This window comes from Amblyomma mixtum, chromosome 10 (genome assembly GCF_055824585.1).
Source record: "Amblyomma mixtum isolate Tamu chromosome 10, ASM5582458v1, whole genome shotgun sequence".
Taxonomy (NCBI): Eukaryota; Metazoa; Arthropoda; class Arachnida; order Ixodida; family Ixodidae; genus Amblyomma; species Amblyomma mixtum.
The window spans coordinates 15,217,000-15,277,298 of NC_143021.1; the positions used below are offsets into that span (position 1 = coordinate 15,217,000).

Consider the following 60,299-nt stretch of genomic DNA (forward strand, 5'->3'; position numbering starts at 1 on the left):
GATGGAGCGTCGTAGTCGCAGAGTTCGGTAGCGGCGGTCGTGCCAGATGAGGAAGAACGAGGAGTTGACCGGCGAGGAAAAACACTTTCCCCGAGCAACGGCCGTTTGAGTGACCCCAGAGTCTGCATCTCCCCAGAGCGCACTGACTGAGCGGGCGGCGGTCTCCCCTTTTTATTCCCTCACCGGGCTGCCTGGCGCCCCATCGTCCGGACGCGCGCCGTCCGGTCGCTGCCCCCGAGGATCATGTCCAGGCATGCTCGAAGGGGCTGGGAGATCCCGTAGTTTCCGCTGCTCAGAGGAGCGGCGAGATCTCGTATCTTCCACTCTATAAGTGAGGCAGCTTGTGACACTGCCCCCCACTGAAGAATATTGTCTCGGAATATTCTAGGCATCCGCGAGCGCCGAATCTTGGTGAACGACGTTACTGTGCCCCACCGAGGGGTGCAATCAGTTGGGTCCATCCGATGCACTGAGGATCGTTCGCCACTCATCAGGGTTCATGACGCGCACGCACCACATACGCACCAATCAGAACCCGCACATCACCACAACACTCTAGTTCGGCATCCATGTCCTGAGCACATACCACAAGTTACTGATCATCTAAACAATCAAGCAAGCGCAAATATACAAGGATATCATGTACGATTTCATCGCACCAATCAAAACACAATGCAGCTAGGCAGTAGTGCCAACTGAACTATTCCAGCCGGCTCATGTAATCTGCGCCCACGTTCTCGCTGCCCTTAATATACTCGACGCGGAAGTTGTATTCCTGAAGCTTAATACTCCAGCGTCAGCGTCTTCTTCTGCCGAAATTACTGCACCGACGGAGGCCACAATGGTGTCGTTTTTCCTTTGCTCGCTTGCGGCGGGCCCACGTGATCGAAACACGGGCGTAAGGTCGCGTCGTTCTCATGCTCTTAACCAACTCTTCGCGGCATACACTAGGGAGGCCTTGCATGATTTTAAGCTTTTTCAGAGAGTTTTATCCTTGCATGCCTGCGCTCTAGTCACTACCGGGCAAGCTTCAGCGGCATCCGAAAGGTGTGCGGTACTCTCGGAGTCAGGTGCTAACGTTTTCGTTTGTGAACTTCGTAGTCTCGCTTTCTTTTGTCTTGTGCCAGTCTGGATCGGGGTCGTCTGCTGGCCTAGCACCTTCCACATTTCCCAGCACGAAATCATACAGGGGATTCTACGTGCACTTAGCGCGGAGTCGTCCCTTAAAGTACGGGTGTCGACATCGACCTAAGCTTCTGGGAGCATTAGGACCGAGCGGTCAAATAAGTAAACTGGATACTTCGTATCGGTGATATCTTCCTTCCGTACGAAGTCCTTCCTTACCACCACCGTGTTGCAGCCTGTGTCTCTCAGGACTCGAACTGTTCGGCCTCCAATCATGCCGGCCACGACAGGTAAGCATTCCCTGGCTGCGCATTCCTTACTGGCTGCGTCAAGGTCGTCCCTGCCCTCATTAAAAACCGGCATCAGCTTGTGCGGGATTATGCGTTCGGGCCGAGCAACTTGACGCTCCCCCGTTGTTACGGACTTTGTCTCTCGGTTGCTACTATCATCAGTTACCGGATATTCGATAGTTCTCGTCGGAGCACCAGTAACTCCTTTTCTTTCTCCATCTCCACCATCCGGAGTTTAGACTGTTCTCGAGCCTTCTGCGACTCTAGTTCTGCCTCCTCTTTCCGCCGCGCACGTTCCTCATTGCGTTCTTCCCTGCGACGAGCTCGACCCTGTTCTACCCATTTGAGCAGCTCTTGACCCTCAAAGCCAAAAGTTTGGCCAAACTCAACAAGTCGTTCCAACTCTGCTTCGGCCATCTTAGGTGGGAAGCGCTGTGCAGTGCTAGGACTCAATACTAAAAAAAAATTACCTACTCCATCACCGACACTTGGTTGACCAGTCCTGTTCGCGGACGCCAATTATGTCACAAACCCCCGCCTCTAAGGTCAACAGAGGCGCGGGATCCCCTTTACGGTTACCCGTCGTCCCTCTATGAGGTTTGAGTACACAGTTAAAAGTTAGGCCGGTCAACCCGTGAAGCACGTGTGTCGGTGTGGGATTGAGAAATAAGTTCACAGTAGGTCACCGTTCTTTCAAACAATTGGATATTTACAGCTGTTAGTCCAAATTACACTGCATAAATTCTTGAGAAAGCACTTCATCAACACATAAGCCATATTAATGCTCATAAATGTTCTTTGTTTCCAGCGGCTATATCTAGCTGGAACAAACTACCCTCGACAGCTGTAAACTGCAACTCAGTTGAATCGTTCATAGAGCATGTCAATAGCATTGATTCATCAGTAATGCAACCGTGATAAAGCTATGATGCTGACTTTCATTTCGTATTTTTTGTAACTATATTTTTTGCATACTGAACCCGCTATTTTCGTTTCCCTGAATTGGCATCGTTACCACCATGATGCCGCTATGATGATGAATTCTTATTTTGTATTATATATGTACCTAACTTGCTCCCCTGTATTGTCTCCACTCCTGCATGGGCCCGAGAAGGGCCTGCAGTATTTGTAAATAAAAATAAAAAATAAATAATCGAACAAGCGGAAGCGGCAGCGACGGTGGCGGCGCCAGGTGGCCGAGCCTGCCCTCGGGTCGCCGGACGAAGGAGAGGTGCTGCGCAAGGTGGAGCTGTTGCTGTTAATTGAAAGACGGCTGTGCACCCGAGAGAGGTCTCGTGTTTTGGACATCCGGCGGGGAAGCACGAGGACGTTCATTCACCTACTGGTAGACTGTTTCCCGCAGTATTCGATGACTCAGCCCCTTCCCATCAACCGAGCTGCGAGAGAGCGGGACAGCCCAGCACCGCCCCCGGCCGTGGGTGGTACCACCAGCGTCCAAAACTCCCCATCCGATTGGACATCGTTCTTGGAACATTATTCACCACTCAAGGATCTAGGAAATATGAAGCCTATTTAACGGGATGATTGTTTTGTGACCGGAGAACTCTCATCTCGACTGTAAATATGTAAAATGAACTCCCTGCACAGTTTCTTCTTGAATGGAATTCGACACCGTCCTTCGGAGCCGGGACCTGCGGTGCTGAGCAAGTCCCCAAACTCAACAGCCTCTCCGTCCTCAAAAGGAGCTACGTACCCAAAACTTGCCAGGTACCCAAAATTATTACTCATTTCGGCCAACAGTTACAGCAGCAAACAAAACTTCAGCGCTGTCGGACCCATAACTGGGGACAAAGCCTTCAGAAATGGACAGCTTATGCACAGTAACTTATAATAGTCAATTGTGAATGCGATGATGTCGAGATTTGTCATTTGGAACTTGATTTAGGTCGTTTAAGGGAAATTAGTCTCCACAAATTATTTCTCTGTTCCATTAAAATATTTTTATCTTCTTTAACATGCATTTCAAGAATATGTTTTTTTTTTAAACTGCAAGATTGGTTTCTCGCTGTTGTAACAAAAGAGACGTTTTCTCCGCGATGAGCGTTGAAATGTGATATTGTCACGTAGTGGTGACTGCAGTCCGGCGAACAGGAAAACAACGAGGATGTCTTCGAAACGGAACTGTTTATTAGGGGTGACTTGCGCCCGCAAAGAACTGAGTAACTCGACGGCGGCGTAGCAACAAGCGTGCTCGGCGGTCGTCGAACAGAATGCCCGCCGCTGTCGGCCGTGCTCTTTTTAAAGCTGATAGCGAACATTCGAGATAACGCTTAGGAAGTTACTAGAACCTTATGGCGCAAACTAGAATCGGCTCCGTCCGGATACAATCAATCGAGATAAATCTAGGCGCGTCTTGCGTCACAAACGAAGCGATAAAGCGGCGCGTCGGCAGCCTTGAAGCATGAACAAACAAATACTACAAACGAACGCCACAAAGATTCGCGGCATTACTCCCCTCTAAAAGAAGCATCGACTTGATGCTTTAGAACGTAATGCTACTAACAACAATCAAAAACGGATTGTGCAAAAATAAGCACCGAATGTGGAAACACGGCGTCCTTTAGCGTGCATGATAGGGCTTTAGGCGTACGACATCGACTACTTCTGGTCTTACGCGGCGTCGCTGGGATGCAGTCATTTGGTCAGGGACGACTTCATAGTCCCATTCACCAAGCCGACGAAGAACCTTATACGGGCCGAAATAGCGGCGCAAAAACTTTTCACTCAATCCTCGGCGGCGAATGGGCGTCCAAACCCAGACTCGGTCTCCTGGCTTGAATTCCGCGTTGCGTCTTCGCAGGTTGTAGAGTCTGGCGTCGGTCCGCTACTGGTCTTTGATCCTTAATCGGGCAAGCTGTGGTGTCTGGTTCAGACCAGACGCATGACACGGGACCACGCAAGCGCAGTATGCAGAAACACTCTCCTTTATTCGTCACAGTCAAGCCACTTATATAGGAAATCATATTGAATGACGATGGCGATATGTACACTGAAAAAAACGAAACTGAAACAAGAAAGGATACAACATCGCCTCCCGCTTGAAAATACAACATAGTAATTTACAACAACCAAAATAACATGAACTAAACACTTATTGTTCAGGTAAAGAAAACCCAAATCTTTCTACAGGTCGGAGTACCCTAGTGCTTCGACGCAAAGGTTGCTCCACCGAATCCTCTAAGGGAGCAACCACTTCTTCATTAACTTCAGCACTTGTTTCCGGCAATCGCAACAATTCACCCTGTTCAGCGCCTGCGCGGCTTTCAGGCCCAGCGGTACCCGAGTAGTGATGAGGCAATTCCCATGCCCATTGTTCTATTGTCTGCGATTGATTGCAGGGAACCCGAACTAGTTTAGACGCGTTCCAGCAACGACCGTCGCTCATCAAAAAGCTATTTTTGCCTTTTCTGCCGACAATCTTGAAAGGTCCCATGTAATTTACCGACGCTTTCCCACCGCCTGCTGGCTTGCGTACACGAACGAAGTCCCCTACTCTAAAGGCTGGTCTTTTCGCACCTCGCCTCCTGTCCGTATACTGTTTTGCATACATCTGCTTCGCCTTAACCCTAGCAGGAACATTCGAACCGGCATGGACACTCTCTCTTGTCGGCAAACCCACTGTATTGAGTCTTGTCCTTGGCTGACGCCCGTGGAGCAACTTAGCTGGCGACACACCCGTTGTCGCATGCGGCGTGGACCTATATATGCCGAGATAGTCAACCACAGCAGCCTGGAGGGGCCGTTGTTCCAATCGGGCAACCTGCATGAAATCTTTCAGCACGCGATTAAAACGTTCAATCGCGCCGTTTCCCTGTGGATAGTGCAGAGAAGAACAACGATGCGCAATACCCCTCTCTCTCAAGAATGTTTCAAACATTTGCGATCTAAACTGAGGCCCATTATCTGTGACAATTTCTTCCGGATAGCCTTCTCGGCTGAACACAGTCTGCAAAAAATCGACCACACTCTGTGACGTTACTGTAGATGAAAAGGCAACCTCAGGCCACTTGGAATGATAATCGATCAGCGATATCATGTACCTACAGTTTGAAGGGGCCCAGTCAATCGGTCCCACTATATCCATTGCTAGCTTCTGCCATGGTAGCGCTGTAAACGTCACCGGCTGCAGCGGTGCAAACGACGGTTTAGCGGACTTGTCCGCGGCCTGGCAGATATGACAAAAATGAATTGCTTCTTCTACCTGTTTATTCAAACGCGGCCACCAGTAAAGATCACGTAGTCTCTGCTTCGTCCTCACAATTCCTGGTTGACCTTCGTGCGCAAAACCAACCAGGAGCGAGGTTAATTCACTCGGAACAACTACCTGCTCGCCGCGCATCAAAAGGCCATCAACGAAAGAAAGCTCTTCCCGCACGTTAAAGTACGGCATTACTTCTGCTGGCAAAGCTTTTCTAGGCGCCCAACCATGTACCACGTGCACAACAACCTGTTGCAGTGTGCTGTCTGCAGCAGTGGCCACCTGCAGCCGTTCCTTTGTTAGGCACTCTGATACAACGGACACAATTTCTTCCTGCATCGTCTGCTGCGAATCACAGTCAAGAGGTAGGCGTGAAAGCGCATCGGCCACGACATTTTGCGATCCCTTTTGGTACTCTACGTCGAAGTTATAGTACAAAAGTCGAGCTGACCATCTCGATATACGCAAAGGTCGGCGTCCTGTACCGGCAGCTGAAAGTAACGTCACCAGTGCCTGGTGGTCCGTACGTAACAAAAATTTTCTACCCCACAAGTAGACGTGCCAGCGCTCGCACGCGAAGAGACAAGCAAGGGCCTCCCGTTCCCCAGCGGAGTACTTCCGCTCGGCAGGAGTCAGGGCACGTGATGCGAAGGCCACCGTGCGTACGCTGTCACCATCGCGTTGCTGAAGAACGGCTCCCAGACCCTTATCAGAAGCATCTGTCGTAACAATTACATCAAGGTCTGGGTTAAACATTTGTATGACTGGGCTTGAAGACAAAGCTGTCTTAACAAGCTGGAAGCTACGCTCAGCCGCATCATCCCATGTGAACTGTTGACCAGACCGCAGGAGCCTTCTAAGCGGCTCGACGAGATCAGCAAATCGCGGCACAAATCGAGCATAGTGTGGGGATTCACGTTGCCCCTCGCCCGCCGGATGCACCCTTCTCTCTCTCGTGGCCTACCACGGCTCTTCCTCTGGCGGCCCCCGACATGGAGCGGAGGGGAGGCGCCCGCGACTACGCGTCGTCACGTGGGCAGCCCTCCTTGCCCACCGCGCCCCTCGGTTCCGGCGGCCGCGCGGGCCGCGCGCACGGGAGGCGGGACACGGAGACGCGGAGCGGGAGTGGACAGCGAGCCTTGAGAGAGAGCGGACGCGAGACCAGCGGCGGCCCAGGTGACCTGAACTGCTGTGTGCCTGTCTCCTGTGCCTGTGTCCTGTGCCTGTTGCCTGCCGCTGCTGCCTGCGCGCGACCGAGGAAAACCATTGGGAGATCCCAATTAAAGCTCTTGCCTGCGGGCTTATTCCTCGGAGGTGTTGTTCTTCGCGGCCACAGGTGTGGTCGAGCTAGCGGAGTGGCGTTGGCTCTGAGTTCAGGGTCCGAACCGTGCCAGTAACCCCACATTTTGGCGCCCAACGTGGGGCCCCTCTGGAGTTCCAGGTGGGGTGCTAGCTCACGAAGAACAGCATGACCAGCCCGCGCTACGGGCTGCCGGACCTAATGATGTTGGCTGATGTATGCGGCGAAGCACGGGAGATCTCGAGCATCGTTTCCGTGGCCACATCTAAAACGACCGCGGATGCGGTAGCGCAAGGTCCGTCGGGCGCTATGCATGAAGCCGCAGGCGCGGCTGGCGTCCGAAATATTGCGCCAGGAGTTCCTGGTGAATACTCCGAGCTGGAGCAGCCAGATGGCTGTGGCTACAGGAGTTCCGTTCTGCTGAACGTGTCCCCAGGCGCTCCCGCAGATGTGGGTCGCGCAACTGGTTACGCGCCGGGAGATCCCGGCCAGCAAGGAAAGCCAAAGTCAGGTGTCAGTGGCTTCCAAACGCTCCGCTACGTCTCAGGCGCGTCCGCAGATGCGGTTCGCAAACCGAGTTTCCACCCAGGAGATCCTGGACTGCTCGTTGAGCCATTGCCAGTTGGCGTCGGCTACTCGCTCATTTCAACTCCTGCGCACGCATTCAGACCAGGTGGTCTAACTGCGTCAACGCCCGCAGATGCGGGCCGCGCTCCCCGCCAGATGGCAGAGGGTGACGCAGCGCAACTTGGTCCGGGAGGTCCCGAGCACCACTACAAGCCACCGCCAGTTGGCGAAGGCAACAAAAGCTGGCCAGTTGGCCCCGCTCTAACTACGCCCGCAAATGTGGGACGCGCACCCAGCCAGGTGGCTGAAGAGCGCGCAGTGTGTCCGGCAGAGGGAGAGAACATCGCAAACGTCCTCGCAAACGCTTTGCAGAAGATGTTGCAATTAGCGCGCTCGCCCGGCCCTCGGATCGGAGTGCCGATACCGAGTTACAGTGGCTACAGCGACAAGCAAAGTGCGAATGACTTTCTGCTGGCCCTGCGCCGGTACGAGCTAGCGAGTGACCTGAGCGAGAGCGAGATTCTGAGACGAGTTCTCCCCGTCGCACTCGTTGATCAAGCCGCCCGGTGGTACCAGTTGGTTGGCCACACAGCAGGCAACATGGCTGATTTTCGACGCTTGTTCAGGGAGGAGTTCCTTCCACACGATTACAAGCTGCGTATGCGACGAGAGCTTGAACTGCGGACACAGGCCCCGGATGAATCGCTTGTCGAGTTCGTACGAGCGATGCAAGAGCTGTATGAATATGCAGACCCAGGAGCTCCGAGTTCGGAGCGAGTGGAACGTGTCATCCGGCAGAGCCATCCGACATTTTCCCTCTACTTGAGGGGCTGCAGATGCAGCGATTTGAACGAGCTTGCCATTGAAGCGCGCCGAGTCCCGGCTCAAATTTCAGCGGCCCGTAAATACCGGCCCCCACCGCCGGCTGAGGAGTGCCTCGAGCCTAGGTGTGCCTGGAGCGGCGTTGCAGCGTTAAGGGGTGAGATCACTCCCATGGCAGGTGCGTTCACGAACGAGCGGATGCCGTTCGCAATATCGGATCGTGCTCTGGATCCTTACAGGTACGGGCTGCGGAGTGCTGATACACAACCCCCGGAGATCTGCGGGGTACCGCCACAAAAGCCCACGCCTGCTCAGAAAGCACCCACGGAGGTCCGTGTACGGCTGGATGGCCGAGGTGCCACTGAGACCCCCCGAGCGTCGCAGCGAGAAGCATGGAGATCTGTGCGCTGCTTTAATTGTGGCCAGAGTGGTCACATAGCCAGAAACTGCCCCTCGAGATCGGGAAACGAGGCAGGCCGCCGGTAGCAGCAACGGCGGAGGCTACCAACGCTCGGGAGCCCATCCCCGTCACGTCCGCATTCAAAGTTGGAGAACCAACTAACACGCCTGCGCCTTTCATGGCCCTCGCAGTTGCGGGGAGAACCTTTAAGGCGTTGCTGGACACGGGGGCAAGCATCTCGCTAATAGGAGACGAGGTCGTTTCCCAGCTCCGGCGGAGATCCGTTCGGTTGCGACAGCGAAGGACGCCACTCCAGCTAGCTAGCGGAGAAGTGCGGTCCTGTGGTGACGTTCGCCTCGCAGTGCGCTGGGATCAGCGTGTGCGCAGAATGCGTTTCGTTCACCTGCCTGGTCTCACAGTGCCAGTTATTCTAGGCCGAGAGTTCTTGGCGAAAACTGGACTGGTGGTAGACATCGCCCGTGGCGGATATCGGGAGAACCCGTGCGCCCCACTGAGGCCCTTTGTCGACCCGCCTACTGCAACGAGATCGTTGCCAGAACGCACGGCCGACACGCCCGCGGAGGAGCGAAATACCTCCCACGAGCAAAGCCCGCACCGCCAAATGCCGGGATCGGCAGCAGCGGCCCGCTTCAATGCGCCCTCTCCGAGGTCGGAGAAGGGAAAGCAGGCTGTACCGACAGATGTCGGCGAGCTAAGAGACAGCGGGTTTCCCCGCCCAATGCCGAGATCGGCAGCGGCGGCATGTCAGCACAGGTTTCCTCCGAGATCGGGGGAGAAAATGCACAACTTACTGGCAGATGCCGGTGCGCTGACACAGCTCGAACGTGACCGCCTCTTGTCGTTGTTGGATGACTTTGACGAGATATTCACGGACCAGCCGGGATGCACTAGTTTGGTGCAGCACCGCATAGATACGAGTGACGCGCTGCCCTGGAAATGTAACCCAAGGCCCGTCAGTGCTGCCAGACGGCAAGCTATCGACGAGGCGCTCCAGGAGTTGCTCGATGCTGGTCTCATATGCCGCTCTGCCAGTCCCTGGGGGTTCCCAGTGGTTCTTGTGCCGAAGAAAGATCGCACGTGGCGCTTGTGCGTTGACTATCGGCGGCTGAATGCGGTCACAAAGAAAGATGCGTACCCCTTCCCGAGAATAGACGAGATCGTCTCAAATCTCGGCGGCGCTAAGTTCTTCTCGATTCTTGACGCAAGTAAGGGGTACCTGCAGGTCGAAATGCGACCGGGCGATGAGTGCAAAACGGCCTTCACGTGTCACAGAGGTCTGTTTCACTTCACGAGAATGCCTTTCGGTTTGTCCGGAGCTCCGAGCACATTCCAAAGGCTGATGGACCGTGTACTCGGAGACGCCAGATGGCATCACGCTCTCGCATACCTGGACGATGTGATCGTCTACTCTCAAACTTTCGAGGAGCACCTCGATCACCTGAGAGATGTCCTGGGAAATCTCAGGGCGGCTGGCATCACGCTCAATCCCGCAAAGGTGCAAATCTGCCAGGCTCAGGTGAGCTTGCTTGGATATCGAGTAAAACGGGGACAGGTGTCTCCTGATCCAGAGAAGCTTCGGGGGATCCTGGAGTTTCCTGCGCCTAAAGATGTGAGCGGTGTTCGCCGTTACCTTGGCATGGTGGGATACTATCGCCATTTCATTCCTAACTGTGTGCGACTGCAAGCGCCCTTGGCAAGATTGCTAAGAAAGTCTTCTCCGTGGATATGGGGAGACGAGCAGGAAAAGAGCTTTCATCAGCTCTCGCACGCTATCGCTGAGACGGCGGCTTTGAAGCTGCCCGACCTGAACCGCCCATTTGTTATCCAGACAGATGCCTGTGATATCGGGGTGGGAGCAGTACTCCTTCAGATGGAGGGGCATGAACTCCTACCTGTGGCATTTGCGAGCCGCGCCCTGACGCCGGCAGAACGCAATTACTCAGCGACAGAAAAGGAATGCCTGGCCATCATCTACGCACTTCGAAGGTTCGAGATGTACGTAGAGGGAACAAAGTTCACGGTCGAGACCGACCATATGGCCTTAACCTGGCTGAAACGCCTGCGTGAGCCCAGCGGGAGGCTTGCGCGATGGGCCCTGACACTGCAACGCTTCGAGTTCGAAGTGCGTTACCGCGAAGGCACTGCAAATGTAGTCGCCGATGCGCTGTCACGGGCGCCGGTCACTGACACCCAACCGGCCGGCCAGGACGAGGAGGAGGCAGAGTGGCAGCTGTCTCCCCCTCTGCGGAAGGAGCTCGTTGCGGGGAGTGCCCCGTCTTCGAAGCCCCGAGAGCACGTGCACCTCGTTGGAGCGGGGATCCCTCTCGAGGTTGCGTTCAGCAGAGAAGAGCTTGTCAGGGCTCAGCAGGAGGACTCATTCTGTCAGGAGTTGATCAATAGTCTTAGTGAAGAGACAGACACTCCGACGAGTCAGGCCAAATTGCGCTGTGAAGCCACTGGTAGTGTGGTTGGCGCTAACTCTAGTGTCGCTGGTATTGCGGCGAGTGAGTTGGAGAACTTCCTGCTGGACCGTGATGGAGCTTTGCTAAAATACGTGCCAGGCAAAGAGGCCTCGGATGAGAGTTTCAAAGCCGTTATTCCGCGCAAACTGCGGCGCGCCGCTATGCGGCACTATCACGACGCAGACGGTCACGGGAGCGCTCCAAAGACATGGCAGAAGCTTTGTCGGTTTGCTACCTGGCCGGGAATGAAGGCTGACGTATGTAGATATGTACGAACATGCCACGTCTGCCAAGAGAGAAAGCCTAGAGGTGGAAAGGCACCCGGCTTACTCCAACCCGTCATAAGCACCAAACCCTGGGAGATCCTGGCGTGCGATTTGATGGGGCCGCTGCCGCGCAGCAAACGAGGGTACAAATACGTGCTGGTAGTCACGTGTCACTTCAGTGGGATCGCTGAATTGTACCCGCTGCGAAAAGCGACTGCCCGGGAGATCCTGGCAAAGCTGTGTGAAGTGTTTTGCCGCTACGGCTTCCCAAAGCGGCTGATCACTGACAATGCCACGTATTTCACATCGAAAGTTTTCCGTGATACGTGTGCAGCAATGGGTGTCCGGCAGCAGAAAACCACGTGCTACCATCCCCAGTCCAATGTGAGCGAGCGCCGAAATCGAGATATCAAGCCGCTCCTGGGCGCATATGCGAGATCGCACAATGATTGGGACGAGCACTTGGACGCCATCTCCTTCGCTCTGCGCACGAGCACAAATCGCTCGACCGGCTTCACGCCGGCTTTTCTCATGTTTGGCAGAGAGCTGAACACGCCTATGGACACAATTCTCATGGAAGGGTCGGAGAGTGTCCGCGAAGTCACGGCAGATGTTGACGACTACGCAAGGCGATTGCGCGAGCGTTTGGCAAATGCCATTAAGGAGGCGAACCGCAGCCGCGCGAAGGCCAGGGCAAGTCAAAAGGCCACTTATGATCGCGCACACAGAGACGTGGACTTTCAGATGGGAGACCTCGTTCTCAAGCGCAATCACGCACTCAGCGATGCAGCCGCAGGTTTCGCGGCCAGTCTAGCGCCCAAATGGGTGGGACCCTTCCTGATCGCTGAGAAGCTTTCGCGGCTTAACTACCGGCTGAAAGACCCGAGATCGGGCCGAATCAGCGGACCCATTCACGTGGGAGAGCTGAAACAGTACTTCCAGATGGAGGTTGCTGTGGAAGCAGAAACGCCACCCGCGCAAGATTGCGCAGAGGCGAGCGAAGCCCAGAGAGATCTCTACAGGCATCGCTATGATACCCGAAGCCAGCGAGCTCGCTTGGGGAACGGGAGAATGCCGAAAACGTGAGATCACGCACACGGCGGCGTCGGCTGGCCAAAACAGCTCGAGATCGAGCAAACGGCGAAGGAACGCCAGACGCGCGAGATCGCGCACGGTGGGCCTAATGCAAGGAGGTCCTTGCCCCCGACGTCACAATATCCGAACTGGGCGAGATCGCCGAATGTGACCTATGCCGACCACGGCAAAGCCTGGTGCGAGAGGTCTCGTGCCCACCCTGCCTGTGTGGATACACAAGCCGGGGTAGTTCCTGTACCCGGAGCACTGCAAGACGCCCGCTCGGAGGAACCGAGCCCCCACCGGCTGCCCTGATTTACGGCCCTGGCTTCAGCGACGGCCACGGAGAGCGGCGCGCGGCCGGGGAGCGAGACGCCGAACTTCGCCCCCACACCATCGCACGGGGCATCGGCGGCGGTTCCGGAACAGCGCGGGGCGCGCTGACGATGGGCGGCCTGAATGCGGAGCAGGCCGGCTTTCGCGGGTGCCATCCTGGTCTGGCCCGCGCCCCAGGCGCAGAGCTACCATCCCGGGGCCCAGTCTCCGGAAAGGCGGCATGGACCTGCTGATCCGCCGAGTTCGCTTCAGCGGGTGGAGGTCACTATTGAGAGAGGGAGGGTGTGGGGATTCACGTTGCCCCTCGCCCGCCGGATGCACCCTTCTCTCTCTCGTGGCCTACCACGGCTCTTCCTCTGGCGGCCCCCGACATGGAGCGGAGGGGAGGCGCCCGCGACTACGCGTCGTCACGTGGGCAGCCCTCCTTGCCCACCGCGCCCCTCGGTTCCGGCGGCCGCGCGGGCCGCGCGCACGGGAGGCGGGACACGGAGACGCGGAGCGGGAGTGGACAGCGAGCCTTGAGAGAGAGCGGACGCGAGACCAGCGGCGGCCCAGGTGACCTGAACTGCTGTGTGCCTGTCTCCTGTGCCTGTGTCCTGTGCCTGTTGCCTGCCGCTGCTGCCTGCGCGCGACCGAGGAAAACCATTGGGAGATCCCAATTAAAGCTCTTGCCTGCGGGCTTATTCCTCGGAGGTGTTGTTCTTCGCGGCCACAGGTGTGGTCGAGCTAGCGGAGTGGCGTTGGCTCTGAGTTCAGGGTCCGAACCGTGCCAGTAACCCCACAATAGTAACCAGCGAGACCCAAAAATGACCTCAAAGTGGCAACATCGTGAGGAGCAGGCACTTTGACAATAGCGTCAACCTTAGACTGCAATGGTGTGAGCCCTTTTGAGCTCACCGTATGCCCTAAAAAGGATAGTTCTGAAACAGCAAATGTGCATTTCTGGTTGAGCTTCAAACCTGAATCACCAATGCGTTTTAGCACCTGGTGTAGATTCTTGTGGTGCTCCTCACGTGTCTTGCCCCACACAATCACATCATCAATGTAACAAAGTACGCCTTTACAATCTTTCAAAATATGCTGCATCATTCTCTGAAAGGCTGAAGGGGCAGATGCAAGGCCAAAACACACTCTCTTAAAAGGAAACAATCCTTCGTGTGTGATAAAGGTGGTTAGTCCCCGACTTTCCGGAGTCAGTTCTAGCTGGTGGTATGCCGACGCTAAGTCGAGCTTTGAGAAGCACGTTCCTCCAGCTAGTTCATGAAGTAATTCCTCTGTATGCGGAAGAGGAAAAGCATCGGCAATTACTGCCTTGTTCACTTCACGTAGGTCCACACACAACCTAATTGAACCGTTCTTCTTCCTCACGACGACGATCGGTGAAATCCACTCCGATGCGTCGACAGGTTCAATTATATCTTCGGCCAGCAGGCGTTGTATCTCTACCGATACCTGTTGCCGTAGCGTGAGCGGCAGGCGTCGGAGTTTCGCAACGACTGGTTTCACAGATGAACGACAGTTAACATGGTGAACAAAGCCTTTCACATGCCCTAACTGTTCCGTGAACAAGTGCGCAAACTGGTGCGTAAATTCTGAAGGCAGTGAATCAGGGCATGTCACCTGGCAGCAATTCAAGGTTGAGCCGTTGATAGTGATTCCCAGGCTCCGAACGGCATCAAGCCCCAGCAGCGAAGTGCCCTTGGTTGTGACATGAAAAATCACACTGGCTCTGTTTCCCTTGTAAGATACGTCAGCAAGAAAGCAACCGCTTAACTTGATTTGTTCTCCGGAATAGTTGCACAAATTGGCAGTCGGCGGTCGTAATGAGTACGTGTCGGCTAGATATTTGTGGTAGTGCTCTTCACTGAGCAAAGAAACCGTAGCGCCTGTGTCGACAATCAACGACAATCTTATCTTCCCGATAGAAATGTTGGCTCGAATATCCTTCGCCGACGCATTACGGTCACCGATTTGAAGTACCGTGACGGCGTTGGCCTTCTCGGGCTTTCGAACGGCATATTTCTTTTTCTTCGATTTGCACATGCTTGAAAAGTGACCAGTTTTTCCATAAGAGTGGCAACGCTTGTTCCTCGCCGGACATGCAGTCGAGTTAGCCATATGCGATGACGAGCCGCACCTGTAGCAACTTCCTTGCTCAGCGTCTGACCTTTTTCGCACATCTTGAATCTTGTTCACAGTGCTATGCGCGAATTCCCCGAGCTCTTGTTGTGTTTGCTCAATTTGCTTACCGATGTCAACAGCACGCTGCAATGTAAGCGAAGACCCTTCATAAAGCATGCGTTCACGTGTTGTTCGTGACGAAGTGCCTTCCAGTAATTGGTCTCGAATCATGCTATCGGTAGCACTGCCAAAATTGCAAGTAGACGCAAGGTTCCGAAGACTGTTTGTAAATGCTTGAAATGTCTCACCAGGCAGTTGTCGTCTTCGGCGAAACCGGCGCCGCTCCACCAAATCATTCGTAACGCTCGCGAAATGCGTATCCAGTGCAGCAAGCGCGTCCTTGAACTGGTCCGCCTCTTCCTCCTTGTCCCCGGCCTTGGCGTCCGCAGTCACGTCTGCTCCTTGTGCAAGGATGCTGTAGAATATTCGCTGGCCTTCAACCCCGAGCGAGTTTAGCAGAATTGCCTTGCAACGCTTCGGCTTCAGTTCATCGCCGCCAATGGCCTCCAGGAAATTCAGGAATACGCGTTTCCACTGCTGCCAAGGCACAGCCGGGTCACCGGGTGCAGGCAAGAAAGGGGGCGGTGCTGGGAAACACCCGAGTGACATGGCTCCGATACTGATCCTCGCAATATGTGGTGTGAGCAAATTTCACTTATCTGCGTTCTTGCGCTCCTCCGGCGTTCTTGCGCTCCTCCGGCGTTCTTGCGCGCTCCTCCGGCGTTCTTGCGCGCTCCTCCGGCGTTCTTGCGCGCTCCTCCGGCGTTCTTGCGCGCTCCTCCGGCGTTCTTGCGCGCTCCTCCGGCGTTCTTGCGCGCTCCTCCGGCGTTCTTGCGCGCTCCTCCGGCGTTCTTGCGCTCCTCCGGCGTTCTTGCGCTCCTCCGGCGTTCTTGCGCTCCTCCGGCGTTCTTGCGCTCCTCCGGCGTTCTTGCGCTCCTCCGGCGTTCTTGCGCGCTCCTCCGGCGTTCTTGCGCTCCTCCGGCGTTCTTGCGCTCCTCCGGCGTTCTTGCGCTCCTCCGGCGTTCTTGCGCTCCTCCGGCGTTCTTGCGCTCCTCCGGCGTTCTTGCGCACCTCCGGCGTTCTTGCGCTACTCCTGGCCGCCGATGAGATCGTGGCTGCAAGGGCTCCGTGTCGCCTTGCACCGTAGGCGGTTCATCCTCGTCGCCAATATGTGGTGTCTGGTTCAGACCAGACGCATGACACGGGACCACGCAAGCGCAGTATGCAGAAACACTCTCCTTTATTCGTCACAGTCAAGCCACTTATATAGGAAATCATATTGAATGACGATGGCGATATGTACACTGAAAGAAACGAAACTTTTCACTCAATCCTCGGCGGCGAATGGGCGTCCAAACCCAGACTCGGTCTCCTGGCTTGAATTCCGCGTTGCGTCTTCGCAGGTTGTAGAGTCTGGCGTCGGTCCGCTGCTGGTCTTTGATCCTTAATCGGGCAGGCCTTCGGGCTTCTTCTGCGCATTGAAGGTAGGCAGCGACATCGACGTTATCTTCCTCGGTAACGTTCGGCAGCATGGCGTCCAGCGTGGTCGTGGCCTCCCTGCCATGGACGAGCCTAAAAGGAGTCATCTGGGTGGTCTCCTGCACTGCGGTGTTGTAGGCGAAGACTACGTAAGGCAAGATGACGTCCCAGGTCTTGTGTTCGGCATCGACATACATGGCGAGCATATCGGCGATGGTTTTGTTGAGGCGCTAAGTCAGTCCGTTGGTCTGCGGGTGGTATGCAGTTGTTCTCCGGTGGCTGGGTTGGCTGTAATAGAGAATGGCTTGCGTGAGTTCCGCCGTGAATGCTGTTCCTCGGTCAGCGATGAGAGTATCGGGGACGCCGTGTCGCAGAAGAATGTTCTCCACGAAAAATTTGGCGACTTCTGCTGCTGTTCCGTTCGGTACGGCTTTTGCCTCGGCGTAGCGGGGCAGGTAGCCGGTAGCTATAATAATCCACTTATTTCCAGATGCTGATTTCGAGAAAGGGCCAAGTAAGTCCATGCCGATCTGCTGAAAGGGACTTGTAGGGGGTCCAAGAGGGTTCAGAAATCCTGCTGGTCGGGTTGGAGGGGTCTTTCGTCGCTGACAATCTCGGCAGGTTTTCACGTAATGTGCGACATCGGCAGACAGTCAGGGCCAGTAATACTTGTCCTGAATGCGGCGGAGGGTGCGAGAAAACCCGAGATATCCAGCTGTCGGCTCGTCGTGTGAGGCCCGAAGAACTTCTCCGCGGAGATTTACAGGATTTACAGCCTACCTACAAGGAGGTAGGCTGTCTTGTTCGCTGCAAAATTCTTTCTCACGAGGACATCGTTCTGTAAACAGAACAAAGACAATCCTCGCTTGATTGAGGCGGGGGGTGAACAAACCTTGCCTTCCAAGTATTCGATGAGGCATTTTATGTCGGCGTCCGCACGTTGCTGCTGTACAAAAGAGCTGGAGCTGATGGGTCCCAGGAAGGCGTCCTCTTCGTCGTCCGGTGGTGGTGCATCTACAGGGGCTCGTGACAGGCAGTCGGCGTCAGAGTGCTTGCGTCCGGACTTGTAAACGACGGTTACATCAAACTCCTGGAGCCGCAGGCTCCTTCGAGTGAGGCGGCCGGAGGGGTCCTTCAAAGTGGCGAGCCAGCACAGTGCGTGGTGATCGCTGACCACCTTGAACGGTCGTCCGTACAGGTAGGGGCGGAATTTCGACGTAGCCCAGGTGATGGCAAGGCACTCCTCCTCAGTTGTCGAATAATTAGCTTCAGCTTTGGACAGGGAAAAGCTAGCGTACGCGATGACCTTCTCCACCCCGTCAATTTTCTGAACGAGGACAGCGCCTAGGCCCACACTACTTGCGTCGGTGTGAATTTCAGTCTCGGCGTTTTCATCGAATTGCGCGAGGATCGGTGGGGACTGTAAACGACGCTAAAGTTCCTTGAAGGCTTCCACTTGCGGCGCATCCCATTTAGATGGCACGTCTGCCTTTGTCAAGTGGGTCAGTGGCTCGGCGATGCGCCAAAAGGTATTCACAAATCATCGGTAGTATGCGCACAGTCCGAGGAATCTGAGCACAGCTTTCTTATCGGCCGGTGGTGGAAACATTGCGATAGCACCGGTTTTCTGCGGGTCTGGCCGTACTCCCTCATTGTTAACGATGTGGCCCAGAAACAGCAGCTCTTCATAGGCAAAGTGGCACTTCTCTGCTTTTACGGTTAGCCCGGACGATTTTTTTGCGTCCAGTACTGTTCGAAGCCTTTTTAGGTGTTCCTCAAAGTTCGGAGCGAAGACAACGACGGCATCTAAATATACCAGACAAATCTGCCACTTCAGGCCTGCCAGCACTGTATCCATTACTCGCTGAAATGTGGCTGGTGCGGAACAGAGACCAAATGGCATCACCTTGAACTCGAAGAGGCCATCTGTAGTGATGAATGCGGTCTTGTCGCGATCTCTTTCATCGACTTCAATTTGCCAGTAGCCGCTCGTGAGGTCCATCCATGAGAAATACCTGGTGTTGCAGAGCCCGTCCAGTGTGTCGTCGATGCGAGGGAGGGGGTAGACGTCCTTTTTTGTGATGTTGTTCAAGCGCCGGTAATCAACGCAGAAACGAAGTGAACCGTCTTTTTTTCTCACTAGAACAACAGGTGCCGCCAAGGGGCTCTTTGAAGGCTGGATAACGTCGTCGCGCAGCATTTATTCCACTTGGTCCCGGATGGCTTGCCGTTCTCGCGGCGACACTTGGTAGGGGCTCTGGCGGAGAGGTCGGGCGTGCTGGTCGGTTATAATGCGATGCTTGGCAATCGGCGTTTGTCGGACCTTCGGCGATGACGAGAAGCACTCGCTGTAGCTTCGAAGGAGATTGCGGATCTGGTCTTGTCTGTTACGGGGCAGGGCTGGATTTATGTCGAAAGTGGGCGAGTTCTCTTGGTCAGGCAAATCTGCGGATGGGTCGGAGAGGGCGAAGAAGTCTCGTACGTCGGATATTTTGTCGAGGAAAGCAATCCTCGTTCCTTTGTTAATGTGCCGGTATTCTTCGCTAGAGTTAGTCAGCAGTACTTCGGCTTGGCCTTTGCGAAAATGTGCGATGCCTCTTGCGATGCCGATTCCTCGGTCGAGAAGCAACTGCATGTTGCCCTCGATAATGCCTTCAGTGTCACTCGCTTCCATGGCGCCTAAGGTGACGAGGACGCTTGAGCGGGGTGGGACACTCACTTGTTCCTCCAGGACACTAAGCGCAACGTGATGTTCCGGAGTTCTCGTCGACGGGATGGCCTCGTCCGTGGAAAGTGTGATCATCTTGGATCTCAGGTCGATGATTGCTTGATGCTCATTAAGGAAATCCATGCCTAAGATCACTTTGCGGGAACATTGCCGTAGCACTACGAAGGTCGCGGGACAGGTATGTCACTCGCGCTGTGCATCGTCCTGAGGTGGCCCCCTGAGGTGGCCCCCTGCGGAGCGAATTTGTGGGCCGTCCCAAGCGGTCGTTACTTTCCTCAGTTGCGCAGCGAATGGTCCGCTCATCACCGAATAATCGGCCCCTGTGTCGAATAGAGCGGTAGCCTTTGGGCCGTCGATAACGACTTCTAAGTCGGATGTCCTGGCTCTGGCGTTGCATGTCGTCTTCGGCGTCGGGTCACGGCTTCGTCGGATATGTGAATTGTGGGTGGGGCATGTTGTCGAAGTTTCTCCTGATGACGGCGTCGTTTTGAAGGCGGTTCGCGTCGTGGTCGAGGCTGTTGTTGCATGCGTCGTCGGCGTATTAGGTGCGGCGTCTACATACGGCGTGGTCGCTGGAGGATCTTCGTCGTTTCCTCGGCAAGCAACCTGACCTCCACAGGTTGCTTTGTTTAGTTTCCCTCACGTGGGCTAGGGGACCTCCCTCGGACAGCCGCGGCGTAGCGGCATAGCTGCGGCCCGGTGATGCAAAACCTGTGGTGGACGGCGGCGGCGAGCGGGAAAGACGGCTTGACTACACCTACTCCCCTCTGTGCAGGTAGTCGTCGATTTCCCGTGGTCGCTGGCCGGGGAATGGTCGTGGGGCGTCGATGGCGAAACCACGCAGGCCGATGCGTATGTACGGGCAGTGGCGAAGTACATGACCGGCTTCGCCGCAATGGAAGCACAGCGGGCGGTTGTTGGAAGTCCTCCAGGCGTCGCAATTCCTGGGGCTTGGGCGTCGGTCGTAGGCTGGGCGGGCGGGGGCAGGGGGACGGCGTTTGGGAACAGCTGGTTCACGTCGAAGAGGCGGAATGCGGCTCTCGCGTTGGGGCTGAGGACTGCGCAGTGCAGAAGCGTAGGTTAAGGCTGGAGCTTCAGCTGGAGGCGAAGATGACGGAGTGCCAAGCGCATGCTGCACTTCTTCGCGTACAATTTTCTCAAGCCTCGCTACTTGAGGCTGGTTGGAAGGTGGTAGCAGGCGACGCAGCTCTTCTCGTACAATTTCGCGGATAACATCCCGCAGGTTGCCTCCGAAGGCTGTCCCATCCGAGAGGGCAGTCGAGGTCACTTGGGGCTGTCGAGGAAAATAATGGGCTCGTGCTTCCAAGGTTCTCTCAATGGCGGCTGCTTCACTGGTGAATTCCGCGACCGTCTTCGTTGGCTTGCGGGTCAGACAGCCGAAAAGTTCCTCTTTAGCACCACGCATCAAAAGCTCCACTTCTCCCCCGCCATGTCAGGATCGGCTCGTCGAAAAAGGCGCTTGATATCTTCTACATATGCGGTCACTGACTCGTTCGGGTGTTGGATGCGTGACTGTAGGAGCAGCTGAGCTCTTTCTTTCCTGATGATGCTCGTGAAGGCCCTCAGGATCTCCCGTTTGAATAATTCCCACGCCGCTAGAGAAGCTTTGTTATTTTCGAACCAAATTCTCGTTGGTCCTTCCAAGACGAAGAAAACATGGCTCATCTTAGTCTGGTCGTCCCAACTGTTGAACACGGCGACACGCTCAAACTGTTCCAACCATTCCTCGGGATCCTCGCCTGGTGAAGCGTTGAACGTGGGCGGCAGTCGGGGCTGGTGTAAAATAATGGGGGCTGGTGTCGTAGCCATGGCAGTCGAAATTGAGGGGTCCTTCTTTGTTCGCGTACGGTCCGGTAGCAGTCCGAATTCTGGTGGACACCTCTGGAGACGACGGCTGCTTCACCCTTCGTCTGCGGGGGGGACGGCTTCTGCGGCTTTCGCGTGATCTTCTTCGAGACCGAGACAGCTCGGGCTGCTCTGACGGCTCCCAGGGTGTGAGGGCGACAGGGACATCCGTTAGCACCTCCACCAGATGTCACGAAGTGGTGACTGCAGTCCGGCGAATAGGAAAGCAACGAGGATGTCTTCGAAACGGAACTCTATTTGGGCTGACTTGCGCCCGCAAAGAACTGAATCACTCGGCGGCGGCGTAGCAACAAGCGTGCTCGGCGGTCGTCGAACAGAATGCCCGCCGCTGTCGGCCGTGCTCTTTTTAAAGCTGATAGCGAACATTCGAGATAAAGCTTCTGGCGCAAACTAGAATCGGCTCCGTCCGGATGCGATCAATCGAGATAAATCTAGGCGCGTCTTGCGTCACAAAGGAAGCGATAAAGCGGCAAGTCGGCAGCCTTGAAGCATGAAGAAACAAATACTACAAACTAACGCTATAAAGATTCGCGGCAATATTATGGCTCTGCATGGATTGGGAAAAAGTAATACTGCATTTACTGCCGGCTGGCGTACTTAAAGAAAAATGTCTATTGCATCGGCAGTGCGTGACAACTCGTTAAAAACAGCAAAAATACAATTGCAGGAGCTAGGAGACGCATTGCATGATTCCTTTTGTGCGATCCAGTGAGCCATTCGACACCGCGTTAATTCCGTCGTCATTGTTTCACTTTATCAGCCCTAGCTCCAGTTTGCCAGCTTCGGGTCATCGGGGTGAGAGGCGCAGCCCGAAAGAGAATCGCTCACTCTTCTACGTTACTAGGAACAGTGCATGTTAGTTTTTAATTTCAGGTGGCTCTTCCGACTCTAGCGAGTCAGAAGACGCAATCATTACGACAGTGTGCGATCCCTGTAAAACGAAAGTTTATCGCTGGCCCGTTCGGCCTATAGGTACGGTCTGGAAGGAAATCATAGAGACAACCATTGACAGCAGTCACTGCTTTATAGACAAAAAATCAGTTTACGTCAGCTCGCTTCCGCGAGGGATTGAAGCTATATGATTGAAGCTATAACGATATGTTAAAATGCTTGCGTGCAAACATATTATAAATAACTGTCATCAGTGAGTTTATTTTTCTTTTCTATCTTTTTGCTGCGATATATTTCTCTTTGCCGTTTGATGACTGCAAAATCTTTACACTGTACACAAGCCGACACTAATATGCCACGGAGCAGGATTAAATTACGGGAGCTACTGCTGCGTTTCATGGTGTGGGAACAAAGGGCTAAGACATATGGAAGCCGGGAACGAAGTTCTTCCGCACTCCTCGTGACAGCAGGTGAATGACGCCTTTTTTCTGTACGTCAAACAAAATATAAAACATTGCTGCCAATCTCTTGTTAGAACCGGCTACTATGCGCACGTTTTTTTTAGTCAGCCAGTGAAGCGAATAATTACAGGTTGTACTGTGCCGTAATTGTTGCAGGTCGAAGGCTTGGATCGAGTATGCCAAGAGGGGCGACCTGTTAGAAAAGTCGCCGACCCAGCAGTACGCCACATACCGCATGTGCGGGGACCATTTCACCGCAGATGACTTCATGGACACCGGGATGACTTCGCTGAGGAAGGCGGCTATTCCTTCTGTTCAGCCTGGAGGATACAGGAATTTAAAGCCTGATCTCTCTTTGTTTATCATCACTGCCAATAGAACACAGGGTTGGCTTACATATATCCGTCGCTAAGTTCATTATTGCGCTGATCAGTCATTACATGTTTCCTTCCTCCCGGCCTCGGCGGCCGAGTTTTGATGAAGCAAAATTCTAGAGGCCTTCACTACGGCGTCCCTCATAGCCTGAATTGCTTTGGGACGTTAAACCCCAATAAACCAAACCATTTTTCCTTCCCTTTGCTAGGTGCAATAATTAGTAAATACATGGACTTAATTCTGTACATGGAGGACAACGCTTGTAAAAAGTTCTATTTATTGTTCTCGAAGGAAACTGCAGCCTTTTCGAGGAGACGATTTATTTATTTATTTATTTATTGATACTGCAGGCCAATAAACTGGCCCTAGCAGGAGGGGCAATACAGTAAAAAGTGTGACAATGCAAAACAATTGTTTTGCATTGTTAACAACAAACACTAACGAAAAATAATGCTGGATGTAGCAGTGTTACTCAATGAATACATTCTGGCACCAGCACAATAACTAACAAAACATGAAGAGTGGCACATGTGAAATAACAAACAGGCGGGCAATTTTTACTCAAAACAACAGAACTGTTTCTGGGGAAAAAAAAAAGGCATGACAGAGTGAAGGAGTTAGGAAAACAACTGATTGTGAACAATTTTGTTTCAGTTAGTTTATGGAAGAAAGATGTTTTTCTAGCTCTTCTGCAAAGTTTTGTGACTGCAATACCTCGACAGGTATAGAATTCCATTCATGAATAGTACGCGGAAAGAAACTATTCATATGGGATTTTGTTTTAGAAAATATTGGCGTAAGTGAAAGGTTATGTCTGTGTCTTGTCTGGCGTGAAATTAGAGGTTTTACGCAATGAGGCCGCTGAAGTGCGCTTTTTCCATTTATAATGTTATGTAAAAATTGGAGACGACTTATCTTCCGCCTGTTTTCCAGCATACTGATTTTATTTGCAAGTTTTGCCATTTGCAAGTTTTGCAAGTTTGCCATTTGTCCATATTTGTCTTGCTTTATAACAATAGCGTGCAGCACGAATGTGGGTTTTTTTGCATGGTGTCTACACCTCGACCAAAAAATCGCAGTAACCGCCTTTTACGAAGAGTGCAGGCTTACTATCGTGTTACTACGATGTATTGAATATGTTCTTTTAGTTCTGAACAGCCTATAAACCTATTGCCCAAAGCTGCTGATGTGCAGGAATCGAGAGTTCTATACGTGCTTTTTTAACCCCTTACTTGTGTCTAGCTGCTGACAACTGCTGTTGTGCTGGTCGCAAGGGTGAAGTTTTGGATGACAAACCCGCAGAGCGTATGTGCAATATTTTTCCGTTCGTGACATGGTGCCACCTGCTTTGCCATAACTTCTTTCTTGTTGCTCTTTGTATTATGATGTATTTTATAAAATTTGTGTGATCTAGTATTTTTCTGTACGCTTCAAGTTATAAACAAGAAAAATAAACTGTGAGTGAAACCACTCCCTCCAATGTCTGCAATAGAAAGAGGCGGCTCAATGACAGCACGAAATTAAAGTAAGATCAGCTGTGATTCTTCCAACCTGCATGAACTAATTCAGCTTGCGTAGGTTTTTCGAGAAGCTTTGTTGTATTTCCAGTAAAAGCCTGCGATCCTCTGCGATCAGAGAGTTTATTACGTCTATATGTATACACGTCATGCTTAGAAATGAAATATTAAAGCCCTTGCGCTCCACTTAGATGATGTAGTTGAATATATTAATAGCCAAAGGTAAATCAGAATCGAAAGCATTGTTTCGAAACCGACACTGAACAAGAGCTTAAGCATGACCTTAGATTTTGGAGGACGAAATTAGCGGTCTGACCACCCGGTCGGGGCGCTGGCGGCAGTGTAGTAGCTCAGCTGCAGGGCCCTGCGTGAGTGTCAGCTCTTTACGTAAGTATGTTTCTCTATGCTACAGCGACCATGTACCTTGTTGCGTGATCAATGCATAACCTTCGTTTCCATCCGGGGGCCCATATGATCGGGAGAGATGACGACGTTGGGCTCGCTAGTGGGTTCAGGCACCCTTTGGATCACGTCGTTCCTCAGCAGCAGCGTTTTGTCGTCTTGGCCGGTGCTTGACGTCGAAGCGATATGCCGCGAGATCGAGAGCCCATCTTGCTAACCAGCGGCTTCCTTCTCCATTACGTAGGACAGACCAAAGTTCCCTGCGTCGACTCTGAATCGCGTGCCTCCTCGCAGAGAGATGAAAAACCTTTCCGTGGCAGTGTAGTGCCATACATTCGAGTATGTAAACCACTGTCATGCTTATTCAGAGATCCACTTGCGTATTCGAAAATCCTTTCTCTTCCGTCATACGTTTGGATCAGTAACGCTCCCAGCCATGTCTGACATACGTCGACATGTACTTGCGTTGGGAAATCCGAACGGAAGTTTGTCTGCAGCGGGGGATTCTTAAGCGCGCTGTTGGCTTCCTCTATGATTTCCTGGTGTGCGCTCGTCCAAACGAATGGCGCATCCCTGGAGACTAGTTGACGCAGTTGGTATGTGGGTTTCGAAAAGTCGTGGATGAACTTGCAATGTAGAAACCACTTCAACTTCTTGGCGTTTCTCTCGGGCTCAAACCTGTCTACAGCTGAGACTCTCCCTTCGTCCAGGGTTCGCCGTTCTGCGGAGATGACATAGCAAAGGAATGAGGCGTTGTCTCGCACAAACTGACATTTCTTGATGTCCATCTTTAGGCCGATGCTGACGACTCTTCTTAGGGCCTCGTCAAGCAGTGACATTGTCTCTGGAACCGCAGGTCCTGACGGCTCGATGCCGTCCATATATGTGGATATTCTTTTCAGGTCATCAAACGTGTCGTGCTTGACTTTTTGCATGGTCTGCGGCGGCTTGCAAAACCCAAAGTTCATTCGTAGGCACTCGTATTTTCCTTCCACTGTCTCCCGAAGGCTCCGAGCAGTGACGGAGTAGACGAAATGCCCGTGCGATCGTGGTCGCCGAGTACTTCGAAATCAATGCACGCAACAACGAGAGTTTTCCACTGCATTCCACCTTGAGATATGAGTAAACGGCGCCAACGTCAGCCTGTGAGCGCGATCAAAAACAAACTCCAATAGTTGAGGAAAGTACGCCTACGCCGCACCGCAAATGCTACGCTGCGGCCGTCTGCTACCGCCCGGTTTGTAAACAGCAACTACGACACCGTTGCTAAGCCGCCCGGACAAGTAGGCCTCCCGATAGAGAAAAACCACGTGATTTCCTCCACACTTTTCTCCAGGGAGGGGCCTCTCCTGAGTTTTTTTTTTCCTCCAAGGCTATGCTCCAAGGTGCTGGAGTTAAAGGCCCCTGGAAATTTTTAAAGCAGCGACAACCTTTGCAGAGCGCCGCCTCTCCCTCTCCTGCGCCCATCGCCTCTTCCCATTGGTCGATGGTTTCGCGCGCAAAAGCCCTTTAAACCCGCGCTTTTCGCAGCCGCAGACGCCATATTGTCCGCTCCAACCGCGCACCGTAGGTTCGGCAGGCGTCGTTGCGGACACTGCGCTTTTGCTTGCTGTGAAGAACAGCGGCTTTTGTTTCGCTCGGAACGTGTGCCAGTCACCTAACTTCAAGCCGTCTATCTGTGCGGCATGACGAGCAGCTGCGCCTTCGGGTGCAAGAACCGTCACGACGGTGGAAAGCGGTTCTTCCCGATCCCATCATCGAAAACCGACGCGGGCCGGAGGAAGGTTTGGTTACACAAAATTGGCCGGGCGAATTTTAACGCAACGCCATCGACCAGACTTTGCGATGTAAGTGACGTGCTTTCACTAGCTGCTGAATTTTCCTTTTTTTTTTCAAGCTACGCTGTGCAGTGGTTTGTTCGCGATCGAGCATATGGCCGCTGTAAGCTCGACATGAGGGCGTTTGCGGTGAGCGCATCGTGATTGCACGCACGCAAACGTGTACCGGGACGAAGGCTCCCGATCGGCCAAGTCCGAACAGCGACCGCGTCTACCGGGGCGGCAGGGCCGCGCCAAAGACCGCCAAACCGGCAGGGAGAAAAGGGGCATTTTCGCGGCGCTTAAGACGCGAGACACACGTCTAACTGTAGAGTGACGTTCCTTAAATTTGAGCGGATGCTGCATTTAGACATACGAGGGAGTACCCAAAAGAAACCGGACTAACTTTTGAATCGGCACAGCTTCTGTGGTACCGCGTTTTACCGCTAGGAGTGCATAGAACGAACATTCCAGAGTCAGTAAGCCGAGTGCCGTCGCTGAAGGAGGTCAGACTAGTTTAGGCAGAACTTTAGAGTGACGACTGTTTTGTGTGAGTGTCGTTTTTGCAATGGCTGATTTTCGTGAACAGCGTGCGCCGGTGAAATTCTGATTTTTTCTCGGAAAAAGTGGAACGGAAACTCTTGAAATATTCAGAAAGACGTTCAAGGACGATGCTATGGGGACAACTCAAGTGTCCCTGAATTAAATCCTGAATCAAAGTAACAGTCGTGCAATGGAAAACTTCAAATTCACCTCGCCTCAAGAAAGGTCGTCAGGCGAAACCAAACCTCAAAACAATGCTGATTTGTTTTTTCGACGCGAGACGAGTTGTCCATTCGGAATTTGTTCCTAGCCGCCGCGGTGGCTCAGTGGCTATGGTGCTCAGCTGCTGGCCCGAAAGACGCGGGTTCGATCCCGGCCGCGGCGGTTGAATTTCTTTGGAGGAGAAATTCGAGGCCCGTGTACTGTGCGGTGTCAGTACACGTTAAAGAACCCCAGGTGGTCGAAATTTCCGGAGCCCTCCACTACGGCGTCTCTCATAGCCTCAGTCGCTTTGGGACGTTAAACCCCATAAAACAAACAAAAAACAAACAGAATTTGTTCCCTAGGGTCAGACAGTTAACCAGGCTTTCTGCTTGGATGTTTTGAAAAGATTGGGCAACAGTGTTCGGTGGAAGCGGCCTGATTTGTGGCAGACGGGTGACTGGTTTTTCCACCATGGCAATGCCCCTGCTCACACAGCCCTGTCTCTACGACAAATTCGGACCAAAAATGGCATGACCTCTGTTCCTCAACCCTCATACTCACCCGACCTTGCCACGTGCTACTTTCTTTGTTTCGTAGAATGAAAAGACAGGTGAATGGAAAGCGTTTTGCTGATGTTGCTGAGGTGAAAAAAAAAACGACGGAGGGACTGTCAAGCATCACAAAAGATGAATTTAAACAATGTTTTGAAAAATGGAATGAAAGATTCGACAAACGTATCATTGTAAGTGGAGAGTACTTTGAAGGATATTGAAGGTCTGTGCTGAAAATGTGAACAAATAAGTTCAAACAAAAATAAGTCCGGTTTCTTTTGGGTACCCCCTCGTACATGCGTACTATAAGCGCAGATCAAACTGTGCTCTGACATGGTGAAGCGCACGCGTTACATTCTGCAGTCACGCGCTTGCATGCGTGTATGTTATATATATATATATATAACATACAGAAAAAGGCAAAAAGAGAATTATCCTGCCGATATGCATCAAGGCACCGTAGGCACCGCTGGTGGAAACACCAGCTAGCACGCGCTGGCTTTCGTTTACTCTCGAAATATGACCAGTAGCTGTGGGTATGCGTGATAGTGCCCATCGTAAGTGCGTCGCGCGTTTCCTGTCACATACTTTGTAACATCACTTCCGCATTCTCGCTTACCCTTGACGCCTAACTAGTTAGAAGGAGGCTACGAATGCGAGAAAGTCTGTGATAACCTCTTGTATTAATGCGAAAAGTTTTTTTTTGTTAACGTTGCCCACAGTGAGGCTGCCATTATCTCCATTTTTAAAAGTTTTGTAGCCGCTTTTTTTTTTTTAAATGAGATCCGTATACAAGCCTTTCGTATAACAAGTTTCCGAGCCTGAGCCGGCCATGTCTACCTCGCGGGCCGGGCCGGGTTCGGGCCTATATCGAAAAAATCGGGCCGGGCTGGGGCAGGTAACGAAAAAGGTTGAGGGGCTCGGGACGCGTGAATAATTAAGGCCCGTGAAGTGCTCTAATAGAGACTATACGAATATGGAAGATTATCGGACAGATGTGTTAAAAACGAGGTAGGTTTTGCTTCTCACTAAATGACTGATGCCGATGAAATATTTACGAAGAACTTCATTATCCCATTGCTGGAAGGCGAAGGATGTTTGTGAGGTAGGTTTTCTCTTTACTAAGTCACTATTCCAAAGAAAATTTTAATGCCGGAGTCTATATAGTTACAGTTCATGCACGCGAGAGAACATTAGGGGAGGCACAGATAAGTACAGACGTAGCGTGGCCTTCATACCGTAATTCGAGCACTCCCTCAAGCGTCTAACCTGGTCCGCGATACACTGCAGCGGACCAAAACCGAAAGCCACTAGAAGAGCAGATGAACTACAGGCATTTATAATGCCTTCACTTGCAGGTGTCTTTTCGAAAGTCAAACCTGTGCATCCGTTGTACCACGTCCAGCGTTCCGGCGGGGACGGTCGTTCTGTTTGCATACTCCTCTTCACCAAAACAGATCACCGCCAATTCATTCTACGGCCTCGTGATTCACGGTCACGTTCAATGCACGCCCCACTCTCGATATCAAACTTGGCACGCCGCATACAGCCCGGCGCACCCGGACACGGTGCGCGTGCGGCTCTACCAAAACAATCCATCTATGCGTGCTCATTTTTGCCTTTAGACGATTCAGTGAAGCATGCAAATGTTTCTCCTAAGTCACCGATGTATTTATGCAGCGGAACGCACGGCTAATGCGGAGACATAGAGAAGAACTCGGCAAGTACGGGAATCCAGCGCAACCAATTCAAAAGGGGCGTTAGTTCTTTCGGAGCGGGCTAGAGGTCGCCACCGCAGTCACATGAAATCATAAAGAAAACAAAAGTCGTTCGCCCGGCGCGTGGGGGAGGAGGAGCGAAGAGGGAGGGCGCCTTGTCGCTACTTTAGTTTTTTTAGGGGTTTTAGCTGGAGTTAGGGTGCCTCGATGCCAGCACCGCCGTACAGGGTGGAGACAACATCGCGGGCGCAGCCATATTGAATCACACGGCATCAGCTGCGCTAGCGTGTGTAACGGCGCCACTCTTACTTTTGGCGGGCGTGAGAGTGCTTTTGACTGGAACTGTCTTTTTCATTAACATCGCACTGTGTATCTTTTCACTCATAATAGCCATTTTAACATTCGAGGGTCGAAGACGTAATTGCATGACTTAATTTTCAAGCCCCAGGTGGTCGAGTTTGAGCAATTACTGTTCCGTCTGTTGGTTTGAAGAACGCGCTAATATTTTAAAGATCTGTTGCCGGGCAGGTGAAGCGGCTCCATGCGGATAGAAGAAATTGCTGCCTCTTTTTTTTCACGATATTTTGGATTTTAATTCCCACGTTCTGTTAACGCCCACGTGTCGTCAGCCGCTCGAGCGCTGCGGGTGGTTTCGCTATCGTCGTGCGGGCTGTTTCCGCTTCTTCAGCTCGCAAAAACTGGTGTCAGTTTGCTTTATAATCTTTCAAAGGGTAACTGCGAGTTGCTCGCCGTTTATTGCTCACAAGGGCGCAATTACATCTGCTTATGGGGCGGGAGCTGGCATATACAAATGATGCCGCCATACACCGACGTTGCCACTGCTCCTGCGTTTTCTGTCTCGAGGCCAAAGAAAACGAATCGCCCCTCGTTGGCGATAGCATAAAGGATTATTGGAAGTTTCTCACTCGTTTCATTTTTATGAGGGGCGCACAACCACCGAATGTTCTTGCGTGTGCACGCATGCACACTTCGCTTGCGCCCTGGACATACGCACCGGTCGCTCTCCTGCGATTCCTCAGTTTGTGAAACACAATTCTACATATATTTTTTATATTTATTTTATTCAAGCCAATCGGTATTCATTAATAAACCATGCATGTAAACCTGCTCAAAAAAGATTGGATTTTAGCCATTAAAAAAACTGCAGTAATTCTGAAAATTTTAAATTCGAAATCGAATTAATGGACATTGAAAAGTCACGCTTTTCGAAAAAAATCGACCATAGAGGGTTTTGTTAAAAAAAAACAACGCGGTTTTTAACGTTGGCTATCCGTGTATTTCCTATTCTGTCTACAAAACTGTGTGCTGATGGGTTAGGCTGTTCGAAAAATAACTCCTACCTAAAAGTTGATCTTTATTACTGAGGAAGACAGATATGTAACATAGCCTTTCAGCTAACCCTCTTACAGAGTGTACAGAGAACAAAACAAAAGATAATGCAAATTAATTATTTAATGCCAACTGTAATTGCAGGTCATGAAAAAAACACGAACTACAATATAAGCAAGCAAGACATTGGGACAGAAAAGTGAGGCATGTACCGTGGGGGGTAACCTTAAAGGAAAACATAAAAGCAAAGCATGAAAAAAGGTTCAAACCACGAAATAAGTCAACAAGATTTAGGGGAAAAATGTTGTTGTGCACAGTGTGGTGCAACCTTCGCCGCAAACATGAAAACAAAGTATGAAAGAAAAAGGTGCAAACCACGAAATAGCAGAACGAGACAGAGTGGTAAAAAAGCACAGTGAGGTGTAACATTTAAAGCAATGTACTCTAGAGCTGATCCCGCTTTAGTTGAGCTTCCCATTTTTTCCTTCGCTCCGAGTCTCGGGGGAAGCGAAAACAGCGTAGGCCTTTACGCGTTGACCCAGCGCACACTGGCACACAACCCGTCATGCTGCCTCGTTGGACTTGACAAGCTCTTCAGTCATGCGGTAGAGCACTGTCAAACAAATAAAGCCACCACCGATCGTCCGCAGCCACTGGGCCTCGAAAAACGGAAGCTCAGCTGCTTGCACCGAGCAACTCACAACAGCCCGACCGACCGCTGTGATTCAAAATGGCGCCGCAGGGAGAGAGAGGCGGCGTTGGAGCGGTCAAAAGATGGCACCACCCTGAACGGCGGCGCTGGCATTGAGGCACCCTAGCTGGAGTTAGCTGGAGTGCAGTCGAAGCGCCATCCTGCGGCACCCACTGAAACGCCCTCTCGTATTGTACGGCTCTGATTCAGCAGGTGGCGCGCACGTAGGCAAAACAGCGGACGCGCATGAGTAGAAGAGAGTGAGTGAGTGAAGAAACTTTATTTCCGCCAGAAGAAGACCCGTGCCCCTCCGGGTCCGCACGCAGGCGTCCGGGGAGGGGCAGCGTCGCAGCTGGAAGACTAGCAACGGTATAGTCGCGCAGCTTCTGCTGCCAGGCGGGTAGCGTATCGTTGTATGCTAAGGTCGGCACTTCTGAGTATGGTCTCCCATTCCTCTGCATTATTGATTCTGCCATATCCTGGGGCACTGGGGCATCTCCATAGTATGTGTTCGAGTGTAGCGATATGCCCGCAGAACTCGCACACCTCCGCATCCTCCCTCGTGTCACCTCCTGTCCAGCTCCTCCAGAGCGGGGATGCGAAGTTTCTAGCTTGGAGTCTTCTCCAGTCATAGGCCTCAGCCGAGCTAAGCGATCTATCCGGAGGAGGATAGATCCTTTTGTTCTTTTTCTGAATGTCTGTGATGCTATTAAAGGTATTGGTTTCCTCTTTAGTGCTGAATTCGTATGAGGTGTCCACGGCTCCCCGGGGTAAAGAGGAGCGGGCGAGCCTGTGGGCGGCCTCGTTTCCAACCAGACCCGAGTGGGCTGGGGTCCAGATAATTTGAATATTGTGGGCTGGGATAAAGTCTTTTAGATATTTAGCCGCCATTTCGTGGATGCGTCCCTTGCTGTAATTTCTAATTGCGGCTTTGCAGTCGCTTACTACGTATTTGGTACCTGGCTGAGTTAGAGTAGAAGAGACGCGCAGTAAGAGAAATGTTTTTGCATTACTGCAGATAAGCAGTCATGCAGCCGCTGTCGATGTAGTTGTTTGTTTTATGGGAAGTGGGGCCTGTCAAGCCACAAAACCCGGCCTTTTTCTCGCCTATCTGATCACAGTTTTTCGTTCACCATTTTTCTCGCATATTTGTGTAGCTGCAAAACTTTGTGACTCTGGTAGAGTAAAGAAACAAAAAAAGTGCGCCCTGGAATTTTTCTGCAGGCCTCCTACATCATGTAAAATTATCTAAAGTCATACTGTATTGTACAGTAAATATACCACCTCGGGTATAACCAACTATACCGTGTCAAACTGGGCTATAACGAACGTTAAATGCTAACGCAGTAAAACATCCGCCGAGGACCGCCTAAAATTTTTTTTTCTGTTTTCTCCTTGTGTGCAAATTTTAACGCAATATTTTCTCATTGTGCGGGTTAAATGGAAACTGCACATTGCTTTATTTCCTGGCGACAGAGGCGTTAGAATCTCAGCAGCAGCAACTTTTCCTGAATCGAGCATTCCTTACCGTAACGAGAGACGAGGAAGAAGCTGCCGGCGTCAAGCAGGTGCTCTCGCTCCCCCGCACGTGCTGCGGTGCAGAAGAAGACGGCCAGAAGCAGCAACGCCCCGCAGCCATGGCCCAGCGACGCTCGAGGTCCCTCGGGGTCCCCTCTGCGGCAGGCCGCCATGCCGGTTCTCTCAACGTGGAGGCGTCCAGCTTGGCTCTGCGACGTACTACGCTGCGGACAAGCACCGCGGTCGCGTCGGAGCCAGCTCTCAAGGAAAGACGGCCGCGGCCCGGACGCCCAATGGGTGAGCGCTGCGCACTCAAGGTTGCGGTGGTATTTGGTTTGTTGGTTGCTAAAAAATCGCTGTGGCTTAGCTTGGTTAAACCCGGTAATTGCGAAAGCAATATCCGTACCTACGAGATGGTTCAGCTGGTAGTGTAGGTGGTGGTGGTGCTTGTGGCTAGACTTGTGGCGATGCATCTGTTATACAATCCAATCCAATGCAATCCAATCCTATCCAATCCAATCTAATGTAATCTATTATAAATCAATCCAATCTACTCCAGTACAATCCAGTCCAGTCGGGCCGCCGTTCATGTGCACCGCCGTCGCACACGGACGGCGCGAGGTCGCCAAGCAATGTTAATCCGCTGGGGGTTGGCACAGCTACTGCTTTCTAGCGACTTGAGTCGAGCCTAATCTCTTCAGCGTAACGCCACAATCGCGCTCCTAGCGGAGAGCGCAGGAGTTAGGCGCCGATGGTGGCACCGCCGCGGCTTGCGACGTCGCGAGTCGGTCGCCCTTCTCTTCGGCGTGACATCACAAAGCACCTGTTGCACTCCTAGCGGAGAGCGCAGGAGTTAGGCGCCGGTGGTGGCACCGCCGCGGCTTGCGACGTCGCGAGTCGGTCGCCCTTCTCTTCGGCGTGACATCACAAAGCACCTGTTGCACTCCTAGCGGAGAGCGCAGGAGTTAGGCGCCGGTGGTGGCACCGCCGCGGCTTGCGACGGCGCGAGTCATTCGCCCTTCTCTTCGGCGTGATGTCACACATGACGTCACACAGAGGTCAACTAAAGGTCAATGGTGGTACCGCCGCGCCACGGCAAAGGCTGAAAGTGCAAGTAGTAAAGCTTTCGCTTTAAAACGTTATCTGAGACACTTCAGTGGATGGGGTGAGGATGGGGAAGGGGGAGGAACAGGACGGCGACGGGCTCTCGGGCCACTCTAGATGTCCGGGCGCTGCTGGGCCGCGGCGACCTTCAGGCCCAGCCCACAATGCGAAGCTGTTGCTTCGGGTGTGCGCTATAGGCACACGTGTCTGCACGCGGGGCCTAGTGGGCGATGGCAATGTCTCCTCGTTTGCTTTGCGTCAGGGGTGCTTGGGCGCATGCATCACTCGCACAGTTTAATGTAGCCAGCCGCCCCGCAGAGGAGTGATCTCTGCAAACAGGCTACTGCGCACCGTGGAGCAGACGCTGCAGCCGAAGCTCCTCTACGTTGGCATTTCAGCGCAGGACGATTGGCCGGTTGACAAGTTGTTAGGAATTCCCATTGAGTGTAATGCAGGCCCAAGGATGGAACGAGCGTTCGCTTAGTACAGGGAATTGCGGAGAAGCCTCACAAAAACCACCGGACTTTTTGCCCTCCTGCAAGGTGAAGAAGGGACACTGATAGATTTATCGCCTCTTAATTGCAAGTACGCGAAGAATTGGGAGCCGGAGACCTGTGGTGTACTCAAGTAATGATGCTCTCAAGGTTGGTAGTACTTCTAAATCAGGTTCATTTGTGCCTAACTGCGGCAAAGAGACGGGGCTTCGGTAGACGCAGCCGCCCACGCCGGGTGAAGCTTCGTCTCGATGCTGTCCGCCGGTACATTTTCGCTGCATGGCCAGAAGAGCCATGCAGCGGTCCTTCTCCAGGCGAGGCCCGGGAACGTTAGCAACCAAGGTAGATGTAGAGTGGTAGCGCTGCTTCCATAGAAGCTCATACGTTCGAAACATGACGGCCTATGGTGCGGAGCCAGCGCTCTCTTCGAAGTGCAGGAACAACTAAATCATGACGTCATAATTAAAACACAAAAACTTGACGTCAAAGTTACGTGATTTTTGGAGGGAGAAGTGGTGTGAACTGTGTTGCGTTTCAATGCTGTCTTGTATTTTATGCTCAAAGAAGCTTGTTCATTCATGGTTATATATGCATTTTTTTGTCTCTTCACTTTCCCTCCCTGTAATGACCCTCAAATGAGGGTTGACAGTATTCATAAATAAATAAAAATAAAATAAATCCTCGAACGCCTCGAGGTCCACTGCGACACACGAGACAATGACGAAGGCGACGAGCGCAGACTATGAGCGGTATTTTAGTTGTCCGTGGTCATTGTGTCTTGTTCCTTCGTCCTTGCACTGTGTCGCGCTGAAGTGCAAGGTATTAACGTACCAACACGCGCAACAGTTTCTCTTCATGGAGGTACAGTTATAGGAATAGTTGCAGCTCGTTTGAGAGCCGTTCATGAGTACCCGACTTTGCGAGCGATGGGATGTGGCAGAACTGTGGCGATAAAGTTTAGCTCGCATAAAAAGGAACAACCATGCAAATTTGTAACCAAAGCTGATTCATTGGTTGAAAGCCATAACACAAACTCCGAGTTGTGAGACAACAAGAGGTCGCTGAACTAAACCACGAGACGAGTTTAAGCTCTCCACGAGCAGAGAGCGAGCTAGCTGCCTAGTTGATGACTACCTAGTCATGATTAATTAAAGACTAACTAGTCATGATTTGTTAATGTTAGCTTGCAACAGGGATGGTGCCGAAAACAATTTAATAAAATTGTTTAGGAAGTTCTAGCGGCGGCTGGAGCTCTCAGTCCGAAACACCATTGGCGTAGGCTGTTGCCCGGGCTCTTTCGATGAGTTGCTTTTGACTCGTTCCGTCCGAGGTGGTCAGAGCTGCCTCCAACCTCTCCTGCATTGCCTGGTTATTAACAGTGACTGCCTGATTTTCCCTCGGCAGGCCCATATGATATGGTATAGGTCTGCTTTCTCCCCACAGAATTTGCATCGTGAGTCAAATGACTCCGGGTCTCTTGCGTGTATTCTTCGTGGGTTGCTTTAAGTGTTGGTCTGTAGCTTTCGGAGGTGTAGTTCCTCGAGCGTCCTAGCCGGTGGAGGCGAGACCTTAAGGGATAATTTTCAGCGCTGAAGTATGTCGGAGGAAGTTAGCAGTGGGGTAAGAGGTTCCACGGCATCCGTACTGGGTGTTCGGGGGGGGGGGGGGGAGGGGCTGCTCTGGCTCGGGCTGAGTCATGTACGCTCTCGTTCCCTGGGATGCTTCAGTGATCTGGCACCCATATTAAGTGTTTGTGTGTATCTTGGTAACCACGGGTTTAGCTATCTTGCAGGATTTTAGCTGCTAGCGGTGCGACCCGGCCCCTGAGGTAATTGCGATACGCTGTCTGTGAATCTGTAAGAATATATTCGAGCTAGTGTGTGTTGCAGCTAGAGCAATCGCCACTTCTTCCGCAGCCATTATGCCCCGGCTAGCCAGTACTAGTCCATCCATTGTTTTATTTTTGTGCACTACCGCGACGGCCGTCATTCCCTGCTCGGGACCCGCAGCATCGACATTGAACACGCCCTCGCGCCGGCCGTAGTGCCTTTTCATGGCTTCGGCTCGTGCTTGTCGTCTTGACTGCTGAAAATCGGGGTGCATATTCCCGCTTAGTGGAGCTGCCTGGAATTGTCCTTTTTATCAAGCTAGGATGTCAGTTTGGTGTCTAGCTGTCGGGGGCAATTGATGTTTAAATCACTGAGTACTTGCCGGCCAGTCCGAGTTGTGGAGAGGCGTACCACCTGCGCCGTGGGGTGTGCCTCTATCAGCTCGTCTTTCGTGTTGTGCACGCCCCGACGTAAGAGCCGGTCCGTCGATGTCGCAAGAGGGAGGCCCCGGGCCTTCTTGTAGGATGCTTCGATTATGACGTCGAGGGTTTTGATGTCACGCTTCTTGAGGCGGAGGTAAGGTGCTGCGTAGACTACGCGGCTTACGACGAAAGCCTGCCCCAGTCGCAGAGTATCTTCTTCTCACATCCCTGATTTCCGCGTCGTTATCCTGGCGATCATCCTGGAGACTTGCTCGCTCACGAACCGTAGTTTCTAGAGGGTGAGAAGGTTGTTGCCGTTGTTATTTATGTACAGACCGAGTATCTTGACGGTCCGAACTTCCTTGATGGGTGAGTTATCAACGCGGATGTCGATGGTGTCCTGATTCTTGCGCTGACGGAATACTATGAGTTCAGATTTTTCGAGAGAGGACGTTAGTCCACACGCCCGTGCATAGGTTTTAACTGCTTTCGCCGCTGTTTCAAATTGCTGTTCAATCATTCCCATACTTCCCGTGGTTGTCAAAATGGTGATATCATCAGCGTACAGGGCGTGGCGTATGCCCTGTAGCTGATTGAGAAGGGGCGGGAGATTTAGGATTGCAATGTTGAAGAGAAGTGGGGATAGTGCGGCCCCTTGCGGAGAGCCTCTCATGCCCATCTTCACTTCGGTTGTTTGTTTTGTGCTGGTGCTCATGTTGACGGTTCTGTCCGTAAGGAAATCGCAGATGTACGACTAGACTCGCTGGCAACAGTTCGTGCTGTGGAGGTTGTTGAGGATTGTGGAGTGCTTGACGTTGTCAAATGCTGCCTTCAGGTCGAGGGTTAGAAGCACATGGTTACTGTTTTTGCGTACGCGATCAATGACTTCGCATTTGAGTTGCAGAAGCACATCGTGGACATGAGTGCCCTGAATTCAAAAATCCTATGTGGCAGGAGCTGGTTGTCCTCAAGATAGGTGGAGAGAGGCGCGTGGACTGCCTTTTTCATGAGTTTGCCTGCGCACGACGTGAGGAATATGGGGCGCTGGTTGTCCATGGTGACTTTTTTTTGCCGGGTTTAGGGATAAATTGTACATTGGCTGTTTTCCATGCTTGTGGAATGGTGCCGGTGCGCCAGCATTCGTTGATATAATCCGTGAGTTGCTGCGGAGCCTCTGTGACGAGGTTGGCCAGAAGTCCGACCATAATTTTGTCTTGTCCCGGGGCTGTGCCTCGGCGCATATCTGCTAGTGCTGCAATGATTACCTCCAAAGTGAAGTCTCTATCTAAGTCTGCGTTCGGTTCCCCCGGCACTCCTTATTGTAGGGTTGTGGGTCTCTCGTGGTGTAGACATAGCGACGCGTGAGTTCATCCACGAGCTGATGATCCGTGCCTTGCAAGCTGTGCAGGGCTCGATGCAAATTTCTGTGTTGTTCACTCTTCGCTTTCTGAGGGTCAATTAGGAGGCCCGTGTGCTGTGCGATGTCAGTGCACATTAAAGAACCCCAGGTGGTCGAAATTTCCGGAGCCCTTCACTACGGCGTTTCTCATAGCCTCAGTCGCTTTGGGACGTTAAACCCCAACAAACAAACAAACAAACAAACAAACAAACAATTAGGCATTGCCGAAGGTGAGACGTTCGGAGCAGTGACACATGCACTATCGATTCCGTGCTTTCTGAGACTACATTTTTTTTAGGTTGCGGTTGAGGTGTCCACGAAGATGTAGAGATGTAAGGTTGGATGCTGGCTTGCGACAGGAGTTCGGAGTAGTGACAAATGCACTATCGATTCGGCGCTTTCTGAGTATATTTTTCCGTAGATTGCGGTTGAGGTGTCCACCAAGATGTGGACATGTGAGGCTGGATGCTAGCTTGCGACAGGGGTTTGGACCAATGACATTGCACCTTCAGTTCAGTACTTTAAGTTGCGATTGAGGTGTCCAGCGAAGTGTCGAGGTTTGAGAGCTACTGCGTCCTTCCCTTTCCTCAAATGACGTGCTGTCGCATTCCTGCACGTAAACAACTTTAGTGCGGTCAAAATTTTTTCCCTTATTTGTGTTTGACCGCACACATCATTTCGGCGCTTCGGCTTATGGTTTATGCGGTTTTAACGTCCCAAAGTGACTCAGGTTACAAGGGACGCCGTAGGGAAATACTCCAGAAATTTTCGTCGATGTGGGGTCCTTTAACGTTCAATGACACCGCTCAGTGCACGGGCCTCTGGAATTTCGCCTCCATCGAAATCCGACCGCCGTGGCCGGGATTACGCAGCCTTGCTGAGTTCGCTTGCGCTTGGTTATAGACTGTATTCGAGCTTCAGCTTCGCGGCCTATGTAAAGTGACCTCTTGGAAGCCACGATTCCTACAGGCACACTACCGTGTTGCAACAGCGCTCGCGCCGAACTACCCCGTCAGCTGCTTTCTCCGCGCTCATCGAGCGTCGCTGCCGCGATCCGGAGCCCGGCATGTCTGCTTGAACAAGCCGAGCATGCGCAGTCGTGTCGCATCTGAGTGCACCCTCTTGTTCTTGCGAGTCATCTGCTCGTGCTAAAAAACAGGCGAAACAGTAAAATGTTAGCACGTTTTATTGTTTGTTTTTCGTCTGTCAGTCCGTCCAAAGGTTTTATTTTACTATTGTATTTCTACCGTGCTTGAAAAGAAATATCTGCTGCGGTAAAAAAGTAGGCGCTATGTAAATACTAATTCCAGTAGTTTTGTACTGAACATGTTATTGCGCTAGCTTATTTCTTTTTTCTCGATGCGCATTTATTTGGCTTCTCAAGTGAACTGCCGCTTGCCGAATTCAAAGATATTTTGTGCTAGACTTGTATACGGGCAGCCGACGGCCCGTCAGGCGCCCTTAGCTTCGGCCCCCTTAGATATGTTGTAACAAAAAAATAAATATAAAAGGACGCGCTTCAGGGGTCGAGAGGCCCACAAAATCGACATCCTTTCCCGCAACCATCAGCTCAATCTCTCGTGTGCGGCCCTGTATGGCCCCATAGTTCAAGCCTGCCCTGACCAGTGTTTGCGAACGGAACCTTGCTGGCTGCTGCTGGCTTGCAGGTGGAATTGCGGCAATCGCGGCCGTCCGTGCCGGTAGCTCTGCATACTTTGACAAGGAAAGGCGCAGCTAGTAGCCTGCGCTGTTATGTACCCTTATGCATTATGCTTTTTAGTAGTTCCGTCACGTTCTTCTCACAGTGGGCTGTTCTTGCAGTGCACGCACCAACACGGTTCTATCGCGGGCAGCGCGGCCTGTCAAACATACCGTGCGACGCACGCACTGTAGTCTGAACCGTGTATTTTATTCCCTCCAGCTGAGCTCCCCAGCCTTGCTGCCAATGACCTGCGCCAGGATCTCGCAGAGGGCGACGCGCGCCGGCCGATTTCGTGGGAGGCGCACGGGCCTGAGACCTCATCGAGAATAAAGACCCATCTCCAAGCGCAGGTATGCTGTCTTTGTAAAAGAGCAGAGAAACAGGTGGACCCCCACGCTGTCAGTGTTGCCCACACTTCGTCTCTGTGCTCACTGTAGCTGTCGCGCTGTTGTTCACGTTCATAATAGATCATGGCCATCAAGCCCTTGAGTCAAAGTGTTCGCAAAACTTCCGTTAAACCGCTACTACGGCCGCTTGGTTTCGAACGGCAGTAGTAACTATCACGTTCGACATGGTTTTCGTGACACGTTATTGATTTATTAATTTATCATTAATTAACGTTAATTAATTAACGTTATTAATTTGTTTACCTGCGTGTCTTCGTTGACAGACGAAAAATTTACCATTTATGGAAGCGCGCTATGGTAAGCACTGGTTACACACAGCATATTCATCTTCGGGCCTTTTATTGTGACAGTTCATATCGTCGGGATGTCAAGTGCACCGAAAGCAAGATGAGCTTATGGAGAGAACGCTCAAAACGTGGAGCCGCCGCACCCGGTCTGGCCACTGCGGCTACATATGCCGCAGTTTAGTAGACTACATATGCGATCAAATACTGGGGTAAATTCTTCAATAACTCGCGCGTTCTTATATCAGGCAACAAGCCTCGCTGCCGGGTATGAGTGTACCCGCATACTTCTGAAGTAACTTAATTCTATTTCTCCTCGCCACTTCTATCTTTCTCTTTTCCATCCCTCATATCCCTCCTCCCCAGCGCAGGGTAGCCAACCAGAACACCCTTTTGGTTAATATCATTGCCTTCCTTCTTTCTCTTTGCCTCTCTCAATTTGATCATAAGACGAGCAATATAGAAGGCAGCGTGGCAAGTGCCGCCCTTGGAATACTTTATGATGCAAAGTAAGCAGAAGACAAGGTGCCACTCATTACATGCCAACCGCTAAAGCTGAAGCCGATGAAGGGACGGGCGATACAGTAGGTGCAACGCTAGGCACTGCCCTCAGTACTACGGCCGGTGTAACTTTAGCGCAGCACAGTCAGGAGGCTGGAGTGGCAGACAATTCCTGATGTAGCATATGAGAAGTTGACTGTTACAGAAGTTAGCGAAGTCGAAAAGTCGAAACCAGCAGCAGACGCCGTGATCGATGCCGCTCATGCTAGACCTACTCGAATCGCGACGCCTCAAGCTCAGCAGGGAAACGTGGCACTGCCGCGGGACGAAACATCCCTCAGGTTATGGAAGGTCAGTTCCCTGGCATCGACAACATACATGCAGGCGCATCTGGACAGGTACAGCTGGAATACGATGTAATACGAGGTACAGCTTGAGTACGAGTTGTGTATCCAAGAGTTCTGTTCAATGGCACCCCCTTGCGTAGGCCTGTCTGTTCCATCCGCTGCAGTGCAAACCGCAGCGCTGCAGCTGCCCTTATTTCCCTTACTATGCAGAGGCCGATGCCCGTGCGCATGCCAGGACCGTTCGTTTCGACGCCACCCCGGGCGATGCCTTCGCCGCTGATGCCCAGACGTGCTTGGTCTGGCTTGGCGATGAGTTGTACTGAAAGGCCGCCCCTGGAGGCTCCCACTACCCGCATTTCGGCGCACCGACTGCCAACTGAAACCACGGATGGCTATGGAGCAACCACTCAGTACACTAAGACTGGGTGGTCGAGAGTAGCGGTGCCAGCGGCGGCCAGAAGTGTGGTAAGACGACATTCTATGGAAGAAAAGGCTTTGCACATGGGTGGAGAACGAGCGCCACAAAAGTTCCCAAAAAGGAGACCTCTTTTGGAAGTTGGGGATGCAAAAGGCGAGGGAGGTAAGGCTGTGTTCGAAGTCACAAAGGCAGTGAAGCCGGCTAGTTCGGCCATACGGATCGGGGCCCAGCCTAGACCACGTGAACTGAGAGAATGTTCTTTGGGAGCAGGTGATGCTGAACGGCCCTCTACACTACTGCCGTTTCTTGAGTCGGTCATGAAAAAGCTGAAGAGAAAAGTCAGCGTCCTGATTCAGCCATCAAAACCTGTTTATACCCCACCCGAAGCTGAACTAAAATCCTCCGTCCAAGACAAGTCAAAGGCCAGAAAGTTGGATATCCAATTAGGTACGTCAAAAGGGGTTGTGCTTCCTATTTGCCGCGCTGAAACTATATTAGCAGTGCAAGAGAAAGCAAAAAGCTCAAAGACTTCTGTTTCTCCTACACAGAAAGTTAGCTTCCAACGTGACGGTCTATACGCGAAATCAATTCACGATAATGGTCCACCAGTCCAATTCAAGTTGGCTACGGAAAGATATAATGAACGGACGTTAAGCACAGCACCTTCGGATATGAAGTGCGAACCTCAGCCTGCTAAGCCTGAACCACTAGAAGCCGGTGTAATGCAGTCAGCGGGTGCAAATTCTTGCGATGTTATAGAAGCTTGCACAGTGTACCCAGCGAGAGACCTGTCCCAAAATCTTTCTCCAGCAATAATGGCTAGTAAAGGCTCGTTCTCTAACAGGGGACGGCATACTCAATGTGCACCTGCGAACCACGCGGCTGCTTCTGCTAAAGGTGGCAAATTTGGTACGTCGATTGCACGGCTGCTGACTGCTCCCATGATTGCGTCTCACAAAGTTAGCTTCTCAAGTGCCGCTTCCAACCAGCCGGGCCGTTTGCGGACATCTTTTCCAGCGGTGACTGGTGAACGAGGCGCCAGAAACTCGCTCAGCCTTCCGGAATGCGCAATAAGACCTGCAACCTATGAGAATAAAAGGGATGGCAGCTATCAGGAGCATTCTAATAAACTCGAAATTAAGGCCATTCCCGAAGTTCTTTCACCGGAAACGGAAACACCTGACGAGATAGCGAAGACGGCAGCCCGAGCTATGGACAACAAGCACGCTCGCGTGGATCGCGAAAACGTCAGGGAGGTACACGCGGCAGTAGTGCTCGGCGATGAAGAGCCACCGTGGGCATTGCTTGCGTGCGCATTAGTTCTCGTCGGCGCTATTTTGACGTCACTGTTAGCCCTCATCTACGCGTTGACGACGGTGGTACCGCCTCCAGAGAGTACACAACCCCCGCCGTCTGCATCGGTCGCGTCGGGCATCGTCTACTGCTCCTCGGAGTTCTGCGACCGCGAGGCCAACTACCTTGGTTCTCTGCTAGCCGCCAGTGGTAAGGGCGCCTGTCACAACTTCTACGAGCACGTCTGCGGCGGATGGTCTCGAGCGCATACCCTGGGTGGTTCTGCTGGTGCCGGGGCTGTCGTCTCCACAGATACCATCATCCAAGACACAGTAGATAACAAGCTAGCGTCTCTTCTCCTGTCCAACAGAGCAGAGGACGTAGGCGTGGCAGCTGCCCTCTACGTCGCCTGCGCCGAGCGCAATAAGGCTGATGCCGCTACCGATCACATCAAGGAACTCTTCAAGTCTTGGAAAATACGTCTGTGGCCTCGTGACGCCAACATCAGCGTAGGGGAAGTTTGGGAGTTCGCAGGCGAGCTCGTGCGAGACCTGGGCATTGGCATCATAGTCGATGTAGCGGTTGGCATCGGAGCAACAAACGGTGACAACCCAGTCATCGAACTACGGCAGCCAGCGCACGCATTGTTGTGCAACAACGCCTGGCGGCTGCCCGTCGCTACGCTGTTTCATAACGCACTGAGTGACTTGTCCTTAGAGTTTACGCACGCTCCTGGGCCAGAGATTATAGACGAAGTCATGAGCGCCTTCATCAGGCTCGGCTCTTGCCCCGCAGATCCCGCTCTAGCAGATTTCAACGGGGTCACAATCGGCAGACCTCTGGTTGCCTTAACCAACCTGTCGGAGTTTAACGAGAATGTGCGCCAGTTTCTTGGAGTCGTCTTCGAGGGTGTCACCACGCTCGGTCCTGATACTGCGGTCGTGCTGAAGCCGGCGAGCTACATCCGCGAGTACCTGGCAGCTTCGATGCGGGAGCTCCCGGCCCGCGCTCTTATGAACTACATGGGGTTACTGGCGCTAGTGCACCTTTCGCCGTTCCTGCCAGAGCGACACGTGCACCTGAGGCAGCTGTTTGCCAAGATCCTGCGAGGCCGGACGCTACCCGACGTTTCGAACTCGTCGACGCTCTGCCTGATGGCCGTGGAACGCGCTCTGCCGGCCTGTTTCAGCAAGCTGTCGGCGTCGCTGTTCAGGGCAGCCGAGTACGATGTTCGCATACCCGAGAAGCTGTCGCAGCTGGAAGACGCGTTTTCTCACAATGTCCACCATCTTGCCTGGATGAGCGATGAGCTGGCGGTGCTCAACCGATATCGGCTGAAGCACAGGCGCGCGTCCCAGTTGGGCCTCGCAACCGGCAGGAACGCATCGTGCGCGCCCTCGGGAGTGATTGTGCGCACGGACAGCCCCGTGCAATTCTACCGCGACGTGTGTCGTGCGCAGCAGCGATCGATACTGGAGCCCATCATTGCTGGTAAGTACCCGTGCAAGAAGTATATGTACTATCGGGGACATATACTCCACGCGGTGAGAGCCGGAGCAACGGAAAACTGCGCTGCAACGCCATCTACAGGAGGCATCTAGGGTCGAGACAGCCAGTGCGTGATCTTTATTGCCAGCACGCATGTTACTTGGCTCGTTTCAATGTTTCGTGCTCTAGCTCGCCAAAATGCCGCATTTTTCCGTTGCTCTGGATCCCGCCGCGTGGAGTATACCACTGTTGTACCCGATAGTGCGTGTGCTGACCATTTTTTTATGATCTGCGACAGGTCATTGTTAGTTAACGGTGTTCCCTCGTGTTTTTATATGCAAGGGTTTGAAATACGATGCACTGTTCTACTTCACATTAGCATACGGACCTTCACATTAACATACGGCAGCGTTGAAGGACATTACGCATGTTGGGCAGGGCGCACTGGAGTGTGCAGGACCCCGCATAGGGCTGCTGGTCTAGAGCTCTAAACGGGACCTTCCGTTACAAATGCACATAAACTGCCATGTATGCTAAGCAGCTGACATAGGTATTTTAACTCGACTGCGCAGTCACGCCACAGGACCTGGAGACCGCAGCTTGTGTACCCTACCGGACGTGTCTCCAGCGGGCGCGGTCAGGAATTAGACTGTGAAAGCCTAGGGAAAGGTGAAAAAAAACCGGGGTGGCTCTTCAGCTCCCTCTTTAAAGGCATGAGGCGATCGCGTTAATGCATCGCGTCCGCCGCTCCTCTTGCACACACAGACGCGAACACTCCCGCGTTAAAGCGGATAACGACCGGCTTTAATCAAGCTGTACCAACGTGCCTGCGTGGCCTATGAGGGGCGTGTCCGACTCGCAGCCTAAAGATGAAGTGTTTGATACCCGGGCAATTAGCCCAATTTTATTTTTAGTGGACTTCATTTTTTTCTAACGTTTTAACCACCTATAAAATTTGCTGCATCATGTTTGACGTCATCACCTTTTCGGCAAATCCGGATTTTTTCACTCACAGCAACCATAAAGGACGTCTCCGGAATTTCTGCAGAACGGGACCCTTAAAGTTCTAGCTTTGAAAATTCCCAAATTTCGCCGCCTGCTACCAGGGAACACAGCCGACAGCCGAAGCTCTACACACGCTCTGCTACATAGACTACACAGAACACACCCTCGTCGATACGAAGGTCCCGCTCCAACACCAAATCCAGCACTGGGCGATTGTCCGTGTTGTTGAGCGAAAGCCATACTGCTCCTGTTCTTCAAAGTCATTTCTTCAAAGGAGGCAGTGGGGCGCAAAATAAATATAATAAAATGAATAATAACGCAATAATATAACGAAAGATAATAGCAAGAAAGGGCAATAAAAACAAAAATTAAAATAACAAGAAACAATATAAAACAGAACAAACAAAAATCACATAAATGAAAGTAAACAATTGCGAAAAGATATGTGTAAAGAATTGCAGAAAACTGCAGAAACGCAGCTTTCGCTCTGCATTAAAGTTGAACCTCCGTCAGTTTTTGTGCCAGTGTTATCCACATGCGCAGTACAAATTCGCTAGCGCAGTGGCAGCGTCTTCTGCGAAGTTATGCAGCTGACCACGAAGAGACGGGGCAAAATACCGGCCGTGACGGCCGCGTTTCAATGGTAGTTAACTGCAAAGGACGCCCTTATGCAAATGTGTTTTCACGTGTGGCTTGAGAACCCGTATTTGCTGAAATTAATCCGCAGCAATACACTACGCTGCTGATTTTTTGCTTCCTCTTTTCACTCCCTATTTCATATCTTTCCTGAGTGCATTTTTTGGGGAGTTCATCAAGACACAGTTATGGCACTTTCCCTCTCTTTATAGCAAGTCTTCCCTAGTCTTCCCACTTCACACCTCTCCCCCTCTTATACCTCCGTGTACTGTGCGATGTCAGTGCACGTTAAAGAACCCCGGGTGGTCGAAATTCCCGGAGCCCTTCACTACGGCGTCCCTGATAGCCTGAGTCACTTTGGGACCTTAAACCCCAATAAATCAAATTAAACCTCTGAAGTAGTAACGCGAACATACGCGTATCCGCTGTATTTCCTCGGGAATAACGGATGTTGCCCTAAAATCTGAGTGTATTTCCGCTCCTTATATTTTGATGGCGCCGCCCAGAGGACCTTTTCAGGGCCACAGTAAACAAAGAAGGCCCTTGTACACTTTCTTTCAGGGAAGTGTTAACTGAGGGGTGGGAATAGCTTGCAGGGTTCGCATGTACAGTGTGTGCATGTACAGAGGGCAAAACGCATGTCTAGAACACGTTCTGAGCGTATTTCGGGCTTAACACGCGATAACTAGCGATAAGATTTGGTTAAAAATGATCTGGATGTAAACATGTGTAGTTAAACTCATAGAATTTCATCGTAATTTTTTGCCTTCTTGGTCGCAGCGGCTTTGGTAGTTGTGGAACACATAGTTTGGTTGCTCTAGGCATGTGTTTTGCCCTCTGTACATACCGCCTCAAGGGTATGGTTAATGGTTGTTTGCTACACTCCTCATCTTATACATACTCATTAGCATACATGAGCAGGCATACTAGACCACGTAATGCACCACAGACACAAGGTCTTTAGTTAGAACGAACGTGCATCATTGGGCCAGAAGTAGCGGCGACTGACACGAAACACAGCGGTGATGGGTTCGATTCCCGCACTTACTATCGCAATTTTCTTTCCTGTGCATGAGCAGTTAATTTGCATCACTACATGTCATAATGACATTTGAGTCATGCTAGGACCTCGTAATGACAATTTAATTGAAGTTTTAATCATCTTCATTTCCCAGCTCAACGTTTGACATCCTGTCCTTTTCCACCAGTCGGGATTTTCTCCACATGCCTGCGCCAACGCCATCTACGGCGGTTTCCTCCTCTGAACGAGAAGCTTACGCTGTTATGTAATACTCTCTCAGGCAACATAAGGCCTCAGTGTCCCGAGGCCTTAAACCACTATTAACGCTTTCACCATTCACGCCTGCATTCACGGAAGTATTTTCAACACAATCCCCAGTGGAAACATACTAAAACCAGTGACAAAACATTATCTCTCCAGTTAGCCCGCTCGAAGCGAGGTCCTCATTCTTACAAATGGATTGTTGCCATGTCAACGGTGCGAATGAGACCACAGCAGACAACCCGTGTGCCAGCTGATTCTTAGGCCACCCTTCGGCCATCTGCCGCAGAGAACCAGCTGAGAGCCGCAGCAGAGCCCCCATCTTCTGTTTACTCCGCTAGCTTTTCGAAAAGAAATATGGTAGACGGAAAAAAAGTTCTATAGTTCTGCTAAAGTAAGCTCAATTTAATCACGCAGTACAATAAAATTTCACTCGGAAAGGGTGACCTTTAAACCGATTTAGTACCAAATGGCGAGTCGGCTGATCATGCTCTTCGAGCCTGAACGCTAAGCATGCAGCCATGCTACCGCCGACCGCAATCCGCAGAGCCTTCTCTTACCGAGGACGACCCCGTCTGTGCAGGCCGTTCCGTGGCCGCGCACCGCGTCGCTACCGTGCGGCCATCTTCGGTGCGCGCCGTGTACGACCGGCTACTGCGGCGCGTCCTGGTTCCGGCGGCGCTGTTCAACACCTCCGTGCCGGGCAACAGCGCGGGTTTTCAGCTGCAGCTGGCGCGCTACGCGGTGCGCTTCTACCGCGCCCTGCTGGACGCGCTTTTCCTTGACGACTGGGACCGCGGCCGGAACGAGGTCGTCCGGCGGAAGCTGCAGGCGCTGCTGCAGTGCTTCGAGTGGGATCTGCGCGAACTGCCCGCCACACTGAGGGGCCCCTCGGCGCCGGACCCCGCGCGGTCGGCGGCCGCTCTCCTGCTGCAGACAGCTGCGCTGCAGTTTGCCTTCCGGGCCTTTCAGGAGCTGTGGCAGGTGAGTTCGGCGAAGCTTGACTTGCTTCACAGTGTATGTTCGGGAAATCTCAGGAAACAAACACAGCGTGAGTTCTTTCCGCTGACCAACGCTTGGCAGGACGACTTCTTTTTCTGGACCATGCGACAAGTCGGCTTGTGAAGAAGGGTGGTCAGCAACCTGGGGTTTTCCTTCCGCCTCTTGTACAGGTCTGTGCTGTCAAGAATCCAATCTTTTTGATATCCATCTTCAGTGTTTTTTCAGCCTTATCCCTTGCGCTGATACATACTTAATACTGGTTACCCCCGTAAGTTGTCCGTGTACGTTGCTGGGCGCATTGCATCAGCATCGTTGGGCCACCTGCCGACTAAGAATCGAGATTCACCCCTCGACCAGGCACTTCTTGCTCGCCAAGCACCGCAGGAACTTAATTACAACATTCATATGGTGCACGACACAAATATTATAGTTTTTCGTTGCGGTTATTCACCACAGGTTCTGCTGATGAGGTCACTCTAAACTGTGCGTCTCACCTTCCCCGCTACTCCTTTCCGTTATTGCTTTTAGCAGTTAAAAACGACTATTTAATACAAGCTAAACGGCCTACTAGTTCGCTTATCTTCTGCATTCTGATGCGCTGCACCTCTCAGAATGCTATGCTGAAAAAGCTCGCTGTTAGCTCAAAAAGCCTATTTTTAATAATTGCGGGAAACCGGCGAAACAGCGTGTATAGCGTTTAATATGTCAAATGGGATTTAATGTCGCATAGCATTTAAAATGTGGTGAGTTTTGTTTGGGGGGGGGGGGGGGGGGTGGTTGCGTCCCAAGGCTACTCAGGCTATGAGGGACGCCGTAGTGGAGGGCTCCGGAAATTTCGACCACCTGGGGTTCTTCAACGTGCACTGACATCGCGCAGTACACGGGCGTCTAGAATTTCGCCTCCATCGAAATTCCGCCGCTGCGGTCGATTTCGCAGAGAGCGAATACCTTCTTCCAGAAATGAAAAAAAAAAAGCCGCCGCGGTGGCTCAGTGGCTATGGTGCTCGGCTGCTGGCCCAAAAGACGCGGGTTCGATCCCGGCCGCGGCGGCTAGAATTTCTTTGGAGGAGAAATTCTAGAGGCCCGTGTGCTGTGCGATGTCAGTGCACGTTAAAGAACCCCAGGTGGTCGAAATATCCGGAGTCCTTCACTACGGCATCTCTCATAGCCTTAGTCGCTTTAGGACGTTAAACCCCACAAAACCAAAACCAAACCAGAAATGAAAAAAAACAAAGTGGATCTGGAAGAACCCCGACCATGAGACTAAAAACGGAATAGACTACATACTATGACCACACCCCGCCATCGTGCAGCATGTGGAGGTCCTCGGAAAGGTTCGTTGCAGCGGCCACATGTTGGCAAGGTCACAAATAAGCCTAGACTTGAAGTGTTAACGTAAGAAACTAGCGAGGTGGGCGCCATTCAACTAGCTAGTGGTAAGAGGGCAAGTAAAGAAATTTACGATCTCGCTGCAAAACATATTCGGCCTTCACTGAGGAAGGCGACCTGAATGCGCAAGTAATGAGCCATGATCTCCCTGCTATCATTACGTAGTGCGGAGAACAGGCAGGCGTTATCGTAGTTTATTTATTTATTTATTTATTTATTAATTTATTTATTTATTTATTTATTTATTTATTTATTTATTTATTTATTTATTATGCCTACTTACAAGGCCCGTAGACACTACGGAAATGAGTGGTAAGTTTGTTTCATTAGTTGCAGAACAAAAAAGTAAGGCACTTTCAACCGCGATCTTAAAGTAAATGGCATCACAAAGGGACACTGTCGAGGCGGGAAGGCGGTTCTTCACAAAAGGGAAGAATGGTGCGAATTAGTATGGCAAGTTGGCACTCCAACTTTACGTTGGTGGTCGATCCGAGATGAGATGTACCTGGATGTGGTAAAAAGATTTTATTTTCAGTAATGGATTAAATTAGCATATTTTATGAAAAAGATAAAGGCGAGAGTACTTGCCACGTAGTGAAGGCTCAGGCAGAATAAGTGTATTTGCCATGGACGTGACGCTGGGATTGACATAAATAATTAGAGAGGATTAAACGAGCGGCGAGATTCCGGATGCTTTCAAGGAAAGTGATGAATTTAGAATGAACAGGATCTCATATGGCGCAGGCATAATCTAATTATCGACGGACAAGCATTTTGAACGCAGTAAGGATTAGTGAGGTGGATGCTGATTTAAAGTTGCAAAGGCGAAGATGCTTATAGGAGTTAAGAACCTACAAGACAGTACCATTAATCGAATATGAGGGCATATTAGGAGGTGTAGACCGGAAGGAAGAAGGCATACACTTGCATTTGGTAGTGTTAAGTTGCATTAACCATTTGCTACTCCATTTGGATATACTGTCGATATCATCTTGAAGCCTAGAGGAATCATTCGGGTTAGTTACTTTGTGGTAGGTAACGCAATCATCCGCAAACAGCCTAATGCTAGAGATACAGTCAAGAAGATCAGTAATGTAGATGGGAAAAAAAGCAGGGGACCCAATACGGATCCTTGGGGTACGCCGGAGTAAATTCATTAGCGATTACATACTAAGTCCTGTTAGAGTGCAAATCCTTAATTCATGCTAATACCTTTGGGTCAGTATTAAGAAGGGAAAGGTTGAAAATCACGAAGTCGTCAGAAATAGAATTGAAAGCTCACGAGAAGTCCAGAAATACACAGTCGGTATCAAGTTGTTGATCTGCATTAATGAACAAGTCGTTGGTAAAAGAAAGGAGCTGAGTTTCGCAGGAAAAAAAAATTTCTAAAACCATGCTAGGCTTTGGGTCTCGAGGAATTTAATAATTATCTTTGAATAAATTACGTATTCTAGAGCTTTACTAGAAATGAATGTTAAGGAAATTGGTCGGTAATTATGGGAGGAATGGATTTCACGTGATTTATGAACGGAACCACCTTTCCCACCTTCCAGACTATGAGCAGGATAGAGAGCTGCTAGGACTGGTCAAAAATCTTTGATAAAATAACGCTTAAAAACAATTCGGTACACATTAGCATTTTTGAGATAATGAAATTGAACCACAGGACGAAAAAATTTTTACGTTGCTGATAAGTTTGCCAACGCCAACCCAGTGAAAAATAATAGGATCCATAGGCGGAAAAGCTGTGAATGATAAGAATGGTACTGTTGTTGGTATTTATTGCTGAAAAAATGATGAAAAGGTTTTATGCAAGCTTTCGCAGCACTCGTGAACCGGAACTGGTAGTTCAGACTGAATTACCTGTAGAAAATTCTTCTTAGTACGTCTAACAAGAGACCGAAGTTTTCGTGGGTTAGAAGGCGCAAACAATGGGAAGGTGCTATTCAGAACTGTGTTTCTGGCTGCAATTGGTGCCTCTAGTGTGGTGATTAGGATGATCTGTAGCTTTATCACGACGAAACACCCGTTTTGAAGTGAAAGCTTCACTACGGGACATCGTGCCTCGATCGCCGGGTGCCTAGTTTTCACCTTCAAATGGCATTGAGCTTGGAAAGCGAAGGAAAGGTGCATAACTACCCTGTTGGAACAGTGGACATCTCAGTTGTGCTTTAAGCTACGTGGCGGTAGTGAAAGATGTGCCCTGCATGCTTTGGCGTTGACAACGTTGTGCCAGAAACGCGACACTGCAGGCATAGGCCTTCGGCATTATTTGTGGTCATTGGCGTTGGCGTTGAAAATGTTTTACACTGCGATGATTTAGTCGAGAGTGTGACGGAATCCCGTCTGGCTGAGGGGATACATTTCAAAATAAAGAGACGCCGACCAGCAAAATGGAAAAATTGTAATTGACGTTTCGGCGACCAGAACTGGAGCCTTGCGAATGACTGGCGAATAAAAGTGCGAATAACTGGCTCCCTGGGTCAATGGACGCCTCAATAGCGTTAATAGGTACGTTGGGTGATGAGACAGCGATGTGAGCTGCAAGCGTTAGCGCTGGCAACGTTTTGGCAGACACGCGGCACTGATGCCATAGGCCGCAGCGTTCACTGGGTGAGCAAATCCTCGCGATCAACCGTTAACTGCCACTTGCCAGGGTGGCAGGGTGGGTACGCTGCCTGTCCAGTGTCTGCAATGCACTCAACGTTACCGACGCCAAGCCGCCTATAGTTGTCCGATACGCCATAGCTTTCTCTTTCTAACCAGGTTGAGCAGTAGTTCAGCCGAAACTAATTTTTGTTGTTGTTGTGCTGGCGTTTCAGCGAACAGTTGAACCAAGGTGAACGGGAATTTAAGGGTACACTTCTTTTAAGCACGTAACGTTCAATTAACTACCTAGTTTTGTTTTTATACAGAGACCAGTTTTCATCTATTGTTCTTTGTAAAAAGTTCACGCAGTAGTCTGAAATGGAAGACTCAAATTCGGAGGTTAAGGATGAAATATCTGCTGTGTTGTAATCTAGTCTACTTTTATTTATTTATTTATTTATTTATTTAATACTGCAGAGTCTTTTTTTAGTGAGAACATGCACATTAAGAGTGAAGTGGATCATTATATAGTCACTAATTCGAGTTGAGACTAAGTTGTTTGCAGTGCTAAGAATAAGATCTAAGGTGTTGCCCGAAGTCTCTGTAGTACGCTTGGGGAAGTGTACAAGTTGAATATGGTTAAAATCATGGCACAGTTTTAAAAATTTTGAAAATATCGAAGAAGTCTGTTCCACAGTAACGGAATCATTCGACCAAACAACATTCGGCAAATTGAAGTCCCCCGGTATAAACAAGGGTGATGTAGGGCATCTTATTACAAGGTTATTAATTACGTCATGATGTTTCCGACAAAACGAAATAGTAGCTGCAGGCAGTCTTTAACAGTCAAACAAAATAAACTCACAGTTGGAATTGACTACTCCTATACACACAACTTCTAATGTTGATACAAGGGCAATGATGCGTCACCCTAGTGCATCCTTGACAGCGATGAGAACTCCTCCTCCGATCGAAAGTCGCGATCATACCGGTTTAAGCTATGTGTTTTCACAATCCAGTACTGGAAATGGTACCGGCATGCTATCTCAGGAGACGAAAGATCTAATTAAGAAACGCCAGAGCATTACAGCATCAAATGCCACTGACAGAATCGAACTGGTTGCCGCCGCGCTGGCTCAGTGGTTATGGTGCTCGGCTCCTGAACCGAAAGACGTGGGTTCAATACCGGCCGCGGCGGTTGAATTTATTTGGGGGAGAAATTCTAGAGGCCCGTGTACTGTGCGATGTCAGTGCACGTAAAATAAACCAACCATAAACCAACCACAATCGAACTGGCAGAGCTGTGAAAGTTAATAACTGACATCAGGAAGTTTAATATCGATACAATCGAGCATGCTCTACAAAAGAGAGGTAGCCTACAAGCGGTGAGAGGAAACTAGCTATAGGCAAAAATCGGATGTATCGGACGCAAAGAAACCAATATCATTAGCAATATGGTTGATAGAAAGTAGCGAATTCTACGCAAACCTACACAGTATCCAATGCAATCAGGACGTTAATAGAAGAGGCAGTAGAGCAAATCAATGCGCTATCCTGCCAGTACAGAAAGAGGAAGTAATTTAAGAAAGCCTTAGGAGCAATGCAAAGCGGGAAAGCGGCAGGTAAGTATCAGGTGGCAGCAAATCTGAAAGATTGTGCTAGAAAAACTAGCCACCCTGTATATAGAATGCGTTATGACCTCGAGCATACCATAAGCTTGAAAGATCGCTAATATCATAATTCAAAGGGGATAGAGCGTCAAGGACTTGAAAAATTTCAGACCGATCAGATTACTGTAACTTCCGGACAACCTCAGACAAATCAACGAAATGACAACGTTTTACATAATTTTGAAAAATGGGCTTTTTGTGTTAGAACACAGCTTTTTTTTTGCACAGCATGGTCAGCGGTGTAGTAAATTGATCAGATTACAGCCATGATGTGCAAACTAGCAGGCTGGTTAACTGTAATTGAATAGTAAACTTTTCTTAAATATTATGGTTAGGCTCCTTATCTATTGACAGGCTGTAGCCCACTGTAAGTATTATCCATATCAATTTTTAGAATTTCGGAAACGCGCTCACCCTCGGCGCTGTAGTCCAAAAAATTTTGGCTATTTCGACGAGTTGCGTGCACTAGAGAGCTTGCTCTGCGTGCAAGCTTCTCGAAAGCGCAAGTATTTTGGCGCGATGTATCCAGAATTTGTAGGGGCACAGCGACGAAGGTAAACGCGTTTTCGACCTTCTAAAAACCAATATGGATAATATTTACGATGGGCTACACGCCTCTCAGTAATTAAGGAGGCTAACAGTAACAGTTAACCACCCTGCTGGTTAGCACGACTTGCAGTATTGTGATGTACTACACCACTGACAACACTATGCCGAAAAAGCGTTCTTCTAACTGAAAAAGCTTATATTTAAAAATTGTGTAAAGCCTTAGGTGAAACACCCTATGGACTTCAAGATTACGAGAAAGCAATTGACCAAGTCAAAACCACAGCAGCCATACAGTCATAGTGGAATCACGATGTAGAAGAGTCATAGGTAAATATTTTGGAAGATATCTATAACTGCTGTACAGCGACCATAGTCCTCCATAAAGTCAGCAATAAAATTCCCTTAGGAAGGATTTCAGGCAGCGAGATGCGATCTTGCCAGTGCTACGCCTGTTCACAGGTTGTGTTCTGAGCTTGGATTGAGAACAGTTGGGAATGAGAGTTAATGTAGAGTGCCTTAGTAGTCGGCCATTCACTGATTACTTACAAAGTCAGTCAGGAGATAATTTTTAAAGCACGATCAATGACTTACATGGACACAGCAGAACCGTTCGTCCAAAAATTAACATGCAGAAAACCAAAATATAGTTCAACAGTCTTGCATGAGAACCGATGTTTAAAATTAGTAGTGAGGTGCTGGAAGCGCATACATCTACATAGGGCAGGTAGAGACCGCGTATCCGGATCCTAAGACTGAAATAGCTAGAACAATAAAAATGGGGTGAAGCGCATATGGCAGGTTGTCTCAGACCATCATTGGCAGTTTACCGATGTCCTCCCAGAGGTAAGAATATAAAAGCGGTATCTTACCGGTACTCACCTATGGGTCAGAAACGTGGAGGCTAATGAAAAGGGTTCAACTTAAGGACAACGCGGCGAGCTATTGGAAAAAAAATATAGGTATAGCGTTAATAGGCAGGTAGATGGAGGAGTGGGTCAAGAAACGAACATGGCTTAGTGATAGTCGAAATCAAGAGGAAGAAATGGGCTTGGACAGGGCATGTAATGCGAAGGCAAGATTATCGATGGCTGTTAAAGGTAACGGACCGGATACCACGAGAAGGTTGAGAAGGTAAGCGCAGCAATGGGCTGCAGAATGTTAGGTGGGCGGATGATATGAAGAAGTTTGGTGGGTGAGGTGGCCTCTGCTGACACAGGACAGTGTTAATTAGGAAGATATGAGAGAAGTCTTTGCCCTGCAGTGGGCGTACTCAAGCTGATGATGATGATGTTGACCAAAATCGTCATTCACCCCAAATAATCTAACTTATCCAATAATAAAGCCACCCAGCCAACTTCCTCCGCAAGGCTTCCATCCATTAAGAGCACATGCAGTAGGGGAACAAAAAGCGATCGACGGGGAAATCCAATTTCAAGGCCAAGTGGGACAGCCAGCTACCCACAGGAACTACAGTCCACCAGCCATCTCTCCACCCAACACCCACAACCCTCGACTCACCTCCTCCTTATCCCAACTACACCCTCCAGAAGGTCACCCACCCCCTACCATCATCAACCCTCCTAGATTAATCCCTTCCACAAGGCGCCCACTGATGAGAGGCCCGCGAAATTGTTGCTCGCCAGAAGCACCACCCACCTCGCTCACCGCCACCTTCCACCCACCCGACCCCGCACCTTCCAAAAGCGCCACCGGCACCCAACTCTACCCTCCAGAAGGTTCACCCACCGGCAACCTACCTACCTTCACAAGGCCTAATCTATTGGGTTAGTAATGGCTATCATATGCGGAATTCGTCACTCGCGACTTTACGTTCGTAGATCTCTGGGAGCCCTCATACCACTCCTGCCGCAGTGCTGCAGCTGTTAAGCGATCCCTTACTGCCTCGCTATGGCAGGTTCTGCCGACGGTGTGGGTTGTGCCACCTAGGTTGCTCTTCGTGAGCGACCAATCATTAACTGCCACCTGCCATGGTGGTCACCTTAATCACAATCCTGTGGGCAGGTTAGGATGACGCCACAAGGTCCCGTGACCTAAGTGGCCCGCCTAGGTTGCTTCTCCGGGGATTTTTTTTCTCACAACGCCAACGACAACACGGGATTTTCCACAGAACAGGAGCCTTATTGCTGTCGCGTTAAAAATGATAGGACGATAGCTGCGACCACAGTTAGGTGTAGCCTCGGCTACTAATTTGATGACTTTGTTCTAATCAGTGGGTGGGTGAACGAGGTGTGGAGAGATGTCTTGTGGGTGGTGGTTCTGCGTCTTTGAAATCAAATTCCCCGTAGCTTTTTCGTTTCGCTCCTGCCCGGTCTTCCTGTGGATGAAGGTGGGATGGTCTTAAGTGGCGTTTCCGGAGGGCAGAGCACAGTAGGTGGACGCGTGAGTGGGTGGTGGATGGCGCTTCTGGAGAGTACAGCTGTATGTTTTCGTTGGCGCTGCTTCTGGAGACTGCCGGTGTCATTCACTGGGGCTTCACACACATAACGCCGACATTTCTGCCAAGTGCCAATGTTGTGCTATCGCACTGAAAAACAATATACAGATGGTCAGCTTGGCTCGAAAAACTGCTCGTTGTAGGTGAAAAGCGTGAAACAAATTATTACGTTTAGCTGAGCATATAATCAGTGCCCTTAGTACACAGGACCCTGCAGATCATCTGGTAGACCACAGGCACCGATCACCGATAGGAAAGGAAGGAATGTCCACGTAGTCCTCGGTATGATCCCAGCTATGGACACTACGTGTACACGCACGCCGCTACGGTGCAGACAAATCTAACATCCGCTCAACTATTCTATCGCTGCCATCATCCTCCTCTTTAATTGTGCGCTGAGAACCCACGGCTTTCTCCCATTCCGTCGTTCTCTGTAAGGTTCCCAGTCATGTCCCACTCTTTATATGATATATCTACGTCCTAAGCATCGATGGCCGCGTCCTTGATGACTCGGGTTCGCTCAGTGCTGTAAGCAGCTCTCCATACGAGAAAGCTGCGGCGTTAACGCCTCAGATTCGAGCAGTACACTAAGCAGCTCTTTATATAAGAGACATCTGCGCCCTAGGCAACGGTTGCTGCATCCTTCACTGCTCGAATTCATGCAGTACTGTAAGCAGCTCTGAATAAGAGAAGGCTTCACCCTCGGCAATGATGACCCCGCCTTGATGGCTCTTAATCGAGCAATGCTCTAAGCATCTCTTCATATAGGAAAGAGGTGCGTCTAGGCAACGATTGTCACATCCTTGATGGCTAAGATTCGAGAAGTATTGTAAACAGCTCTTCATAGACACTTGCGTCCTAGGCAACGGTGGCCGCGTCCTTGAAGGCTCGACGATTTTAGTAGTAGCAGCTCTTCATATAAGACACCTGCGTCCTTGGCAAAGCGGGGTGCATCTTTGATGGCTCGAATCAATTTCTCCCAAGAACCAACCACCTCCCCAACCCCCAGTACACAATCAGCAATTAACTTGCAGTGGATGCGATTCAAACTTTCGTGACCCTGGGCTGGGCAAGTTCTAGAGAACCTTAGTAGCCTCGAATACTGAAACATTTCGGCGTCAAATGTTTGCACTGTCGATTGGGTCCCTCGCCGTGGGATGAAGTGGGGAAAGTCGAGAACTGTCTGCTCAGTTACGAGTGTGCCACTCTCGTTCCAGTCCGTGTGAACATTGCTTTATAAACTCCTGTCTGTGAGTACGACGCAGTCTTACAGTAACGTGGCGCACAGCAGTTGATGCCGACGACGCTGAACGGTGTGCTCTTAGTAACTAGGTGTTTCAATAAAGGTGTGCGGATGGCGAGGATCCTGCCTGAAGGCTCCTGCAACGTAGACAGAAGCAAACGCTCAACACGTTTAACGATGCGCAGCTTAGAGCTCGGCGAGTCCCTGATGAGTAATGATATGAAGCTGCAGATCTCTAGGCTGATGAAACTGACCTGCATGCAAGGTAAGCCATCTCTATCAGGCAAATGCTGTCGTCTCGGTAGTTTCGAGCCTTGTTCTTTGCCTAGTAGTGCAGCGATTTCGGTAGCGCAAGCCGCACTGTGAACCAATGGTTGCCAATACAACTTTGTTTCACGATATTACACTTATTAATTCAGGCGGTGACTCAGAAGTGTGAACAATCTTCCATTCCCATTTTTCAGGCGCACTTCGTCTAGGGAAGTCCGCCGAGGGGCGACCGCGGCGGTAAATGTGCAGCTGCTTCCTCTCTTGAAACGTCCGGTTCTAAACAGAATACTAATGTTCACAGTCGAGCACACGTCTGCCAGTGATCGTCCACTTCATGAAAAACGCCGGCGTTTCAGGGGCTAGTGACAGCAGGCATATACGGTAGTCAAACTTCGAGTCTAAGACGATCGGTTTCCAAGAAAGCCTCTGATGAAAAGCGTCCCAACCTGTACAGTGTAACGCCATCGCCAAGTACGCCCAATAGTGAGCCGGACAATTCGAGAGTTTTTGCGTTCGTTTCGAATGTATAAACAGTTCTCTCTGCGTTTCCAGGTTCGCCGAGCATGGAACGCAGACTTCCGGTATCGTCGGCTGCCCTCGCTCTCCGTCGAAGCACTGTTCTTCGTCTACTACGCCCTGGACAACTGTGAGACCAGCGACCCGGTCTACAAGGGGGACCAGCGGCTGCCGGCCGAGCACCGCGTCAATCTGCCGTTGCGCCACCTGGCCGAGTTCGCGCTGCTCTTCAACTGCTCGACGGACGCCACCATGAGTCGCCCGGGGCGGTCGTGCCCCGTCGTCACGCCCGCCAAGTGGTCGCTTCGGGCGCCTATGGACGACTAGCAGCTGTCGCTTGGCTGGCATGGTCGTCCTGTTGCTTGCCTCAGTGGGAACTTCTGTTTCAGTGCACGCACTTCAATACTCTGTGAACCCGCTCACTCCGCAAGCGCTCTTTAGGCAGACCAGCTGCCCTGCATCTAACTGCATCTAACATTTAGCTTTTAGAAAAAATAATTTATATGAAGAGCCTCGTGCTAATCGATTTAACCAACACTAAAAGATCACATGTCCTGGTCTAAGCGCTTCATTTACAACGCCTTAACTCGGGCAGTAGAGTGCACAGATAACCCATCCGTGCAATAATCGCATGGAATCAAGTGCAGGACATATGGCTCTGGCAATGACAGGTATCAGTGCTACTGCATTATAGTGTAATAATGTGGTGAATAATATCAGGCAACTTCTGTCAGTTGTGTGGTTGAAAGGTGGGAAAAATACCTTCTCCCCGTTTAACCGCGGTTGACTGTTCCAAAACGCGCGGACCCC

General features: G+C 51.1%; 1 protein-coding gene across 1 annotated transcript; it reads left to right on the top strand.

Annotated features, from left to right (window-relative positions):
• Positions 1 to 33,080: 33,080 nt before the first annotated feature.
• Positions 33,081 to 60,019, top strand: LOC149325191 (uncharacterized). The gene is made up of 5 exons (XM_089564202.1): positions 33,081 to 33,492; positions 40,365 to 40,495; positions 41,895 to 44,886; positions 48,390 to 48,790; positions 59,526 to 60,019. Exons 1-5 carry the CDS (start codon positions 33,315 to 33,317, stop codon positions 59,814 to 59,816), a joined length of 3,993 nt encoding a protein of 1,330 aa, XP_089420328.1. The 5' UTR covers positions 33,081 to 33,314; the 3' UTR covers positions 59,817 to 60,019.
• Positions 60,020 to 60,299: the final 280 nt, after the last annotated feature.

Coding starts and splice junctions, on each gene's coding strand:
- LOC149325191 (XM_089564202.1), top strand. CDS start 33,315: ATGGCCCAGCGACGCTCGAGGTCCCTCGGGGTCCCCTCTGCGGCAGGC. Junction 40,496..41,894: donor AGACCCATCTCCAAGCGCAG/GTATGCTGTCTT, acceptor CTTACTATGCAG/AGGCCGATGCCCGTGCGCAT. Junction 44,887..48,389: donor ACTGGAGCCCATCATTGCTG/GTAAGTACCCGT, acceptor CCGTCTGTGCAG/GCCGTTCCGTGGCCGCGCAC.